At 43.5% G+C, this 66,894-nt stretch overlaps 2 long non-coding RNA genes across 2 annotated transcripts; both read right to left on the bottom strand.

Annotated features, from left to right (window-relative positions):
• Positions 1 to 11,695: 11,695 nt before the first annotated feature.
• LOC112060051 (uncharacterized) lies at positions 11,696 to 19,339 on the bottom strand. The gene is made up of 3 exons (XR_010599343.1): positions 19,239 to 19,339; positions 15,901 to 16,028; positions 11,696 to 12,062 (listed from the first exon to the last, which is right to left on the bottom strand). It is a non-coding gene; the product is annotated as an uncharacterized LOC112060051 (long non-coding RNA).
• Positions 19,340 to 37,727: 18,388 nt separating this feature from the next.
• LOC135982002 (uncharacterized) lies at positions 37,728 to 45,322 on the bottom strand. Its single transcript, XR_010599201.1, has 3 exons — positions 45,222 to 45,322; positions 41,842 to 41,972; positions 37,728 to 37,946 (listed from the first exon to the last, which is right to left on the bottom strand). It is a non-coding gene; the product is annotated as an uncharacterized LOC135982002 (long non-coding RNA).
• Between the last annotated feature and the right edge of the window lie 21,572 nt (positions 45,323 to 66,894).

A 66,894-nucleotide genomic window follows, 5' to 3' on the forward strand; every position in this document is an offset into this window, starting at 1 on the left:
GCTGACCCACAGACCCTGTATTTTTCACTTCATGCATCCGATGAAGTGGGTTCTAGCCCATGAAAGCTTATTCCCAAATAAATGTGTTAGTCTCTAAGGTGCGACAAGGACTCCTTGTTGTTTTTGCTCATAAAGACTAACACGGCTACCCCTCTGAAACCTGTCACAGAGCATGTGTGTCTCTCACATCCCTTTCCCCCTCAGGAGCCGACTTCGTACCTCAGTCTATTGAGACTCCTGTATATCACTCTGGAGGTCTCTGCTTTTATTTGGTGATCAAGACAGCTGTTTTCACACCTATTGTATGGCCCTTCAGTCCAGGAAACTCTTACAGGTGATATATGTACTCCATTGTGCTCCTTTCCAGATACAGAGCAGCAAAATTTATTGAACGTGTCTGTCCTTTCTGTATCATTATTATTATTTTACCATCTCCATGGAGTAATGGGCCCGTACCAGTGTTAGAATCTCTTTTGTTTCTGAAATACTTAAATAAAACCTCCTTGTTCTCCTTGGCCCTACCACCAGGGAGTCTTCCCTGATCTCTTGAACTTCACTTATATTTCTGCAGTCCATTACTTCTAATTTCTATGACTTGATATCTACTTCTGCTCCTCCCAATTTTTTTGTTCTAAGTTTCGCCCACACTTTCTGTGCAGACTGGTACCGGCAGGGCCGGCTCCAGACAGCAGCCTGGCAAGCAGGTGCTTGGGGCGGCCGCTCCGGAGAGTGGCGGCATGTCCGGGTATTTGGCAGCAATTCGGCGGACGGTCCCTCACTCCCACTCAGAGCGAAGGACCTCCTGCCGAATTGCCGCCGTGATCGCGGCTTTTTTTTTTTTTTTTTGGCTGCTTGGGGCAGGGTACCCTGGGTACCGGGGACACAAACACACTGCACTCTCTTCTGGGGAATCTGCTTCATCGCAAGCACAGTCTACTGCACTTTATTGGCATTAAAACAAAGAGAATCACTGAAAGACCACAGCCTCTGCCTAGTTAAGGCTGTGATAAGCTAAAAGATTGTAGGGTCCAGGCACGAGATGACCCCAATCCAAAAGGGGAATCCTGGGGTCCCATGCCTAATCCAGAAGGCTACCCCATTGTTGAACTCTTTGCACATACCCTGAACGCATAGACTCGAACGTGAGACCTGGCTGGAGGGCTGAGTCACTGAAGCGACAGATCATTGCAGGGAAAGGGGAGCACCTGGAAAGAAACCAACCTGCTGTCCCTCAGTCCCTCTCTTCCTCTTTGAGCTGTCGCCGAAGTGCCGCCGAAGAATGAAGTGGCACGATTGAGCTGCTGCCGAAGTGCTGATCGGCTTTTTGCTGTCGTTTCTTTATGCAATGACAAGATTTTATTACCCCTGTGTTACCTGTCAGTCCTGTGTTCTCGGGGAACCAGGGCACAGTACCCAGCCTGTCTGACACATGAAAGACCTTCCCCCCACAGCCTCTGCTTGAACCGAAGCCAATCAGAAGAAAGACTCACAAAAAGCATCAAAAAGGCGGTGGGAGACACACCCAAACCCCTCCAGACACCGGTGACAGGATTAAGGAAACTCCCCTAGCCTCATTTGCATCGAAGATGGGACAAGGAGGCATCTCCATTAGCATACAGAATGGAGAACAGAGATTCCAAGGCAAGAACCGCACGGAACTCTGGGACTAGAAAAGCAGGAAAGCACTGCATGATGGGGGATCTCTGCTCCAGATGTTAATGAACCCACGTCTGCACTCACCCAGCTCAGTGGGTATCAGACCAATTCTAGTAATGAATCCTTTATTGGTATCCAAAATACTGAAGCTGCCTAATTGCATTGTGAGCTCTCTGGAAGGAACACCGCCCAGAGCCAGGAATGATCAGCTACTATTGTCTAGCCTGCATTCAACCCTTAAGTGATTTTTCACCCAAACCAGCTGTAAGCCGGGTCTGAATGAACTCTCCTCTGACACCTAGTGACAGACTGGTGGAAAAAGTCCTCAGGAACAGACTGTATTTGCATGAACACAAGACTGTGCCTAGGGGCTCAGCACCCAGATCTGTATTGCAAAACTGATCAGTTTTGACTGTTTGGGGTTAAAATTAACTTTAGTGTTGAATGGAAAGTTTATGAAATGTTTTTATCCTTAGTGTTTATGTAAAGGGAAGCAGAACTGTATTTAACAAGCCCAAACTAAGGGGTTTATCCTAACTTGAACATCACTTGCTAAGTAGTGGGTAGTGATGCCAAATCAAAGTAAACGTTGGATAGCCAATGGCAATGCTGGAACCTTTTAAAATGGAGAAGGAAGCTTTCCCTTGGTGTCTGTGGCTGTTCGACACAGGGGGAGCTGAGCAAAGTTAGGGCTATGATCAGGGCCGGTTCCAGCTTTTTTGCTGCCCTAAGCGGCAAAGCGGGAAAAAAACAATAATAAAGCCACGATCGACGGCACTTCGGCGGCAGCTCTACCGCACCGCTTCACTCTTCGTCGGCAATTCTGCGGTGGGTCCTTCGCTCTGAGAGGGACTGAGAGACCCGCCGCCTTTCCATTGGCCACCCCAAGCACCTGCTACCTTCGCTGGTGCCTTGAGCCGGCCCTGGCTATGTCTATGTTTTAAGCCAGCTATGAGAAATCATCAAATTGTACCTAGAATTACTGATTTGAAATCCCCAACTATGTAATTAATTTAGGAATGTTTAGAAAGACGCGATTAGGTTTATTTCTCTTTATTTTTTAAGGCTTGTGGACTCCTCTGTACTAACCCCAGATGCTTTCGTTTGCTTGTATCCTTTAAGCTGAACCCCCAAGAATCTATTTGGGTGCTTACTTTTTGGAATTGCTCTTTTAAAGTCTCGCAATAGCCTAAGTTCCAGATGTATTTTCTTCCTATTAGTTTTTAATAAAATTTACCTTTTTAAAGAACCTTTTTTAAGAACAGGATTGGATTTTTGGTGTCCTAAGAGCTTTGTGCATGTTGTTTGATTAGCTGGTAGCAACAGCTAATTTCCTTTGTTTTCTTTCTCAGCTTTTCCCCGGAGGGCGGGAGAAAGGGCTTGAGGATACCCCACAGGGGAGGAATTCCCAAGTGTTCCTTCATTGGTCCAAGGAGGTTTTTTTTGCATTTGGGTGGTGGCAGCGTTTACCAAGCCAAGGTCAGAGGAAAGCTGCAACCTTGGGAGTTTAATACAAGTATCAACACAGGTAGCCATGCAGGCCGATAATCGAAAAAGAGCACCAGCATGGACCATACGGGAGGTACTGGATCTGATTGCTATATGGGGAGAGGATTCAGTGCTAGCAGAACTGCGTTTGAAAAGACGAAATGCCAAAACTTTTGAAAAAATCTCCAAGGGCATGACGGAGAGAGGCCACAATAGGGACTCAGATCAGTGCCGCGTGAAAGTCAAGGAGCTCAGACAAGCCTATCAAAAAACAAAGGAGGCAAATGGTCGCTCCGGGTCAGAGACGCAGACATGCCGCTTCTACGCCGAGCTGCATGCAATTCTAGGGGGGGCCGCTACCACTACCCCGCCTGTGACCGTGGATTCCGAGTCGGGGATAGTCTCATCAGCTACACCTGAGGATTCTGTGGATGGGGAAGAGGAGGAGGAGGAGGAGGAGAAGGACGAGCTTGCAGAGAGCACCCAGCACTCTGTTCTCCCCAACAGCCAGGATCTTTTTCTCAGCCTGACTGAAGTACCCTCCCAACCCTTCCAAGCCAGTATCCAAGACCATGACCCCATGGAAGGGACCTCAGGTGAGTTTACCTTTTAAAATATAAAACTTGTTTTAAAAGCAAGCATTTTTTAATGATTACTTTGCCCTGAGGACTTGGGATGCATTCGCGGCCAGTACAGCTACTGGAAAAGTCTGTTAACATGTTTGGGGATGGAGCGGAAATCCTCCAGGGACATCTCCATGAAGCTCTCCTGGAGGTACTCCAAAAGTCTTGTCACAAGGTTTCTGGGCAGTGCAGCCTTATTCCGTCCTCCATGGTAGGACACTTGACCACGCCATGCTTGCAGCAAGTAATCTGGTATCATTGCCTGACAAAGCCTGGCAGAGTATGGTCCCGGTGTTTGCTGACATTCAAGCAACATCCGTTCTTTATCTTGCTGTGTAATCCTCAGGAGAGTGATATCGCTCATGGTTACCTGGCTGAAATACGGGAACTTAATTAAGGGGACAGAGGTGGTCGTTCCTACTGGGCTGTTTGCCTGTGGCTGAAAATAAATCCTTCCCTGCAGTTAGCCAAGCACAGCGGGGGGAATTGGCCCTGAGCTTTTCGCGTTTGGCTAGCAGGGATCTTCCCTGTTACCAGCCACGCGGTGAGGGGAGGGGTAGAGCGGTCATCCCAGAGAATTCATGGCGGGAGGGGGAAGCGGGGGGGAGGGTTAGTTTGGTTTCTGCAGGGATCTTCCCTGATACCTGCCATGCGGTGGGGGGAGGGATAAAGCGATCATCCCAGAGAATTGGATGGGGGGGGGGTTAGTTTGTTTTCTGCTGCTGAAGGTTAACAGGAAAACCGCAGCAGTCAATGGGCTTTGCTTGGTATGTGGGAAAGGAGGGCGCAGAAGCCGAAAGACAATGGCTTACCATGGCTGCATGCAAGCTGAATTCTGTTGCCCAGACCTGCGTCTGTGATCTCTAACACCAAAGCCACAGGCACTCAATATTAAGATGGAAAATGCGACCTTGTACTGAAATCACATGTGCTATGTAATGTGAATAGTGTTTTTCACCATGAAAGAGTATAAGCATTGTTTTGTAAAATGTATCATTTTAAAAACTTCTCTCCTTTTTTTCAACCCTCCCTCCAGCAGCTGCAAATTTTTTAAGCCTCCCTCCTCCGTCCCGAAGGCTATGTCAGATAAGGCGTCGGAAAAAGAGGACGCGAGATGAGATGTTCGCGGAAATAATGGAATGCACCCGCAATGAAAGATCTCATTTGAATGAGTGAAAGGACACTGTATCTAAATTTAGGAAAGATGCCAGTGAACGTGAGGACATGAGGGACACTCGAGATGAGAGGTGGCAGGCTGCAACGCTGGGGCTGCTGCGTGAGCAAATGGACATGCTCTGGCATCTGGTGGAGCTTCAGGAACGGCAGCAGGATGACAGAGTGCCACTGCAGCCGCTGTATAACCTCCCTCCCCCCTCACCATGTTCCATATCCTCCTCACCCAGATGTGTAAGAACGCCGGGGGGGAGGCTCTGTGCACCCTCCCACTCCACCGCAGTGGACAGCCCAACCAAAAGGCTGTCATTATATTGAATTTGTTCAGTGGCCTTTTACTTCCCTCCTATCCTCCTCCCAAACCTCACCCAGATTATCTTGTTGGTTCTCTCCCTATGTTTATAATCAGTTAATAAAGAATACATGATTTTTAAACGATAGTGACTTTATTTCCTTTGAAAGAAAGCTGGGGGAACGGAGAGGGTGGGTTCCTTACAGAGAATGAATGAGTCAATAAAGGGGGCGGGTTTTCATGAAGGAGAAACAAACAGAAATTTCACACTGTCGCCTGGCCAGTCATGAAACTGGTTTTCAAAGCCTCTTTGATGCACAGTGCTTCCTGGTGTGCTCTTCTAATCGCCCTGGTGTCTGGCTGCACGTAATCAGCAGCCAGGCGATTTGCCTCAGCCTCCCACCCTGCCATAAAGGTCTCCCCCTTACTTTCACAGAGATTGTGGAGCACACAGCAAGCAGAAATAACAATGGGGAGATTTCTTTGGCTGAGGTCAGAGCGAGTCAGTAGCAATCGCCAGCGACCTTTTAAACGGCCAAATGCACATTCTACCACCATTCTGCACTTGCTCAGCCTGTAGTTAAACAGCTCCTGACTCCTGTCCAGGCTGCCTGTGTATGGCTTCATGAGCCATGGCATTAAGGGGTAGGCTGGGTCCCCAAGAATAACTATTGGCATTTCAACATCCCCAATGGTTATTTTCTGGTCCGGGAAGTAAGTCCCTTGCTGCAGCCCTTTAAACAGAGTAGTGTTCCTGAAGACGTGAGCATCATGAACCCTTCCTGGCCAGCCCACGTTGATGTTGGTGAAACGTCCCTTGTGATCCACAAGTGCTTGCAGCACCATTGAAAAGTACCCCTTGTGGTTTATGTACTGGGTACCCTGGTGCTCCAGTGCCAAGATAGGGATGTGGGTTCCATCTATCGCCCCACCACAGTTAGGGAATCCCATTGCAGCAAAGCCATCCACTATGACCTGCATGTTTCCCAGAGTCACTACTCTTGATATCAGCAGGTCTTTGATTGCGTTGGCTACTCGGATCACAGCAGCCCCCACAGTAGATTTGCCCACTCCAAATTGATTCCTGACTGACCGGTAGCTGTCTGGCGTTGCAAGCTTCCACAGGGCTATCGCCACGCGCTTCTCAACTGTGAGGGCTGCTCTCATCTTGGTATTCTGGAGTTTCAGGGCAGGGGAAAGCAAGTCACAAAGTTCCAAGAAAGTGCCCTTACGCATGCGAAAGTTTCGCAGCCACTGGGAATCGTCCCACACATGCAACACTATGCGGTCCCACCAGTCTGTGCTTGTTTCCCGGGCCCAGAATCGGCATTCCACGGCTATAACCTGCCCCATTAACAGCATGATCTCCAAAGCACCATGTCCATATCCTCATCAGTCTCACCGCCGCGCTGCCGTAGCCTGCTCCTCGCTGCCTGGTTTTCCAGGTTATTGTTCAGCATAAACTGCATGATAAGGCGCGAGGTATTTACAATGTTCATGACTGCTGTCTTGAGCTGAGCGGGCTCCATGCTTGCTGTGGTATGGCGTCTGCACTGTTCACGCAGGAAAAAGGCGCGAACCGGTTGTCTGATGTTGCTTCCTGGAGAGGGGGAGGATATACCCAGAACCACCCGTGACAATGTTTTTGGCCCCATCAGGCATTGGGATCTCAACCCAGAATTCCAATGGGCGGAGGAGACTGTAGGAACTATGGGATAGCTATGGGATAGCTACCCACAGTGCAACGCTACGGAAATCGACGCTAGCCCCGGTACATGGACGCACACCGCTGAATTAATGTGCTTAGTGTGGTTGCATACATTCGAATTTATACAACCTGTTTTCCAAATTCGAATTCTATAAATTCGGATTAATCCCGTAGTGTAGACATACCCTAACTTGTGTAAGACAGACCCTTGTCAGATGTCATTATTAGTAGGAAAACATGGAATTTACTACTAATAATAATGTCATACACAACTATGAATAGGCCAGAATCCTTGGCATAATTTAGTCCTAAACCGTTAAAACACGTCAAATTAGAGAGGCTGTTTCTGATTTTCATGGAAGAGTTAAACTAAGAAGCAGGAACAGTTGCCTGCTAAGCTGACCACACACTCTTGTTAAAATGGGAAATGGCTTCCTCCTTTATCTTTTTTGCTTCCAGATTATATACTTTATGCCAAGAAATCCATAATAGAGATACAATAGATCCAGGTCTTACTTGATATGGCAATATCAGGTACAAATGTTTTAATGGGAAAAGAGAGATATAAAGGCTGTCAATAAAATGTGTAAGAAACTATACAGATATTTGAAAGCTCAAATGAGGAATCTGTAACCAGGGTGTGCAGTTTGAGGTGGTTTTATTACCAAGGAGATCTGACCTCAAAGAGGATTGCAAATACATCCAACAATGTTATCTATTTTAAATACAATTGTGATAATGTAATATATATTTATGTCCAACTGATAATCCATAAAGGGGAAAAGGCCTTTGTTTTATATTGTAGAAGGTGATACATTCAGTTCATATGTTGAGAAGTGAAAATCTCTAAAAATGAATCCAAATGAAATGTGATAAAGTCTAGACAACCAAAAGGCCTGATCAGCTGCTTGTTGACAATTCAAGAGAAATAGCTTAATTTATGAAGTGAACCTACTGTAAGGAGGGTGGGAATGAACTCTCCCCTGGCATGTAGTGATGAACTCGGGGAAAAGATCTCAGGAGAAGACTGTAAATGCATAGACACACCTATTTATGCAGACAGTCCTGATATTCGGGGCTTTTTCTTATGTAGGCACCTATTACCCCCCACACCATCCCAATTTTTCACACTTGCTATCTGGTCACCCTGTTCAGCAGTGAAGACAAGACATCGCTTACCTGATTTCCAGCTGACACACCTACAGCCTCAAAACTCACCTGACTCCTCCCTGCCCACGTGGATGAGACGAGCCCCTGACTCCCACCGCCCCAACTCTCAAGCCCTCCCTGCCTCATCAGACAGGAGTCGAGCACTTCCCACTGTCCAACCCGTCCAACCCCCAACATCCATTTCCTCCTAATGCCAATTTCCTCTGTTCAGTGTGGAGGTTGAGAAGTTCTGTACATCTGGGGAAGGGAGAGATTACTGTCTCCTCATTATGGGAAGGGTGGGGGAGGCGGAATCTATCTACATTTCTAATGTGCCTTTTTGTTACCTTCTGACTGTGAGTGCTGTGTGCTAACCATTAGACTAGGGTGGCGGAAGAGCTGTTTCTCCATATGGAATGTCAGTCTGGGAGTGGGAACCAGCACAATCATGGAACGAGGTAGCCTCTACTTAGTTAAATCTATGATTAGACATTCTGTTTACAGCCCTATTTCTGAATTTTGTCGTGTGATCCAGTGGAAGAGGTTAATTTCTGACCACCATTGGTCTGACATTATTAAGGATGCAAGAGCAAATATTGCATGCACAGAAAAGACAGAAGTGTGGTAAGAGACCACCCTGGCTTAACCAGGAGATCTCCACTTACTTGAAATTCAAAAAGACTGACACCAAAAGTAGAAACTAGATCAAATTACAAATGACGAATATATAGAATTACATCCTCTAATGTTTCTCATGAAAGGAGCTAGCTAAAATTTTGGGTTTGGTCCCCAATTGTGGTGTCAAAAAATGACCCTGTCAGCAAACATTACCGGTGTGTGGGGGAATTCAAATTCTTGTGTCTATACACAGACATTGTAGAAAAACTTTTTGTGGGGGACTTTTCCATAGCCCTGTTTATCTGCATCTCCATCTGAGGAAGTAACAATAGGTTTCTCACCATCACGTATGATAAAGCTCGTTATGTCCCTGTCAGTAAACACCACATTGACACCCACACCACTGAACTACAGTCAGACCAGCACAGACACGTCTCATTTTGTTCTGAGAAGGTGGCCATCAAGCTGCACCTGCGCTCCCGGAGACAGACGGGCTTTTAAAAAGCAAAATACGACGGTGACCCTAAACTATTAAGGAGATGACTCCCCCGCCAGCTACAGAAACTATTACAATGTGAGGTTGGATGTGTCCTTCCTGGATATCACAGAGCCCCTGTGATGTACTTTCCACATGCTAAAAGAGAGAGATTTTAATCACCATGGCTTTAGTTCATTGTGGGCTGAAGAGTGCACTAAAACCAACAACACTTGTTCCAGATAGCTCCTACAGAGACCAGCATCAAGAAAAGCATCTACAGACATTATGAATGCTGCTCTCCTTGATTTTCTTATAGCAGGGAATGGCGTAGATGATATGTATTTAAACAACATGCTACTGTACCTTTGTTGCGATATGGTTCCATCTTCTTTTAAAAATCTTAGAAGGGGGGCTGAGGGCCCACTGGTGAATTTTTCTGTGGCCTCTATCTGCAGTCAGTAGAACGTTACTTTGGGAGACCACCATGTAATCCAAAGCAATGACTGTTACCCTTACAGGGTCTTTATCGAATCAGTGCTAAATTACAGAGTCAACACACTTACTATATAGTTCTCTGCAGGCCTGTGATACAAAGAAATTCCTGGACAAGATGAAGTAATGGAGCTGGACGGTGAGAATTAAGTGTTTGCAAGACAGGTAAACCTGATGACCCAGAACAGGAAGATACAGCTGCTGGGTCATCTACATAGCAACCTATTTTTCAAGAAAAACTTCTGTTGAACAGTATTGTGAAAATGAAGGGGCGGAGGTAGCTCCCATTTATGGACATCCAGCCATCCAGTTAGCTGTAAAATCCCTCTTGGTAGCTGTTCTCTGCTTCCTTTACCTGTAAAAGGTTAAAAAAGTCCCCCAGCTAAGGAAAAGGGCACCTGACCAAAAGACACAATGGGAAGACTAGAACTTTTTAAAATTGGGAAGGAAGCTTTCCCTTGGTGTCTGCGGTTGCTCTCCGGAGCGGGGGGTGATGCAGAGCAAAGTCAGAGCTATGACTACGCTTTAAGCCAGGTCTGAGAAATCATCAGATTGTACCTAGAATTACTGATTTGAACCCCCGCAAATATGTAAGTAATTTAGGAATGTTTAGAAAGACGTGATTAGGTTTATTTCTCTTAATTTTTTAAGGCTTGTGGACTCCTCTGTGCTAACCTCAGATGCTTTCGTTTGCTTGTAACCTTTAAGATGAACCCCCAAGAAAGTTATTTTGGGTGCTTAATTTTTGGAATTGCTCTTTTAAAATCTTGCAAAAGCCTAAATTCCAAATGTATTTTCTTTCTTTTTTGTTTTTAATAAAATTTACCTTTTTTTAAGAACACGATTGGATTTTTGGTGTCTGAAGAGGTTTGTGCATGTTGTTTGATTAGCTAGTAGCAACAGCTAATTTCCTTTGTTTTCTTTCTCAGCTCTTCCCCAGAAAAGAGAGGGGGGATAAAGGGCTTGATAGTACCCTACAGGGAGGAATTCCCAAGTATTCCCACCTGGGTCCAAGGGATGGTTGCATTTGGGTGGTGGCAGCATTTACCAAGCCAAGGTGAGAGAAAAGCTGCAACCTTGTAGATAAATACAAGCCTAGAGTGGCCAGTATTAATTTTTAGAATCCTTGTAGGCCCCCACCTTCTGAACACGAAGTGCCAGAGAGGGAAACAGCCTTGATAAGTATGGATGTGAAAATAAAACTGATAAACAGTAATGACGCCCTCTGCTTAATGGGTGATGCAATCAAAGGTTCTAACCTGTGGATTATATCAGTAACCCATTTTTAAAAAAAAGTACGGGTGGCCCCGGCACTGTCTGTATCAGGTGGACAACAAAACTAACTGGGTGCACATTGACTCACCTTGTACCTAGAGAATTACCACAGAGTTATTTCTCTCATACGGACGCTGCCTGGACAGGATGTTCTTTCCCAGAAGCAGCATGACATTTTTAAATAAAAATGCTGCTGACATTATGTTCCACCCTTGACAATTACAAAAGCCCCATACTCCTACCTGTAGCTATCACTGTGTGTTTTCCTTCCATCACCGTAACAATGGTTTACCTTTTGACCAGTTTTTAAAACTGTATTCTAATGACTTTGTGTAGTGTTTCCCAAATTTGGGATGCTGCTTGTGTAGGGGAAGCCCCAGGTGGCCCGGGCCGGTTTTTTTACCAGCCGCGTCCACAGGTTCGGCAGATCACAGCTCCCACTGCCTGCGGGTTGCTGCTCCAGGCCAATGGGAGCTGCTGGAAGCGGCGCGGGCCAAGGGACGTATTCCTCTAGGAATTTCCAAGTTATTATCATGGTGCTTTTCTCTGATATACAGAGGGCTCCCCAGAATAAGTTAGTCTTTTGTTCCTTGAAAGGACATGGATACAGGCCTCCGATCACTGAATCCCACTCCTCTGACAACAACACAAACCAAACGGCTTTGTCAAAGGACCCAGGAAAAGGTCATGATTTATCGATGTGAGCTCACTGAAATGTATAAATATGTATGTTCCCTGGTCTAGGAACACCCCTGAGTGGATTTTACATGTGGCAGTGACCATTTCTTTTATTTATACGTAGTTAAGATAACAGAAGGAAGGGATTTTTATGGAAAAGAAATAGCAAAACAGCACCTGTGTGGAATCAAAATACTCACAGGCATTTTTTGCAAACCACCACAACCAGCAGCTACTTTTACTAAAAGGAGAAGAACAAGCTATTGGGGGTGTGTGGGGACACAAGGGCTCCCTTGTGGATTTTTTCCGGCTTGCGAGATTCTTTCCAGCCCAGATGAAAAGCATCCAAGGATTTTAGAAGCAAGACGTCGTCTGCCAGATTCCGAGAGATCCTGCATTGACAATCTCTGCTGCCATCACTCACTCTCTTTACTGAAAAAAAGGGAAGAAACTCTCACATTCTATGTTTATAGCCATTAAAAAAAGGACAATGTAACATTACATTTCAAATTCAAGGTAGAGCAGGAACTTCCCCATCATTTAATAGTGTGTGCAGATGTAACTCCAACAGACCTTGCTTGACATCAGTCGGGATTGAACCTGGAGCCTCGGGAGTTTAATGCATGAGCTTCTACAGTATGAGCTAAAAACCAACTTCCTCTTATTTAAGGTTGTAGAACAGATTCAGTCTATCTATTATATTTAAACATGTGTACTGGGTGACTTCTGAAGTAAATATGCTGGACTTCTGAACATGGCTCTCCCCTCCCTCTGTCCCTAACTCTCTAGTAAAGGAGTCACATTCTCATTTCCTTACAAACCTCCTTCCTATTAACATTCTACACAGTTTAAGTGACAACCAAAAAAAATAAATGAATAAAGTCGCTGGGTGATTAAAAAAAGAACCCGTTCAAAATACCGATAAGTATAAAAACGGCTAGAAATATGATGTACAATATCATAAAAATGTTCATCAAACTTTTAAAAAAAGTTGAAATTTGAAATTCCATTGAGGGAATTAATCAAAATTGTGAATTTTAAAAATATTGACTATTTCTATGATATGTAGAAAAAAAAAACCAAAAATATGTAAGATGTAGAATAATGTGACTCACGTTCATGTTTAGTTTTCCTTTCAAACACACTTTTGTTCATAGCTAAAACTAAAACAATAAATATTTACTTAGAGGATGAATAAGATATTCTTAAAGAATGCCTGGACTATTCTGTCTTCCAGCTCACATAAGCCTAATAGCTTGACCCTATTCAGATGGTACTTCCCTATCTGCTGATAATCTCTGTACATATTCAGGTTTCAGAGTAGCAGCCGTGTTAGTCTGTATCCGCAAAAAGAACAGGAGTACTTGTGGCACCTTAGAGACTAACACATTTATTTCAGCATAAGCTTTCGTGGGCTACAGCTCACTTCTTCAGATGCATAGAATGGAACACACAGACAGAAGATATTTATACATACAGAGAACATGAAAAGGTGGATTCGATTATCACTTCAAAGAGTTTTTTTCTCCCTACTGCTGATAGCTCATCTTAACTGATTGGCCTCTTACAGTTGGTATGGGTACTTCCACCTTTTCATGTTCTCTGTATGTATAAATATCTTCTGTCTCTGTGTTCCATTCTATGCATCCGAAGAAGTGAGCTGTACCCCACGTAAGCTTATGCTGAAATAAATGTGTTAGTCTCTAAGGTGCCACAAGTACTCCTGTTCTTTTTGTACATATTCAGTGAAGCAGCCATGTGTGTAGCAGTGCAGTTGTTAGCACAGAGCTCCTATCTTCACCTCTCCTGCCTCAAAACTGCCTCTATGGTAATTTACGCTTGGTCTACACTAGGAAATTTGGTTGGTGTAACTATGTAGCTCAGGAGTATGGAAAATACACACCCCTGAGTGACACAATGAAACCGACCTAACCCCTGGTGAAGACAGCGCTAGGTTGATACGTGCATTCTCCCATTGACGCACATACCACCTCTCGGGGAGCTGCAGCGCCTACACAGATGGGAGAACCCCTCCCGTCGGTGCAGGTAACGTCTTCACTGAAGCGCTTTGGCTCAACTGCAGCGGTGTTGCTGTGCCACTGTAGCCGTTTATGTGGAGAGAAGAAGCCCAAACTGTCTGGGAAAACTTCTCACCCCCCGCCAACTTCCTCTATCAGTCATGTCCCTGCTGTGACATTAATTTGAGCATGCTGGGCACCTTGTACAAGACTAAGGGGAGATCCAGCAGTTAACAATCAGAACACACATAGAATTGGCTACAGACAAGCAATGAGACCAAGTTAACTTTAGGAAACATGTTTAAACCAGTAAAAAGAAATTCTGAGCAATGCTAGCACTGAAGTCACTAAGGTTTGTAATTGCTCTGGAATTCTAAAAGGAGAAATGCAAAGGCACCGCGTATGTACTGAGCTACCATAAAGACTGAAAGTAGCATCAGTCCTTAAAGGCACTAGTGCTTCTTGAATTGTATTGCAGAGTGAGCATATCTGATAATATACATGCGTGACCCACTGGTCAGTGTGTGTTATGAATTACTCTCGGTGGATGGCTGTGAGTCGATTACGGGCTCCATCTAGAGACTGGAGCTTTTGTACAACCTGAAGGCACTTGAGCATTTAGCTCTGGAGAGTTCTGGTTCAAACCACAGAGTACTCGTCCCAGAAGGCATGACAGCCTTCACACGTGTGCTCAAAAGTGCCTCTTTCCCACGTATCCCACAGGAGCAATTTTATCCTCAACACGGCTCATCATGTTTGCAGCATCTGGACCCAGATGTTCTTTAACACAGGTCCAAGAATGCTGCAAAGCACCTGGTTGTCTGAAATCCTCAAATGTTCATCACTGTTTTCATTTCCAGTTTTTCTCACTGTGTCATTCTGGATGGACTGTGCAGTGAGGTCCAGGTCACAACTTGAGTTTAATTATTGTTCCATTTTTGAGTGGAATGATTTAAAAATACCTTTTTTTTCTATGGGAAAATCATCATTATAACCATACTGTGTGGGTGCAGCTTACCTTCTCATCCTCAGACTTGGCCAGTGTCTCCGTTTCTCCTGTTGGGTTGGTGGTTTAGGGCGCCTCCCTCCTCTTCCCCCTCCCTCACCTCCACCGCCCACACTGAACCAAAATCTCCCCGACCTGGGGCAAAATAACATTAAAAATAAAAACACAAAACCCCCTGGGCTAGAGATGCTTCCTTGGGGGCTGAGTGACCATTTCTTCCCCTCAGCTGCTTCCACGTAGCGCTCCTAAATTCTCCTTTGCTCAGCTCGTCTCTAAGCTTATCTCAGTTTTCTTTTACAGGCTTCATTTTTAAGCCATTTCTTTTTGTCAACTCAGCCTCCCTGCTCTCTTTCTTGCCAGAGAGACTTACAACAGGTCCTACCAACTTCTCTCAGTCTGAGGACAGGAGGCCTTTCAAATTCAGAAATGATATCCACAAAGGAGACCTTCCCAGAAACGGACAAGTATGTAAGAAGAAGGCATCATAATGGAATGTGATTGGCAGCTTTCATTATGCTGAATGCTACCAAGAAAATTCCATGCTTCAATGTGTCCTCGGGTAGTTATTGAAATTAGGATCCTTCTGTCAGTGACTGGAAGATTGACATAACATTTTTGAAAGGCTTAAAAGTATAAGTGTCAATCAGAAGCCGTGTTGCTAGTTATTCTAATTTTTCTGTGACAGATCGATCATTTTATACTGGGATACGACACACACACCCTTAACATAGCTCAATACTTGTACATGTTTCTTTTTGGTAAATTAAGCATTACTGTTGTAAAGAGCAGCCATTTTGATCTCATAAGTGCTGCACAATGGTACAAAGGAGACGCATCCCCCATACTCTCTCCTGGGAAATATATTTTAGTCCTTCCCCGTTGTTTTCCATATTCCTAAATGAAACAATGATGTAAACGGATGCCAGACTGGCCAGAGACATTGTCTGTATGATGCCATGTTGGCAAGCCAGAGGGGCTTCAAAATGGGTGGTGGAGAGTAACTGCAATACATGAGCAATACATGGCTCACACGTTGCACTGAGCACTGTGGAGACTCTGGGCTCCTCTGGGTTGTGGACAGACCATAGGCAGCCTGAGTAAAGCAGCTATATGATTCCTTTGTCCCATGTCAGGGTTGTGCCATGTGCTCTGAGCCTCCAAGGTCATTAAACAGCAGCTATAGAAATTAGAAACACAAATATTCTGTTTACACAGTAATGTCTCCCTTGTGGCATCCTGAACTTACCCATCTCCTACAGCAACTCTGCCCAAAATCACAACTTCCGATTCGTATGAAATGGGGGTAACATGTAAAGAGGCAGATGCCCCCAGCATGAAAACAACCAACGGAGTTATTGATGAATCGGGTGAATCCTGCACAAAGAAAAAGTGTCTTCATTTTCATTCACATATAAGTGTAAACAAAGGCTGTGATTGCAGCATGACGGGCATTTCTCATTAGCTGAATTTCCAATTCACTGAGACAAGGCCAAGTCAACCCAATTATCTTCCTGTGCCTGTGCTCAGTCAAAGGCTGCTCCTAAGAAATGAGCAGAGGGAGTTAATTCAGGAGATCTGCTGGCTTCCTGGCTGCAGGCTTCCGACCTGTAGCACTGAGCATGGGAGTCCTTCCCAGCCCCACCCCTGTACAGGACGGAAAGCAGGCAGCTGTCTGCACCACCAACTTCTAAGAATGGGGCAGAGGTTTTGCTGCCGTGGTTTTGATTCTTTCTGATTCCAAACACTGATGTACTAGGCAGTATCTAAATGCTGATTGGCTGAGCAGGGTTGAACCAGCTCAGCACTGGGTTGGGTGGCTGGTACTTGTGGAAAGCGAAGGGTTTAAACAAGTCCCTCCAGTCAGAACGCCTGATTGTCAGTGACACTCGGCACAGACATTCTTGTGAAGACTCAGCACTTCGCAATACTGACTCAATGACCAATTGCCAGTCTTAGACATACCAGACAGGCTTGTCCTTCTGATCATGTGGCCAAAATGTTCTTTAGGATATTAATATTAGACGATTTTAAACTAGATTTTAGCTGTGCTTTCCTTAAAGTATCCACTGTGACATTCCCCAGGGTAGAGTCTGGACCAGTGAACAGCCATATTCCCTCGGGTCTCCAACCTGCAGTGCCTCCTACACTGCTCCGCTTTGAAAGCAACCACTTCTGGTCCTGCTCATGCACAGCCCCTAGCATGGAAAGTCTCTCCCAGCTGAATTAGAGGAAAACTTGGAGCAAGACTCTCCTTAATTATCCTGCAGAGCAACACCAGCCAATTCCCAGTGCCAGCCTCGTCCCCCAGAAATGTGCATCTTGTACTGATCAGTTCCCTCCTGGGCAATACAAGCTCATAGAAAGTCTGTTATTTCATCAAAGGAAAAGGATATGCACAGAGCCTGTTATCTCAAGTGAAGGTTCCCAAACTCTTCAATCCAAACACTTGAATCCCCTAGAACAAAGGGTATTTTCATTGTGTTAGGCCAGAGGAAGAGGACACAAGCTAAAAATGTCCAGTCTTTTTAATCTCCCCTCATATGGAAGCTGTTCCATACCCCTAAACGTTTTAGTTGCCATTGTCTGTAACTTTTCCAATACTAATATATCTTTTTTGAGTTGGGGTAACCACATCTGCACACAACATTCAGCATCTGCACACAACATTTAATTACCATGGATTTATAAAGAGGCCTCATGATATTTTCGGTCTTATTACCTATCCCTTTCCTAATGGTTCCTAACATTCTTTTAGTATTTTGTGTTAGTGCCGCTGTGCGTTGAACAGATGTTTTCAGGGAACTCTCCACATTGATTCCAAAATCTCTTTTTTGAGTGGTAACAGCTAATTTAGACCCAATCTTTTTAGACGTATAGTTGGGATTATGTTTTCCAAAGTGCATTACTTTGCATTTATCAACATTGACTTTCGTCTGCCATTTTGTTGCCCAGTCACCCAGATTTATGAGATTCCTTTGTAACTCTACACACTCTGCTTTGGACTTCACTATCTTTGAGTAATTTTGTATCATCTACTGTTTACCCCCTTTTCCTGATCACTTATGAATATTTTGAACAGTACTGGTCCCAGTACTGACAGATGGGGGACACCACTATTTACCTCTCTCCATTCTGAAAACTGACCATTTATTCCTACCCTTTGTTTCCTATCTTTTAGCCAGTTTCCAATCCATGAGAGCACAATCCCTCTTATCCCAGGAATGCTTATTTTGCTTCAGAGCTTTTGGTGAGGGACTTGTCAAAGGCTTTCTGAAAGTCTAATTACACTATATCCACTGGATCACCCTTGTCCACGTTTGTTTACCCCCTCAAAGAATTCTAGTAGATTGGTGAGTCATGATTTCCCTTTCCAAAAACCATGTTGGCTCTTCCCCAGCTCATTGTATTCATCTGTGTGCCTGATAATTCTGTTTTTTACTATCATTTCAACCAGTTTGCCTGGTACTGAAGGACCTTTGTGATCATATATTCTGAAGGGACTACCCCAAAATATTTCTTAGAGGCTATCTTCTAGGAAAACCCTCCCCCAATATTTCTTGATTTAAAAACTTTCCAGGATGGAGAATACATTGGTAAATTGTTGCAATTGTTAATTACTTTCACTGTTAACAATTTACATCTCGTTTCCGGACTGAATTTGTTTAGCTTCAACTTCCAAGCACTAGATCACAAAATACCTTTATTTTCTTGATTGAAGAGCCCATTATTAAATAGTTTTCATCATACATGTACTTAGAAATTGTGATCAAGTCACCCCTTAACATTCTCTTTGTTAAGATAAAGGGATTGAATTTTCTGAGTCTATCGCTATAAGGCATGTTTTCTAATCCTTTCATCATTCCTGTGGCTTTTCCCTGAACCCTCTGCAACTGATCAACATTCTTCCTGAAGTGTGGACACCAGAACTGGAAACAGTACCCAAGATGTGGTCACATCTGGAGGTGCCAAAAATGATCTCTCTAATCCTACTCAAGATTTCCCTCTTTCTGCACCCAAGTTATGTATTAACCCTTTTAGAAACTTTCAGCTGATTACCAATCCACAACCCCCAAATCTTTTTTCAGTGTCACTGCTTCCCAGGATGGAATCCCTCATCCTATAACTGTGTCCAACCTTCTCTGTTCCTAGATCCATACATTTAGATTTAGCTGTATGATTGTTAACTTGTTCCCAGTTTACCAAGTGATCCAAATCCCTCTCTATGAGTGCCCTGTCCCTTAATTTTTGTCACCAGCTAACTTTATAGGTGATGATTGTATGTTTTTTTTTTTCAGGTCTTTTATAAAAAGTTTAACTAGTGTCGTAGGACTCCACTAGGTAGAACGTTGGTGATAGTATTATAGGTCATAGTTCAGCCATTCTGACTGGATCTTAATAGGAATATTAAAGACACCTTTCTTACCGCAGGACTATTCTCCAGGGAAATGTGAAGTATCTGCTGAAAACCATACAACTTTTTTGAAAAAAAAAGCTGAAAAAATTATGATACACAATTTTTAGAAATCTTAATACAGACTCACCATTGTCCTTCTATATTCTCCCTTCATTTCATTAAGGTCTTACCTGGAGAGCTTTGCAGCACCAGGAAAAAGACAGCAAAGAGCAGGTAGAGAATCTTCATGGCTGAAGTTTGACCGGGAGCTCAGTGTTGCTGGAGAGAAGACACTGCAAGATAGAGAGGAGATGGAGAGTCTCTATTTATGGGCTACCAGTGATTGTGAAATACTGATCTGTTGAAATCTTTTTTGAAGCATGTGACATTTACTAAATTTGTGCTGCAATCTGTTTATAATTATCATCATAATTATAATTTATACAAGTATCAGAGGGGAGCCGTGTTAGTCTGGATCTGTAAAAAGCAACAGAGAGTCCTGTGGCACCTTTAAGACTAACAGATATATTGGAGCATCCGACGAAGTGGGCATTCACCCACGAAAGCTTATGATCCAATACATCTGTTAATCTTAAAGGTGCCACAGGACTCTCTGTTATAATTTATACAGCGTCATAAACATTCTGGAGAATTTCAGGGAAACACAGTAATCAACTTCCTGCCTTGTGGAAGTTACAATATGAGTATTTACAACTAGCAAATATCTACTGCCTGATCGAAAGCTCTCTGAAAAAATGGAAAGCCTCCTATTAAATTGAAATGAAGGTCCTTTCGCAGAGAAGAGTTTCAGAACACGACTATACCTTGGAAGCATTTATAGTAGGGCATGTGCATATTGTTTTGTACAATATTTAATCAATATATTACTTGTATTTAAGGAAATTTACTAATTTCATGCTTTAAAACCTATTCCAAAGAGGTTAAAATCCTTTTTAAGAGAGATTTATGATAAATAAAGTGAATAAAATTATAAATACTGTGTGCCAGGAATCCATGGATTTTTATTGTGTATCTAAATTGAGGAATTTTACATTTAGTGATGGGAGAAAACCATGAGGTTTCCCTTTCTTTTTTCTCTCATAACAAGCATCAGACTTAATGATAATTATCTAAAGTAGAGACATAAAATGTTGATGCATCAAACATGGGGAAGCCAGTGGCATTTGCAGGTGCCAAGCACCTCTCAGGATTTGTCTCATTCTTTCAGGACAGAGAGAACAAGAAGTGATTGGGCTTAAACTGCAGCCAGGGAAATGGAAGAACATTTCTAAGGGTTCTATAGAGCTGTATGACACCTCCAAGTTCCCTGGGGGATTCATTCTAACCAGGGTTCAGAGCCTACAAAATACAACCCCCCGCACAAAGCTTCACAGATCCCTTCGCAGACCCCCTCCTATTCACCTTCTTCCTCTTCCCCCCCATTTCCTCCCAATTGGAAGCACCAAATAGAAAAGTTGAGGGGAGTGAATGAAGAATAGAATCCATGGGGAGGAGGACATCCATAGGGCAACAGGGAGCTGTGACAGGGCAGTGAGCTGTCCCTCCCATCTCCCAGTCAGTGCCCTCTATTTCAACTGTCTCTCTGTTGTTGGAAGGTGCTGGTCTTCTCACCTGCTACGTTCTCCACAGAGAAAGGTCAAGGGGCACTGGATGTTTCTCTGCCGAGGGGGGACACAAGGAGCGGGCACGTCAACCTGACTGCCACCTCACACCTATTATTTCCCTGCTATGTTCTTTCCATTCACACAAAGAAGTTAGATAAAAACAGATAGAGCCACTATTGATAATTGCTTTAATTTTTCCTCTATGATTTATAAATATACTTTGGTTAAGGGTAGGAACTGTATGCTACTATTCGAGTTTTGAAGATGGTATTTGATTCTATTGATCCCAGTGGCTTGGGAAGAACACCAGGGATGCCTTCTAGCACCTCTTGTTATTTATTTATATATTAATGATACAGTGGATGTTATATAGGAAAATTAATTTTCTCCACCACACATTAAAGGTAGACTTATCTCACTGTTACTATATGCTGTTGACATGGTTGTTTTATCGCAAACTCCATGAGGCATCTTCTGGCTGTTATCTCAATTTTCCTCTTATTTTAAATTCCAAGACCTGGTTCTTATTTATAATGAGACCAAGTCACGATTTCTGGGAAGAAGCATCCGCACATTGAGCGGAAGATCGGAGGCCACCCTGTAGATATGCTCTAATAAATTTGTTAGTCTCTAAGGTGCCACAAGTCCTCCTGTTCTTCTTCCTGTAGAACAAGTCTCTGCTTTGACTTATGTGGGGTTAAAGTTTCATGATTCAGGCAGCTGGTCCCCTTATCATAAAGACTTAAAACAAAAGGCCCTTAGCTCTGTTCAAGGGGTGCTGTGTTTTACCTGATCATATGGTGGGAGCAGAGTTGCCCCAGTGCTAAGAATTTTTAATAATAAAATAATATTGCAGATGCTCTATGAGCATGTCTACATCGTAAAAAAGGAAAAACTGGGGCTGTCCCAAGACAGCTGACTCAGGCTCGTGGGGTTCGGGCTGTGGTGGTTTCATTGCTGTGTAGACTTCTGGGTCCGGCTGCAGCCCAAGCTTTGGGACCGTCCCACCTCACAGAGTCCTAGATCCCAGGCTGTAGCCCCAGTATCAGACATCTACGCAGCAGTGAAACAGCCCCACAGCCTGAGGCCAGCCACCGGTGTCTAGTTGCTGTGTAGACATTCCCTCTGAGGTCACATTTGGATTAGGGGATCAAATTTCAGCCTTAGAGGTCAGCTATGCTGCTGTAGCTCTTGTAGTGTAGACATACCCTAAGTGTCTAGCCCTTAATACTCACAGCTCTGCTTCACTTGGTGAAAAACTAACCGTTATCAGGGGTACAGTTGTTCTACCTCATTGATCCTACTTGGCCTCCAAGTGAGCACTGACTCCATTACAGAAGTTTGGAAATTTCCTTCAGTTTCTCTGGCTGCAGCTGTAGCCCAGTCACTTCTCATTCTCTTTATCAGTGATTATTGATATAGTATACCACATGATTTGTTTGTAATTAGAAAGCTGATAAGCTCTATTGATATGTTGTGAAAACAATGGACATTGAAAACCTGTAAAGTGAAGCCCATTGAAATCTCTTAAGTGCTATTTGGCCATTTCGCCTGATGAACCCTTCGACTGGCATTTCTGAAGAGATCTCATGACATAGGTAGCCATGCTTCTTAGTAGCAGATGAAGTGTAGAGAATAACCAGTAAAGGGTACAGAGAGGAGAGCTGTTTTCTTTTTCTGTGCCATTAATGTTACCAGTATTATTAGTGAGTGAAATGACTTTATGTTGCAGTATAATGAGCTATTATCTATATCTAAATCTATATCGATATATCTATTTATATATCTATAGATATAAATATAGATATATATATATAGATAAATTTCTCTTTAAAATTCACCAGTCCCTACCAGACCCCACGAGACATATACCCCATCAATGATGATTCCTTGTTTACAATTACACTTTGAGACCTATCAATTAGCCAGCGTTTAATCCATTTAATGTATGCCATGTTCGTTTTATATATATATTTTTAATCCAAATGTCATGTGGTACCAAGTTAAATGTCTTACAGAACACTAATTCTATTGTATCAACAATATTATCTTCATGACCCTTACTGGTAGTCTCATAAAAAATATATTAAGTTAGTTCGACAGGATTCTTTTCCATAAACCCATGTTGGTTGGCATTAATTCTGTTACCTGCCTTCAATTCTGTATTAATCCTGTCTATATCAACTATTCCATTATCTTTCTTGCGATTGTTGTCAGACTGATAAGCCTATAATAACCCAGGGCTTCCTGTTCACCCGTTTTAAGTACTGGCACAACAATAGCTGTCTACCAGTCTTCTGCAACTTCCCCAGTGTTCAAGACTTATTGAAAATCAACATTAATGGTCCAGCCAGCTTCTCTGCCAACTGCTTTAAAATACACAACTTTCTCCAAAATGCTCTACGTACTGAGTACTCTCAGATTACCTGGGTAATGAAACTTCCTCAAACTGCAGACACCTGCAGACACCTCTAGATAGATTTTAATTTTCTATATAGTTTCTAAAATGTACATTATGCTGCCACATCAAGTCCTAGCTTGATCTTGTCTATCTGCTATGAACTTCTAGGTATAAAGCAAATAATACAGAAGAAACTAATAAAAGGTGAAGTTACTTCACAAGTGAGTGAGATTTTTTGGTTAGCTCAGCTAGCAACTGTTGCTGTTACTCAATCTAACTCCTCTGTGAGCCACAGATGCAGCAACCGCTATTAGACATTTTTAATGACTTAGCCCTAAGTTCTGCAAAGGATTCTTGATCATCCCTGGACATAGATGACACTATTAAAAATACTAATAACTTGGGACCAAACTCTATGTGTGTGTGTGTGTGTGTGTGTGTGTGTGTGTATTACGTGCGCACCTTGTTCATACAGTATTGATTAATATTCTTAGTTTATTTTTTTTAATTTTCCTATTTTTATGCATCCATCCCATTAAAGAGATGTCTCCAATCCTTGAAAAATCACAGAATAACCTTCATAATATTGAGGATTGCATGAGTCATGAATATATGTATGTGGGTGGGGGCATCATGTGGTGTATAAGAATTGAATATTATCCTTTTAACCGATTGGGATCCCTCCAGTCGGCTTCCGTGTTTCCTACTCATGTAGCCATCAAAATTGTTGGAGCAGAAGTCTCCATGGGAAGTCAGGCCTAGTATTTTTGAACCCAGTAATAAACACAGTTCTGTGGAATGCAGCGGGGCCTGTGTGGTTTTTCTGTAGCCTTTGTGTGTCATAGAGAGCAAGAGCACAGGAGGTCCATTTAAAATGACTTGACAGTCTTTGCCATGACAAAGCCGGGATCTGAACATGACCATAGTTGATGGAGATCCCAGCTAGTCAGTAGAGCTGGCTCCAGCAGAACTCAGTCTTCATAAAGGCTCCTGTCTCTCCTCTTGAAAATCCATCAGTCTCTCTGAAGATTAGGAGGGCAGCGCAACCACTTGGGAGCCGCTGAAGAGAGGAGATGGGGGCAACCAAGTAGCCTGCAGAGAGAAGGGAGGGAGAGGCCATTGGGGCCCCTTGAAAACACCCTTGAGGTGTGAGGCAGGGGAGATGTGGGGTTTGGGGATTGGGAGTTAGAGGAACATGAGGTGGGTTGAAGGAGAAGAAGGAGGGGGTGTGATGAAGAGGAAAGGGATATGTGGTGGGATCAGGGGAATGAGAGGCACATGGTGTGGAAATTAGAGGGGCTAGAGTTACATGGGGGGATCCTGGGTAACTGGGACATGTAGGGTAGGACTGGGGTGACTCAGAGGCAGACAAGGGATATGGGGGCACCAAACTGACCTGAGCCCTTGTTTGGGGAATATATTGGAGAGCCGGGGCTTTGAAGTGTGTGGGTGTGTGTGGGTGTGTGGGGGGATCTTTCTGAAGAGGGAAATAGGAGCCAGGCATTAGAATTGGGAGATCAGACAGTGATGGGAGCAGTTTGCATAAGGACTAGGTCTGTGCCATTTCCTGCCCAGACATAGAAGAGAGAGGGGGGATAGGAGGTGCTGAAGGGGATGGGCTTGGTGGGTTTACTGGGAGGGAGGGGACGTCCTCTGAAAACATGGAAACCCCCTTATTTCCCCTGGGCTTGGGAATAGGAGAACCTGTCGTAGAGTGTCTGGCATTGGAAAGGAGATCTGGGTGCTGTAGTGTTCCCAGGTGGGGTTACATAAAGGCTTTTTTTGGAGGGAATAAGTCCCAGGTGTTGAGGGTGTGGAAAAGGGCAGAGCTAGGATGTAGCCACTCTATGGAGAGTGGTGCCCTCAGAGCTGAATAGATACCAGTGTGGAAGAGAAGGGGAAGGGCTGTGTAGGTGAGGTGCTGACAGCGAAGCAATGAGCAGTATAGAGGGGGCATACAGTGCAGGGGGCCCAGCGCAGACACCCCTTGGTGTTTTCCTTTAGTTCTGCATTATAATAAGAAGACTGGAAATCTGGCTGCCATGTGTGGTACATGGAAAACTGTGTTAAAATACAAACTAACACTTCAAGTCTGGAAGGGATATCCTGATCCCTCTTGCAGGCTATGAGGCTCTGAGGGAACTGTGCAAGCTGTGTTGTTGGCAGTCAGTCTTCAGAGAAGAAGCCTAAAGTAAGGTGGAGTGAGTTGAGCCTCTTTGTTTTAGGGAGCAGCCTGCTTTGTCTCTATCTGTTTTGGAGTTCTTTTGTGTTATTGTTCTGAATTCTAAGAAGTAGCGTTACATCACAACCTTCCAGCAAGATAATTTTGTTTTATCTCTTTTCCATTTGTATGCCATGAAAATAGTACCATGGAGCAATGAGATAGGGGTTATAAATAAAGCTGTGAGAGAACCCGCTTATCTTAAAAAGAACAAACGAAATGGATTAGTAACCGTGGTAGAAAATAAATACTGATCTGTCCATGTGAGCATGTAGAAACACAAACAGTTGCTTTGACCACTGTGGCCCAATCACTCATGTGTGGACTTAACATTCAATAGGGATTATTGTTTTTATTTTTTAATATCCTTTCATTTAAAAAATGGATTTCCAAACAGAAGGACAACAGCAGGTTCCCACCTCTTCCACCATGACAAATGTGCACTTGTTAGTGTTGTGTTTTCACAACAATTAGATTTTATTACACGTGGGGGAATCAATCTGTTTCTAGGTGATCAAAGTCTCCTGTTTTGATTTCTCCAGATCACAAGGTACTTTGCGTCCCCAGTAATGGTGTTTCTAAACCAGTTTCATCAGAAAATTTCTGACCATCTCTAATAAGCACGTTTTCCCCAATAGAACTGTAGCCCCACTATAGGGCTACACTGCTTTACTTTATGGTAATTAGAGCAACTTAGTTCTAGAAGTAAAATGTCTCTGTGCTTCTATAATTTGCACATGACACCAAGCTGAGAGGGGTTGCAAGCACTTTGGAGGATGGAATTAGAATATAAAGGGACCTTGCTAAAATGAAGAATTGCTCTTAAAAATATAATCGAATTCAATAAAGTACTTCACTTAGGAAGGCAAAATTAAATGCACAACTGTAAAATGGCAAATAACTGGCTAGGTGGTTGAACTGCTGAAAAGGATCTAGAGGATATAGTGGATTACAAATTAAATATGAGTCAACAATGTGATGCAGTTGTAAAAAAGTTTAATATACCTCTGCGGTGTATTAACACAAGTATCGTATGTAAGACATGGGAGGTAACTGTCCTGCTCTGCCCAGCACTAGTGAGGCCACATCTTGAATGCTGTGTCCAATTCTGGGTGCCACACTTAAAGAAGGATGTGGCCAAATTGGAGAGAGTCCACAGGAGAGCATCAAAAAGGATCAAACGTTTAGAAAACCTGATCTGGAAGGAGAGGTGAAGATACCTGGGCATGTTTAGTCTTTTGGAAAGAAGATTGAGGGGGAGGATAACAGTCTTCAAATATATAAAGGGCTGTTATAAGGAGGATGGTGATCAACTGTTTTCTAGGTCCACTGAAAGTAGTACAAGAAGTAATGGACTTAATTTTCAGCAAGGGGGAGTTAGGTTAGATATTAGGAAAACTCTCTACTTAAATTACACTCTGGAATAGGCTTCCAAGGGAGTTTGTGGAATCCCCGTCATTAGAGATTTTTAAGAACAGGTGAGGCGAACACAGAGTCATATTGTTTGACCAAAGAACACAAGACGGGGAGGCGATCAAGAAGTGTCCTCCAGAAGTAAGTTGCTGACCAGAGCTAAACTAATAAATGTTCGTTATGTGTCCCAAGATGTTTTGCACAAACCACTCTGGCCTAATGTGTCCTATGCAAACTGGGATGGCTCAAGATGTTTTGCCCAAAGATGATGGAATTTCCCAGAGACGAAATTGCAACAATTCCAACGTTCAAATTGAGGTTGGACATTTCAAATCTTCACTAGAATAATGGCTAATTTTCTGATTGAGGGCCCTTTCAGCCCTACATTTCCATGATTCTAAAAGACTTTAAATAAAGGATCTCTCCTGACTTCAAAATTGACCTCTGTGTGCCAGAAACTGAAACATGGGGAAGGACACAGAGTCATATGAAGTTGGCCAAGGAACACAACACAGGGAGAGCAATGGGAAGTCGCCTGCAGAAGTAAGTTGGTGACCGGAGCTAAACCAATAAATGTTGTTATATGTCCCAAGACATTTTACACAAACCACTGTGGCCTAATGTGTGCTATGCAAACTGGGATGGCTCAAGATGTTTTGCACAAAGATGTTGGAATTGTCCAGAGACAAAGTTGCAACAATTCCAACGTTCAAAGGGAAGTTGGACATTTCAAATCTTCACTAGAATCATGGGCCACTTTCTGATCAGCGCCCCTGCAGTTTTACCAAGTAGAAACCAAGCCTTCAGAGTCTGTATAAAACAGGCTGTTTTCATCAAACTGTCAGTCACTGAAGCAAAAATATCTGGCTGAGAGAGACAGCAAGTTGGGCTGTTATCATCTGGCTACTGAGAGCCCCCTCCAAGTCTGTCAACTGCTAAAGTCACATCATGAAGTCAGATAATCCCCCTAATAACTTTTCCTTTGAAGTACTATCTAGGGAGATGCCTGTGAGATCCAGAAAGAGAAAAACACAGCTGTCATAACCCCTTGAGTCAATGAACTACCTGAATGATCTTTCTAACTATCTTCAGAAACCACTCAGGACTCCAGTGAAGCAATGCTGGTGAACGCTCCTTCCTGCCAGTTTTAATGAAGAAGTAGTACTAATACATGTGATTTATTTATCCAAATGAAAACGTGCTAATTTTAAAAGTATCTGAGTTAAAATCAATTTACAGGATAATTCCAGTTATCCAAATTCCTTTATCCAGACATACTAGTTATCCAAATGAACAGTGTGTGTCCCCTGTAGGGCTGTGTTAGTGAATCACCTGCTGACTAACTCACATTATGGCTGTGGGAATTTCGATTTGTGAGGATTTCTGGAATTAGGGATGTGCAGAGCAATAAAAGGGGGCGGAACTGAGGGAGAAGTTAGGGTTGGAGAGAAAAGATGGGACAAGTAAGACAGCGAATAGGTAAGGAAAAAATAATGGGTTAAGATGAAGACTGAAAGAAGAAGTGTTCAGTGAGAAAGGGGAGAGGGAAGACAGGAGAGCAGGGCAGGGAGTTCGGGAAGGAAGGGAGGCAGAGAGGAGGGTAAAGGAGAGTAAAGGAAAGAAGGAGGGAAGAGCACAGGGAATTTGGCCAGCTCTTTTATTAACATCCTCTCGTGCTGACCCACAGAGCATGTGTGTCTCTCACATCCATCTCCCCCAGGAGCCGACTTCATACCGCAGTCTATGGAGACTCCCGCATGTTACTCTGGAGGTCTTTGCTTCTATTTGGTGATCAAGACAGCTGTTGTCACACCTGTTCCATGGGGCTTCAGTCCAGGACACTCTTACAGGTGATATATGTACAACATTGTGCTTCTTTCCAGATATAGAGCAGCAATATTTATTGAACACGTCTGTCCTTTCTGTATCATTATTATAATTTTACCATCTCCATGGAATAATGGGCCTGTACCAGTGTTAGAATATTTTTTATTCCTGAAATACTTGTATAAAACCTCATTGTTCTCCTTGACCCTGCCACCATGGGGAGTCTTCCCTGAACTCTTGAGCTTCACTTACATTTCTGCATTTCACTACTTCTAAATTCGATGCATTGCTATCTACTTCTGATCTTCCCCATTTTTTATTTTTTTTTTCTATTTTTTCCCTACACTTTCTGTGCAGACTGATACTTGGAGACAAACACACTGCACTCTCTTCTGGGGAATCTGCTCCATCAGAAGAACAGTTAGCTGTACTTTATTGGCAATAAAACAAAGAAAATCAAAGCAAGACTACAGCTTCTGCCTAGTTAAGGTTGTGATAAGCTTAAAGATTGTAGGGTCCAGACACGAGAGGACCCCAATCCAAAAGGGGAAGCCTGGGTCCCATGCTTATTCCAGAAGGCAACCCCACTGTTGAACTCTTTCCACATACCCTGAAAGCATGGACATGAATGTGAGACCTGGCTGGAGGGCTGAGTCACTGAAGGGACAGATCATTGCAGGGAAAGGGGAGCACCTGGAAAGAAAACAGCCTGCTGTGCCCCCTGACCATGAGCTGGTGGTGGGGTGAGTGTTTCCCTTTACAATCCTCCACATCTAAAGGGTAGATTTGAATTATGACCCCCCAATCTGAATGACATTTCTGAGGCATGGTCCAATGGCAGAGGTTAATTTCAGGGAGTCTTTCGGGTGGCGTTGGATAAGGCTTTTGGTAGATCACTCAGGGTTCAATCTTCAACTTAGTTCTTCAGATCATCACATCCCTCCTGTCTTTCCCTGCTCTCCTTTCCAGAGAGATTCCCAGCAGGTCCTACAAACTCTTCTTACCCAGCAAGCTTTCTTAGCAGCCTACACTTCCCATGACTGTTGGACTACAAGTCCCAGAATTCAAAGGGTTCATTCATCTGGGTTCACCCTAAAAGGGGGGTTAAGTCATGTCTTTGTTGCTGCCTCTGTCTCTGCCGCCGCTTGCTGCTCTCTGCGACTGTTATCTGAGGAAAGGTTTGCTGCTGCATTCTAAGATTCCACCGCATACCCCAGCTCTTAGCGATTTCACTGGGTAGCCTGGAACCTTCCAACTACTGCAGCCTCTACCTTGTCTCCCAGCACCACACTGTCCCAGGGCTATAGCTAAGGCTCCATCTCTAGATCCGCTTATAAATGATTTCATCTCTAGTGATCACTGAGAAGAAATAATTCAATTGAATCTTTTCAACTCTGTCTTTAAACACTTGGGAGAAAAGGATCCATTAGTATATAACACACTTTATACACAGTCCATACTATTCAACAGAAACAACTGTCCCAGGGGCTCCTGACTTTTTCATAGATTTGGCATCACTCCCCGCTCCTTAGTGAGTAACATTACTGTTACCCATTGAACTAGGGCATGCTAAGAACAGTTCTACTGCCGTTTCTTTATGGAATGAGGATAACAAGATTTCATTACCCCTTTGTTACCTGTCAGTCCTGTGTTCTTGGGGAATCAGGGCACAGTACCCAGCCTGTCTGACACATGAAAGACCTTTCCCCGACAGCCTCTGCTTGAACCGAAGCCAATCAGAAGAAAGACTCACAAAAAGCAATGAAAAGGTGGTGGGAGACACACCTAAATGCCTCCGGACACCAGTGACAGGATTAAGGAAACTCCCCTAGCCTCATTTGCATCGAAGATGGGACAAGGAGGCATCTAAATTAGCATACAGAATGGAGAACAGAGATTCCAAGGCAAGAACCGCATGGAACTCTGGGACCAGAAAAGCAGGAAAGCACTGCATGATGGGGGATCTCTTCTCCAGATGTTAATGAACCCACGCCTGCACTCACCCAGCTCAGTGGTTGTCAGACAAAATCTAGAAATAAATCCTTTACTGTGATCAAAAATACTGAAGCTGCCTAATTGCATTGTGATCTCCCTGGAAGGAACACCGCCCATAGCCAGGAATGATCGGCTCTTATTGTCTAGCCGGAAGAAAACAACTTTGGTATACTCCCTTCAGCCATCAGTTTACCCATAAGCAAATCTAGCATTTTCCCTTGAACCATTGCTCTTTCCCTACAAAAATCCCTACCCATGCATCAGTTCCATTGGGACTTCATCTTCTCCTGACTGATCATTCTGAGGGTTCTGCCTGTCTCCAGTACTCCGGACTCTCTGTTACCACCACTACCTGGGACCCCCGATTGATTCAAGTTTCAAGATGTGGTGAGAACCCACCTCTCTTTATCTCTCTCTCTCGGTATAGCCTTCTGACCCTGATTTGTGTGATCAGTTATAGTTTTCTAAACCTGACTTTTCTAAGGAAATTTAAGTTAGATTTAATATTATAGCTGTTTTGTTTGTTTGGCTCCCCTTGTATGGTTATTAACTGGCAATAAATACCTTTCGTGGTTAAGCTGGTTGCTTTTCTCTCTCTCGCTCCCCTCCTCCCCCAGCCCCAACTGGGTGTTTTTAGGCTTCCCCATTCATTTTCCAGCAATGATCCTCATACTTAAGCTAAATATCCTTGCAGCACCCCAAAATCTGGTGGGGTTTGCTCATCAAGTGGGTTGTTATCAGAACAATTGTAACGTGAAAGTTGGGATAGGGACGTGGTGAACCTGAGACATATGAGGGTGGCAGTTTGGAAGTGCTACTTGACCAAGTCTTCTTAGTCCAGGGGTCTATGAGGGTGACAGCTTGGAAATGCAGCTCGACCCAGCCTTTTTAGTCCAGGGACATATAGGAGGTCAGCTTGGGAGTGCTGATTAACTCAGTCCTCTCAGACGCGCTCTGTTAATATGTGTGTTTGTCTGATTCTGGGCCTGGAAGATCCCAGCCCTGGGGAACCTAGGTCCTGCAGGATATCTCCATTGAGAGGGAACTTGCAGCAGGGAGAAGGAGAGCGCCGTAGGAGAACACACATGACACAAGCAGTACATTGATAGAAGTACAGGCACCCCCCACCCCAAAAGAGTAACCCTAATAAATGAGCATACCCCCAAAGTAATGGGCAAAGCTGGTAACAGCTGCATTCAACACTAAAGTGATTTTTCACCCAAACCAGCTGTAAGCTGGATCTGAATGAACTCTCTCTGACACCTAGTGACAGACTGGTGGAAAAAGACCTCAGGAACAGACTGTATTTGTATAAACACATGACTCCGTCTAGGGGCTCAGCACACAGATCTGTATTGCCAAACTGATCGGTTTTGACTGGGGTTAAAATTAACTTTAGGGTGTTGAATGGAAAGTTTATGAAATGTTTTTATCCCTACTGTTTATGTAAAGGGAAGCAGAACTGTACTTAAGAAGCCCAAACTAAGGGGTTTACCCTAACTTGAACATCACTTGCTAAGTAGTGGGTAGTGATGCCAACTCCAAGTAAGTGGTGGGGACAGATGTTTCTTTCTAGGGAATGTGGGCTAGTTTAAAGAGTCTTAGAAGTGATTTGACTTTCTCTTCTGTGTTTAAAGACACAGCTGAATAGCCTTTTTTTTGAGTGTCATGGTTCTTCTTGGGTAATCACTAGATCTGAATTTACTGAGAAGCTCATTTAAGGGGACTGGATGTTAGAAGTGATAAGGAGATAGCATTTTGTTTAAAAGCAGCGCAGAAAAGAGCTGCAGAGAGGTTCTCTTCTAGCTAGTGAAAACACAGAGACTTGAGCTAAGTGGTGACACCTCAGAATATAATGCCGTGGAGAGAAGTGGCAGTAATGGAGACTGCAGAGACACTGATGAGCAGAGGTGGAGGCATCACTCAACCACCATTTCTCTTCAGGGGCGTCAGGGAAACCCACCCAAACACACAGCTGGATTCTGGGGACATTGCTGATCTCAGACAACAAATTAATGAGTAGGAGGCAGTGGAAGGAAAAAGGGATTGGCAGGTTAAAGAGACTTTTGTTCCTTGGCGTTTCACATCACAAAATGGGAAACTGAGAAAAGGGACACTGCTAAGGATACTGTAGGGTGAGTGTTTTACTTATTAGTTGTGTACTTTCAAATCCTTGTTGCAGTGTGTTTCAAAATTAATGTGGTGTTTTCTTCATTAGGAAAAGTTGTCTTTTGTTCTAAACACTCAGTTCTTGCGAGAGGGGAAGTATTGCCTCTTAGTGGCACCCAGGGCTAGTGCTTATTTTTCTTAGATTGGTGGGTGTGGTCTGAAGCTGATTCTCTTTTGTATTGTAAAGAAGAAGCCCTTGGTATTGAACCTGGAATTTGTTGCTGCCTAAATTACCCGGAAGAAGGGTTACATGGCCAAAATTGATCACTTTTGACAAAGCAGGGCTGTCTGCTGATTACCTAGGCAGAAGAGATGTGTCTATTGGAATAAAGTCTTCTCCCGAGATCTTTTCTCCTATTGGTTTGGAGAGAACTAGCCTTGCCAGGCACGCCTGTCTTTCTTTATTTTTTTGATCGAATGATATACTTATTTGTTGAGCCATACGTGATAAATATAACGTGCTTGAATTTCTCTAGAGAATTTAATCCAGTCAAATGGACATTGTCCAGTGACTTCAATGGGCTTTGAACCAGTCTCTAGGTATTTTCAGAGTGTAACTTGTGTAAGACAGACCCTTGTCAGATGTCATTATTAGTAGGAAAACATAGAATTTACTACTAATAATAATGTCATGCACAACTATGAACAGGCCAGAATCCTTGGCATAATTTAGACCTAAACCGTTAAAACACGTCAAATTAGAGAGGCTGCTTCTGATTTTCATGGAAGAGTTAAACTAAGAAGCAGGAACAGTTGCCTGCTAAGCTGACCACACACTCTTGTTGAAATGGGAAATGGCTTCCTCCTTTATCTTTTTTTCTTCCAGATTATATACTTTATGCCAAGAAATCCATAAGAGAGATACAATAGATCCAGGTCTTACTTGATATGGCAATATCAGGTACAAATGTTTTAATGGGAAAAGAGCGATATAAAGGCTGTCAATAAAATGTGTAAGAAACTATACAGATATTTGAAAGCTCTAATGAGGAATCTGTAACCAGGGTGTGCAGTTTGAGGAAGTTTTATTACCAAGGAGATCTGACCTCAAAGAGGATTGCAAATACGTCCAAAAATGTTATCTATTTTAAATACAATTGTGATAATGCAATATATATTTATGTCCAACTGATAATCCATAAAGGGGAAAAGGCCTTTGTTTTATATTGTAGAAGGTGATATATTCAGCTGATATGTTGAGAAGTGAAAATCTCTAAAAATGAATCCAAATGAAATGTTATAAAGTCTAAACAACCAAAAGGCCCGATCAGCTGCTTGTTGACAATTCAAGAGAAATAGCTTAATTTATGAAGTGAACCTACTGTAAGGAGGGTGGGAATGAACTCTCCCCTGGCATGTAGTGATGAACTCGGGGAAAAGATCTCAGGAGAAGACTGTAAATGCATAGACACACCTATTTTATGCAGAGAGTCCTGATATTCGGGGCTTTTCCTTATATAGGCACCTATTACCCCCCCCACACACACACACCATCCCAATTTTTCACACTTGCTATCTGGTCACCCTGTTCAGCAGTGAAGACAAGACATCAGTTACCTGATTTCCAGCTGACACACCTACAGCCTCAAAACCCAACTGACTCCTCCCTGCCCACATAGATGAGACGAGCCCCTGACTCCCACTGCCCCAACTATCAAGGCCTCCCTGCCTCATCAGACAGGAGTTGAGCACTTCCCACTGTCCAACCTGTCCAACCCCCAACCTCCATTTCCTCCTAATGCCAATTTACTCTGTTCAGTGTGGGGGTTGACAACTTCTGTACATGTGGGGAAGGGAGAGATTACCGTCTCCTCATTAAGGGAAGGGTGGGGGAGGCGGAATCTATCTAGAATTCTAATGTGCCTTTTAGTTACCTTCTGACTGTGAATGCTGTGTGATAACCATTAGACTAGGGTGGCGGAAGAATTGTTTCTCCATATGGAATGTCAGCCTGGGAGTGGGAACCAGCACAACCATGGAACGAGGTAGCCTCTACTTAGTTAAATCTATGATTAGACATTGTGTTTACAGCCCCCATTTCTGAATTTTGTCGTGTGATCCAGTGGAAGAGGTTAATTTCTGACCACCATTGATCTGACATTATCAAGAATACAAGAGCAAATATTGCAATGCACAGGAAAGACAGAAGTGTGGTAAGAGACCATCCTGGCTTAACCAGGTGATCTCCAATTACCTGAAATTCAAAAAAGACTCACACCAAAGTAGAAACTAGATCAAATTACAAATGAAGAACATATAGAATTACAGCCTCTAACGTTGCTCATAAAAGGAGCTAGCTAATATTTTGGGTTTGATCCCCAATTGTGGTGTCAAAAAATGACCCTGTCAGCAAACATTACCAGTGTGTGGAGGAATTCAAATTCTTGTGTCTATACACAGACATTGTAGAACAACTGTTTGTGGGGGACTTCTGTTTATCTGCATCCCCATCCGAGGAACTAAGAACAGGTTTCTCACCATCACGTATGATAGAGCTCGTTATGTCATTGTCAGTAAACAAGTTTTTAGAATCCTTGACGTCCCCCACCTTCTGCACTCGAAGTGCCAGAGCGGGGAATCAGCCTTGACAAGTATGGATGTGAAAATAAAACTGATAAACAGTAATGATGCCCTCTGCTTAATGGGTGATGCAATCAAAGGTTCTAACCTGCGGATTATATCAGTAACCCATTTTTAAAAAAAAGTACGGTTGGCCCCGGCACTGTCTGTATCAGGTGGACAACACAACCAACTGGGTGAACATTGGCTCACCTTGTACCTGGAGAATTACCACAGAGAGTTATTTGTCTCATACAGACACAGCCTGAACAGCATGTTCTTTCCTAGAAGCAGCATGACATTTTTAATTAAAAATGCTGCTGACATTATGTTCCACGCTTGAGAATTACAAAAGCCCCATATTCTTACCTGTAGCTATCACTGTGTGTTTTCCTTCCATCACCGTAACAATGGTTTACCTTTTGACCAGTTTTTAAAACTGTATTCTAATGACTTAGTGCAGTGTTTCCCAAACTTGGGATGCTGCTTGTGTAGGGAATGCCCCAGGTGGGCGGGCCGGTTTGTTTACTTGCCGCGTCCAGAGGTTCAGCAGATCACGGCTCCCACTGGCCGCGGTTTGCTGCTCCAGGCCAATGGGAGCTGCTGGAAGCTGCGCGGGCCGAGGGACGTATTCCTCTAGGAATTTCCAAGTTATTATCATGGTGCTTGTCTCTGATATACAGAGGGCTCCCCAGAACAAGTTAGCCTTTTGTTCCTTGAAAGGACATGGATACAGGCCTCCGATCAATAATAGGCCCACAAGCAGTACTGCTTCAAAAACAGAAATAATATTTATTTAGAAATGAGTGGGAGGAGTTTTTAGAGGGGGTCACATGCCACCTCTTGCTCCAGGTTACATGTCAATCTCTGCCCCAGGACTTGCCCTAATTGGTCAAACTCCTCTTGGGGCAGGACTATGGGTCACCCAACAGGCTAGAGATAGGCACAGAATCCAGGTTTCCTATGTCCTAGTCCTGTGCTCTTCCCTGGTCATACATTAACCCCTTTTCTCAGACAATGCCTTTTCCCAATAAAGACAAGTCCCTCTAGGTCTGGTCCCTGAAACGTTCACCATAAGGGCTGTGAGGAAGACGTGGGCTCAGGGCAGGAGGAAAGGGCACTGAGAGAAGGAGCTGGTTTGTGGAAAAAAGATTGAAGTAACTTCAGGGGCACCATTTCAGACTGTGGTGTGCGGAATATTAATCGTGATTCCTGGGGCTACTTAGGCACCTGAAAACTCTAGATTTTGTATATAAGGCGGTGGGCCCAAAACCAAAAAATATAGCTGGGGGGAGGTCAGCTCTAAAAGTTTGAAAACTGCTGAGGATGTAGGCAGGGGGTAACTAGCGGCTGTGTGCAGGCATGGAAGTAGCTCGGGTTCCAGGTGGGGGTGTACTTCAGGGGCCAGGTAGGAGGTTGCTAGGGGCTGTGTTCCTGGATGGGTGTAGCTCAGAGTGCAGGCAGGAGGTATATAGGGGTCGAAGGGTGTAACTCAGGATGCAGGGAGGGGCTGTGTCCAAGGAGGTGCTGCTGCTGAGGGCTCAGCCATACCCTCAGTCCCTAGTTGGCACAGTGGGGGCAGCTCTGCGGATCAGTGGCCGGGGTGAGGTGCGTGCGCTGCCCACCCACTTCCACAATGGGCAGGCGGAAGGGATCACCCCGATACCAGCCCCCACCCCATTCTATGCAGCATATCAGCAGGTGAGGAGCAACGCCAGCGGTGGCCCCATAGTGGGGGTCAGAGCAGCATAGCTGCAAACAACAGCGGAGAAGGGCAGAGAGGGTGAGGAGAGGAAGGGCAGCATCTTCCCTTCTGCTGCACACTTCACACAAATCTGGTACAAAACTAGGCGGGGTTGGGGAAATGGTGCCCCTGTGGTAACAATATTTTGCTGCTGCAAAGATATGCAAAGCAGCTGTGAGCTCGATTGTTTCTCCCTCTCCCTGGGAGGACCCCATGTGGCTGCCTCAGTTACACCCTCACTTGCAAATTTGCTCAGGTTTCTATAAGCCTGGGTCTTTGGGATTTGCAATGCCCTTCGGGCTCTTGCATGGGAGCCTGCTGCACAGGGCAAGGTCTGGACACTCAGGCACAAGAGAAGGGACCTCATGATGGGGAGGTTTGGGAGGCGAGGGGAGCAGAGAGGGAGTTGACAGGCCATGGAGCAGTGATGTGGTCATTACACACCGTGCAGCCAAACTGGGACTGAACCCCACTCCTCTGACAACAACACAAACCAAACGGCTTTGTCAAAGGACCAAGGAAAAGGTCACGACTTATCCATGTGAGCTCACTGAAATGTATAAATATGTATGTCCGCTGGTCTAGGAACACCCCTGGGTGGATTTTATATATGGCAGTGACAGTTTCTTTTATTTATATGTAGTTAAGATAACAGAAGGAAGGGATTTTTATGGAAAAGAAATAGCAAAACAGCCCCTGTGTGGAATCAAAATACTCACTGGCATGTTTGCAATACACCACAACCAGCAGCTACTTTTATTAAAAGGAGAAGAACAAGCTATTGTGCGGGGGGGGACACAAGGGCTCCCTTGTGGATTTTTTCCAGCTTGCGAGATTCTTTGCAGCCCAGATGAAAAGCATCCAAGGATTTTAGAAGCAAGACATCATCTGCCAGATTCCGAGAGATCCTGCATTGACAATCTCTGCTGCCATCACTCAGTCACTCTATTGCAAAAAGGGAAGAAACTCTCACATTCTATGTTTATAGCCATTAAAACAAGGACAATGTAACGTTACATTTCAAATTCAAGGTAGAGCAGGAACTTCCCCATCATTTAATAGGGTGTGCAGATGTAACTCCAACAGACCTTGCTTGACATCGGTTGGGAGTGAAGCTGGAGCCTCGGGAGTTTAATGCACGAGCTTCTACAGTATGAGCTAAAAGCCAACTTCCTCTTATTTAAGGTTGTAGAACAGATTCTGTCTATCTATTATATTTAAACATGTGTACTGGCTGGCTTCTGAAGTAAATATGCTGGACTTCTGAACATGGCTCTCCCCTCCCTCTGCCCCTAACTCTCTAGTAAAGGAGTCACATTCTCATTTCCTTACAAAACTCCTTCCTATTAACATTCTACACAGTTTAAGTGACAACCAAAAAAAATACATGAATAAAGTCGCTGGGTGTTTAAAAAAAGAACCCGTTCAAAATACCGATAAGTATAAAAACAGCTAGAAATATGATGTACAATATCATAGAAATGTTCATCAAACTTTTAAAAAAAGTTGAAATTTGAAATTCCATTGAGGGAATTAATCAAAATTGTGAATTTTAAAAATATTGACTATCTCTATGGTATATAGAAAAATAAAACCAAAAATATGTAAGATGTAGAATAATGTGACTCACGTCCATGTACGGTTTTCCTTTCAAACACACTTTTGTTCATAGCTAAAACTAAAACAATAAATATTTAATTAGAGGATAAATAAGTTATTCTTAAAGAATGCCTGGACTATTCTGTCTTCCAGCTCACGTAAGCCTAATAGCTTGACCCTATTCAGATGGTACTTCCCTATCTGATGATAATCTCTGTACATATTCAGGTTTCAGAGTAGCAGCCGTGTTAGTCTGTATCCGCAAAAAGAACAGGAGTACTTGTGGCACCTTAGAGACGAACAAATTTATTTCAGCATAAGCTTTCGTGGGCTACAGCTCACTTCTTCGGATGCATAGAATGGAACACACAGACAGAAGATATTTATACATACAGAGAACATGAAAAGGTGGATTCGATTATCACTTCAAAGGGTTTTTTTCTCCCTACTGCTGATAGCTCATCTTAACTGATTGGCCTCTTACAGTTGGTACGGGTACTTCCACCTTTTCATGTTCTCTGTGTGTATAAATATCTTCTGTCTGTGTGTTCCATTCTATGCATCCGAAGAAGTGGGCTGTACCCCACGAAAGCTTATGCTGAAATAAATGTGTTAGTCTCTAAGGTGCCACAAATACTCCTGTTCTTTTTGTACATATTCAGTGAAGCAGCCATGTGTGTAGCAGTGCAGTTGTTAGCACAGAGCTCCTATCTTCACTTCTACTGCCTCAAAACTGCCTCTATGGTAATTTAGGCTTTGTCTACACCAGGAAATTTAGTTGGTGTAACTATGTAGCTCAGGAGTATGGAAAATACACACCCCTGAGTGACACAATGAAACCGACCTAACCCCTGGTGAAGACAGCGCTAGGTTGATAGGTGCATTCTCCCATTGACGCACATACCACCTCTCGGGGAGCTGCAGCGCCTACACAGATGGGAGAACCCCTCCCGTCAGTGCAGGTAACGTCTTCACTGAAGCGCTTTGGCTCAGCTGCAGCGGTGTTGCTGTGCCGCTGTAGCCATTTGGGTGTAGAGAAGAAGCCCAAACTGTCTGGGAAAACCTCTCACCCCTCCCAACTTCCTCTCTCAGTCCTGTCCCTGCTGTGACATTAATTTGAGCATGCTGGGCACCTTGTACAAGACTAAGGGGAGATCCAGAAGTTAACAATAAGAACACACGTAGAATTGGTTACAGACAAGCAATGAGACCAAGTTAACGTAACTATAGGAAACATGTTTAAAGCAGTAAAAAGAAATTCTGAGCAATGCTAGCACTGAAGTCACAAAGGTTTGTAATTGCTCTGGAATTCTAAAAGGAGAAATGCAAAGGCACCGAGTATGTACTGAGCTACCATAAAGACTGAAAGTAGCATCAATCCTTAAAGGCACTAGTGCTTCTTGAATTGTATTGCAGAGTGAGCATATCTGATAATATACATGCGTGACCCACTGGTCCGTGTGTTATGAATTACCCTCGGTGGAGTTTGTGAGTCGTTTACAGGCTCCATCTAGAGACTTGAGCTTTTGTTCAACCTGAAGGCACTTGAGCATTTAGCTCTGGAGGGTTCTGGTTCAAACCACAGAGTACCGGTCCCAGAAAGCATGGCAGCCTTCACATGTGTGCTCAAAAGTGCCTCTTTCCCACAAAAACCCACAGGAGCAATTTTATGCTCAACACGGCTCCTCATGTTTGCAGCATCTGGACCCAGATGTTATTTAACACAGGTCCAAGAATGCTGCAAAGCACCTGGTTGTCTGAAATCCTCATATGTTCATCACTGTTTTCATTTCCAGTTTTTCACACTGTGTCATTCTGGATGGACTGTGCAGTGAGGTCCAGGTCACAACTTGAGTTTAATTGTTCTTCCATTTTTTAGTGGAATGATTTAAAAATACCTTTTTTTCTATGGGAAAATCATGATTATATCCATACTGTGTGGGTGCAGCTTACCTTCTCATTATCAGACTTGGCCAGTGTTTCCGTTTCTCCAGTTGGGTTGGTGGTTTAGCGCCCCTCCCTCCCCCTCCCCTCCCTCACCTCCACCGCCCACACTGAACCAAAATCTCCCTGACCTGGGGCAAAATAACATTAAAAATAAAAACACAAAACCCTCTGGGCTAGAGATGCTTCCTTGGGGCTGAGTGACCATTTCTTCCCTCAGCTGATTCCACGTAGGGCTCCCAATTCTCCTCTGCTCAGCTCGTCTTTAAGCTTATCTCAGTTTGCTTTTACAGGCTTCATTTTTAAGCCATTTCTTTTTGTCAACTCAGCCTCCCTGCTCCCTTTCTTGCCAGAGAGACTCACAGCAGGTCCTACCAACTCCCTTCAGTCCGAGGACAGGAGGCCTTTCAAATTGAGAAATGATATCCACAAAAGAGACTTTACCAAAAAAGGACAAGTATGTAAGAAGAAGGCATTATAATGGAATGAGACTGGCAGGTTTCATTATGGTGAATGCTACCAAGAAAATTCCATGCTTCAATGTCTCCTCAGGTAGTTATTGAAATTAGGATCCTTCTGTCAATCACTGAAAAGGTGACATATCATTTTTGAAAGGCTTAAAAGTATAAGTGTCAATCAGAAGCCGTGTTGCTGGTTATTCTAAATTTTCTATGACAGATTTGATCATTTTATACTGTGATACGACACACACACCCTTAAACATAGCTCAATACTTGTACATGTTTCTTTTTGGTAAATTAAGCATTAATGTTGTAAAGAGCAGCCATTTTGATCTCATAAGTGCTGCACAATGATACAAAGGAGACGCATCCCCCATACTCTCTCCTGGGAAATATACTTTAGTCCTTCCCCGTTGTTTTCCATATTCCTAAATGAAAAAATGATGTAAACAGACCCCAGACTGGCCACAGACATTGTCTGTATGATGCCATGTTGGCAAGCCAGAGGGCTTCAAAATGGGTGGTGGAGAGTAACTGCAATACATGAGCAATACATGGCTCACATGGAGCACTGAGCACTGTGGAGACTCTGGGCTGCTCTGGGCTCTGGACAGACCATAGGCAGCTTGAGTAAAGCAGCTATACGATTACTCTCACTCTAACATGTAAACCCCAGATAGTCCAGAATCAGGCAGCAAAGAATTTTCCTTTGTCCCATGTCAGGGTTGGGCCATGTGCTCTGAGCCTCCAAGGTCATTAAACAGCAACTATAGAAATTAGAGACACAAATATACTGTTTACACTGTAATGTCTCCCTTGTATCATCCTGAACTTACCCTTATCTTTTTACAGCAACCCTGCCCAAAACCACAACTTGCGACTGGTCTGAAATCGGGGTAACATGTACGGCGGCAGAAGCCCCCAAGACGATGACAAGCAATGGATTCATTGATGAACTGGGTGAATCCTGCACAAAGAAAAAGTGTCTTCATTTTCATTCACATATAAGTGTAAACAAGGGCTGTGATTGCAGCATGACGGGCATTTCCCATTAGGTGAATTTCCAATTCACTGAGACAAGGCCAAGTCAACCCAATTATCTTCCTGTGCCTGTGCCCAGTCAAAGGCTGCTCCTAAGAAATGAGCAGAGTGAGTTAATTCAGCAGATCTGCCGGCTTCCTGGCTGCAGGCTTCCGAACTGTAGCCCTGAGCATGGGAGTCCTTCCCAGCCCCACCCCTGTACAGGATGGAAAGCAGCAGCTGTCTGCACCACCAACTTCTAAGAGTGGGGCAGTGGTTTTGCTGCCGTAGTTTTGACTCTTTCTGATTCCAAACACTGATGTACTAGGCAGTATCTAAATGCTGATTGGCTGAGCAGGGTTAAACCAGCTCAGCACTGGGTTGGGTGGCTGGTACTTTTGGAAAGAGAAGGGTTTAAACAAGTCCCTCCAGTCAGAACGCCTGATTGTCAGTGAGACTCGGCACAGACATTCTTGTGAAGACTCAGCACTTGGCAATACTGACTCAATGACCAATTGCCAGTCTTAGACATTCCAGACAGGTTGGTCCCTATGAGAATGTGTCCCAAATGTCCTTTAGGATATTAATATTAGACAATTTTAAATTAGATTTTAGCTCTGCTTTTCTTAAAGTATCCACTGTGACATTCCCCAGGGTAGAATCTGGACCACTGAACAGCCGTATTCCCTCAGGTCTCCAATCTGCAGTGCCTCCTACACTGCTCCGCTGTGAAAGCAACCACTTCCGGTCCTGCTCATGCACAGCCCCTAGCATGGAAAGTCACTCCCAGCTGAATTAGAGGAAAACTTCCAGCAAGACACTCCTGAATTATCCTGCAGAGCAACACCAGCCAATTCCCAGTGCCAGCCTCGTCCCCCAGAAATGTGCATCTTGTATTGTTCAGTACCCTCCTGGGCAATACAAGCTCATAGAAAGTCTGTCATTTCATCTGAGGAAAGGATATGCACAGACCCTGTTATCTCAAGTGAAGGTTCCCAAACTCTTCAATCCAAACACTTGAATCCCCTAGAACAAAGGGTATTTTCATTGGGTTAGGCCAGAAGAAGAGGACACAAGCTAAAAATGTCCAGTCTTTTTAATCTCTCCTCATACGGAAGCTGTTCCATACCCCTAATCATTTTAGTTGCCATTGTCTGTAACTTTTCCAATACTAATATATCTTTTTTGAGATGGGGCAACCACATCTGCACACCACATTCAGCATCTGCACACAACATTTAATCACCATGGATTTATAAAGAGGCATCATGATATTTTCGGTCTTATTACCTATCCCTTTCCTAATGGTTCCTAACATTCTTTTAGTAGTTTCTGTTAGTGCCGCTGTGCGTTGAACAGATGTTTTCAGGGAACTCTCCACAATGATTCCAAGATCTCTTTTGTGAGTGGTAACAGCTAATTTAGACCCAATCTTTTTAGACGTATAATTGGGATTATGTTTTCAAAAGTGCATTAGTTTGCATTTATCAACATTGAATTTCGTTTCCCATTTTGTTGCCCAGTCACCCAGATTTATGATATTCCTTTGTACCTCTTCACACTCTGCTTTGGACTTCACTATCATTGAGTAATTTTGTATCATCTACTGTTTACCCCCTTTTCCTGATCACTTATGAATATTTTGAACAATACTGGTCCCAGTACTGACCCATGGGGACACCACTATTTACCTCTCTCCATTCTGAAAACTGACCATTTATTCCTACCCTTTGTTTCCTATCTTTTAGCCAGTTACCAGCCCATGAGAGCACAATCCCTCTTATCCCAGGAATGCTTATTTGGCTTCAGAGCCTTTGGTGAGGGACATTGTCAAAGGCTTTCTGAAAGTCTAATTACACTGTATCCACTGAATCACCCTTATCCACGTTTGTTTACCCCCTCAAAGAATTCTAGTAGATTGGTGAGTCATGATTTCCCTTTGCAAAAACCATGTTGGCTCTTCCCCAGCTCATTGTATTCATCTATGTGTCGGATAAATCTGTTTTTTACTATCTTTTCAACCAGTTTGCCTGGTACTGAAGTACCTTTGTGATCATCTAGTCTGAAGGGACCATTGTGATCATCTAGTCTGAAGGGACTACCCCAAAATATTTCTTAGAGGCTATCTTCTAGGAAACCCCGGCCCCCAATATTTCTTTATTTTAAAACTGTCCAGGATGGAGAATACATTGGTAAATTGTTCCAATTGTTAATTACTTTCACTGTTAACAATTTACATCTTGTTTCCAGACTGAATTTGTTTAGCTTCAACTTCCAAGCACTAGATCACAAAATACCTTTATTTTCTTGTTTGAAGAGCCCATTATTAAATATTTTTCATCATACATGTACTTAGAAATTGTGATCAAGTCACCCCTTAACATTCTCTTTGTTAAGATAAAGAGATAGACTCAGAAAATTCAATCACTATAAGGCATGTTTTCTAATCCTTTCATCATTCCTGTGGCTTTTCCCTGACCCCTATGCAACTGATCAACATTCTTCCTGAAGTGTGGACACCAGAACTGGAAACAGTACTCAAGATGTGGTCACATCTGGAGGTGCGAAATAGAGAGGTAAAATAATCTCTCTAATCCTACTCAAGATTTCCCTATTTCTGCATCCAAGCTATGTATTAACCCCTTTAGAGACTTTCAGCTGATTACCAATCCACAACCCCCAAATCTTTTTTCAGTGTCACTGCTTCCCAGGATGGAGTCCCTCATCCTATAACTGTGGCCAACCTTCTATGTTCCTAGATCCATAGATTTAGATTTAGCTGTATGATTGTTAACTTGCTCCCAGTTTACCAAGTGATCCAAATCCCTCTCTATGAGTGCCCTGTCCCTTAATCTTTGTCACCTGCTAACTTTATAGGTGATGATTGTATGGGCTTTTTTTTTTCCAGGTCCTTTATAAAAAGTTTAACTAGTGTCGTAGGACTCCACTAGGTAGAACGTTGGTGACAGTATTATAGGTCATACTTCAGCCAATCTGACTGGATCTTAATAGGAACGTTAAAGAAACCTTTCTCACCGCAGGACTATTCTCCAGTGAAATGTGAAGTATCTGCTGAAAACCATACAACTCTTTTGAAAAAAAAGCTGAAAAAATTATGATCCACAATTTTTAGAAATCTTAATACAGACTTACAATTAACCTTCTATATTCTCCCTTCATTTCATTAAGATCTTACCTGGAGAGCTTTGCAGCACCAGGAAAACGACAGCAAAGAGGAGGTACAGAATCTTCATGGCTGAAGTTTGGCTGGGAGCCTAGTGTTGCTGGAGAGAAGACACTTCAAGATAGAGAGGAGATGGAGATTCTCTATTTATGGGCTACCAGGGATTGTGAAATGCTGATCTGTTGAAATCTTTTTTGAAGCATGTGACATTTACTAAATTTGTGCTGCAATCTGTTTATAATTATCATCATAATTATAATTTATACAAGTATCAGAGGGGTAGCCGTGTTAGTCTGGATCTGTAAAAAGCAACAGAGAGTCCTGTGGCACCTTTAAGACTAACAGATGTATTGGAGCATAAGCTTTCGTGGGTGAATGCCCACTTCATCAGATGCATGCACGGATGAAGTGGGCATTCACCCACAAAAGCTTATGCTCCAATACATCTGTTTGTCTTAAAGGTGCCACAGGACTCTCTGTTATAATTTATACCGCGTCATAAACATTCCTGGAGAATTTCAGGGAAACACAGTAGTCAAGTTTCTGCCTTGTGGAAGTTACCATATGAATATTTACAACTAGCATATATGTACTGCCTGATCTAAAGCTCTCTGAAAAAATGGGAAGCCTCCTATTAAATTGAAATGAGGGTCCTTTCACAGAGAAGAATTTCAGAACACAATTATACCTTGGAAGGGTTTATAGTAGGGCATGTGCATATTGTTTTGTACAATATTTAATCAATATTTTACTTGTATTTAAGGAAATTTACTAATTTCATGCATTAAAACTCATTCCAAAGAGGTTAAAAATCCTTTTTAAGAGAGATTTATGAAAAATAAAGTGTGTAACATTATAAATACTGTATGCCAGGAATCCATGGATTTTTTGCTGTGTATCTAAATTGAGGAATTTTACATTTAGTGATGGTAGAAAACCATGAGATGTCCCTTTCTTTTTTCTCTCATAAAAAGCATCAGCCTTAACGAGAACTATCTAAAGTAGAGACATAAAATGTTGATTCATCAAACATGGGGAAGCCAGTGGCATTTGCAGGTGCCAAGCACCTCTCAGGATTTTTCTCATTCTTTCAGGACAGAGAGAACAAGAAGTGATTGGGCTGAAACTGCAGCCAGGGAAATGTAAGAACATTTCTAAGGGTTCTATAGAGCTGTATGACACCTCCAAGTTCCCTGGGGGATTCATTCTAACCAGGGTTCAGAGCCTGCAAAATACAACCCCCCGCACAAAGCTTTACAGACCCCTTCATAGACCCCCTCCTATTCACCTTCTTCCTCTTTCCCCCCATTTTCTCCCGTTTGGAAGCACCAAATAGAAAAGTTGAGGGAAGTGAATGAAGAATGAGAATCCATGGGGAGAAGGACATCCATAGGGCAACAGGGAGCTGTGACAGGGCAGTGAGCTGTCCCTCTCTTCTCCCAGTCAGTGCCTCTATTTCAACTGTCGTTCTGTTGTTGGAAGGTGCTGGTCTTCTCACCTGCTACGTTCTCCACAGAGAAAGGTCAAGGGGCACTGGATGTTTCTCTGCCGAGGTGGGACACAAGGAGCGGGCACGTCACCCTGACTGCCTCCTTCACACCTGTTATTTCCCTGCTATGTTCTTGCCATACGCACAGAGAAGTTAGATAAAAACAGTTAGGCTTGGTCTACACTAACCCCCCAAATCGAACTAAGGTACACAACTTCAGCTACGTGAATAACGTAGCTGAAGTTCGAAGTACCTTAGTTCGATCTTACCTCGGTCCACACGCGGCAGGCAGGCTCCCCCGTCGACTCCGCGGTACTCCTCTCGCCGAGCTGGAGTACCGCAGTCGACGGCGAGCACTTCCTGGTTCGACTTATCGCGTCCAGACAAGACGCGATAAGTCGAACCCAGAAGTTCGATTGCCAGCCGCCGAACTAGCGGCTGGGTATAGACGTATCCTGAGAGACACTATTGATAATTTTCTCCTATATGATTTATAAATATACTGTGGTTAAGGGTACGAACTGTATGCTACTATTTGAGTTTAAAGATGGTATTTGATTCTATTGATCTAGACAATCTTTGGAAAAAATTAAGAATTATTGATATCGATCTAAGACATTTTGGAAGCTCTCCAGAGTGATGTTTGTCGGGTAAAGGCAATGGAGAATGTTTTCTCAGTTGCTTGGGGAGAACACCAGGGATGCCTTCTAGCACCTCTTGTTATTAATTTATATATTAATGATACAGTGGATGTTATAAAGGAAAATTAATTTTCTCCACCACACATTAAAGATAGACTTATCTTGGTGTTACTATATGCTGCTGACATGGTTGTTTTCTCAAACTCCATGAGGCATCTTCTGGCTGTTATCTCAATTTTCCTCTTATTTTAACTTCCAAGACCTGGTTCTCATTTATAATGAGACCAAGTCACGATTTCTGGGAAGAAGCATCCGCACATTGAGCGGAAGATCGGAGGCCACCCCGTAGAACAAGTCCCTGCTTTGACTTATTTAGGGATAAAGTTTCATGATTCAGGCAGCTGGTCCCCTTATCATAAAGACTTAAAACAAAAGGCTCTTAGCTCTGTTCAAGGGGTGCTGTGTTTTACATGATCATATGGTGGGAGCAGAGTTGCCCCAGTGCTAAGAATTTTTAATAATAAAATAATATTGCAGATGCTCTATGAGCATGTCTACATCGTAATAAAGGAAAAACTGGGGCTGTCCCATGGCAGCTGACTCAGGCTCGTGGGGCTGTGGTGGTTTCATTGCTGTGTAGACTTCTGAGTCCGGCTGCAGCCCAAGCTTTGGGACCGTCCCACCTCACAGAGTCCTAGAGCCCAGGCTGTAGCCCCAGTCCAGATATCTACGCAGCAGTGAAACAGCCCCACAGCCTGAGGCCAGCCACGGGTGTCTAGTTGCTGTGTAGACATTCCCTCTGAGGTCACATTTGGATTAGGGGATCAAATTTCAGCCTTAGAAATCAGCTATGTTGCTGTAGCTCTCGTAGTGTAGACATACCCTAAGCGTCTAGCCCTTAATACTCACACCTCTGATTCACTTGGTGAAAAACTAACCGTTATCAGGGGTACAGTTGTTCTACCTCATTGATCCTACTTGGCCTCCCAGTGAGCACTGACTCCATTACAGAAGTTTGGAAATTTCCTTCAGTTTCCCTGTCTGCAGCTGTAGCCCAATCACTTCTCATTCTCTTTATCAGTGATTATTCATATAGTATACCACATGATTTGTTTGTAATTAGAAAGCTGATACACTCTGTTGGTATGTTGTGAAACCAATGGAAAGTGAAAACCTGTAAAGTGAAGCCCATTGAAATCTCATAAGTGCTATTTGGCCATTTCGCCTGATGAACCCTTCGACTGGCATTTCTGAAGAGATCTCATAACATACAGAGCCATCCTTCTTAGTAGTAGATGAAGTGTAGAGAATAACCAGTAAAGGGTACAGAGAGGAGAGCTGTTTTCTTTTTCTGTGCCATTAATGTTACCAGTATTATTAGTGAGTGAAATGACTTTATGTTGCAGTATGATGAGCTATTATCTATATCTATATATCTATCTATATATCTATCTATATAAATATAGATATATATATAGATATATTTCTCTTTAAAATTCACCAGTCCCTACCAGACCCCACAAGACATATACCCCATCAATGATGATTCTTTGTTTACAATTACACTTTGAGACCTATCAGTTAGCCAGCTTTTAATCCATTTAATGTATGCCATGTTAGTTTTATATATATATTTTAATCCAAATGTCATGTGGTACCAAGTTAAATGTCTTACAGAACACTAAGTCTATTGTATCAACAATATTATCTTCATGACCCATACTGGTAGTCTCATAAAAATATATATTAAGTTAGTTTGACAGGATTCTTTTCCATAAACCTATGCTGATTGGCATTAATTCTGTTACCTGCCTTCAATTCTGTATTAATCCTGTCTATATCAACTATTCCATTATCCTTCTTGAGATTGATGTCAGACTGATAAGGCTATAATAACCCAGTGCTTCCTGTTCACCCGTTTTAAGTACTGGCACAACAATAGCTGTCTACCAGTCTTCTGCAACTTCCCCAGTGTTCAAGACTTATTGAAAACCAACATTAATGGTCCAGCCAGCTTCTCAGCCAACTCCTTTAAAATACACAACTTTATTCAAAATGCTCTCAGTACTCAGTACTCTCAGAATACCTGGGTAATGAAACTTCCCCAAATTGCAGGGATCTATTGTAAACACCTCTAAATAGATTTTATTTTTCTATATAGTTTCTAAAATGTACATTATGCTGCCACATCAAGTCCTAGCTTGATCTTGTCTATCTGCTATGGACTTCTAGGTATAAAGCAAACAGTATAGAAGAAACTGATAAAAGGTGAAATTACTTCACAAGTGAGTGAGAATTTGTGGTTAGCTCTGCTAGCAACTGTTGATGTTACTCAATCTAACTCCTCTGTGAGCCACAGATGCAGCATCTGCAATTAGACATGTTTTAACGACTTAGCCCTAAGTTCTGCAAAGGATTCTTGATCATCCCTGGACATAGATGACACTATGAAAAATACTAATAACTTGGAACCAAACTCTATGTGTGTGTGTGTGTGTATTACTTGTGCACCTTGTTCATACAGTATTGATTAATATTGTTAGTGGGTTTTTTTTTAATTTTTCCTGTTTTTATGCATCCATCCTATTAAAGAGATGTCTCCAGTCATTGAAAAATCACAGAATAACCTTCATAATATTGAGGATACCGTGAGTCATGAATATATGTATGTGGGTGGGGGCATCATGTGGTGTATAAGAATTGAATATTATCCTTTTAACATATTCGGATCCCTCCAGTCGGCTTCCGTGTTTCCTACTCATGGCCATCAAAATTTTTGGACCAGAAGTCTCCATGGGAAGTCAGGCCTAGTATTTTTGTACCTAGTAATAAACAGAGTTCTGTGGAATGCAGCGGGGCCTGTGTGGTTTTCCTGTAGCCTTTGTGTGTCATAGAGAGCAAGGGCACAAGAGGTCCATTTAAAATGACTTTGACAGTCTTTGCCATGACAAAGCCGGGATCTGAACATGACCATAGTTGATGGAGATCCCAGCTAGTCAGTAGAGCTGGCTCCAGCAGAGCTCAGTCTTCATGAAGGCTCCTGTTTCTCCCCCTGAAGATCCATCAGTCCTATGTGGATTGGGAGGGCAGCGCCCCCACTTGGGAGCCACTGAAGAGAGGAGATGGGGGCAGCCAAGTAGCCTGCAGAGAGAAGGGAGGGAGAGGCCATTGGGGCCCCTTGAAAACACCCTTGAGGTGTGAGGCAGGGGAGATTTGGGGTTTGGGGATTGGGAGTTAGAGGAACATGAGGTGGGTTGAAGAAGAAGAAGGGGGTGTGATGAAGAGGAAACGGATATGTGGTGGGATCAGGGGAATCAGAGGCACATGGTGTGGAAGTTAGAGGGGCTAGAGTTACATAGGGGGGGTTCTGGGTAACTGGGACATGTGAGATGGGACTGGGGCGACTCAGAGGCACACAGAAGGGATTTGGAGGGCACCAAACTGACCTGAGCCCTTGTTTGGGGAATATATTGGAGAGCCGGGGCTTTGAAGTGTGTGGGTGTGTGAGGGGATCTTTCTGAAGAGAGAAATAGGAGCCAGGAATTAGAATTGAGAGATCAGACAGTAATGGGAGCTGTTTGCATAAGGACTAGGTCTGTGCCATTTCCTGCACAGGCATAGAAGAGAGAGGGGGGATAGGAGGTTCTGAAGGGGATGGGCTCGGTGGGTTTACTAGGAGGGAGGGGACGTCCTCTGAAAACATGGAAACCCCCTTATTTCCCCTGGGCTTGGGAATAGGAGAACCTGTTGTAGAGTGGCATTGGAACAGAGATCTGGGTGCTGTAGTGTTCCCAGGTGGGGTTACATAAAGGCTTTTTTTGGAGGGAATAAGTCCCAGGTGTTGAGGGGATGGAAAAGGGCAGAGCTGGGAAGTAGCCACTCTAGGGAGAGTGGTGCCCTCAGAGCTGTATAGATACCAGTGTGGAAGAGAAGCGGGAGGGCAGTGTAGTGGAGGTGCTGACAGCGAAGCAATGAGCAGTATAGAGGGGGCATACAGTGCAGGGGGCCCAGCGCAGACACCCCTTGGTGTTTTCCTTTAGTTCTGCATTATAGTAAGAAGACTGGAAATCTGGCTGCCATGTGTGGTACATGTAAAACTGTGTTAAAATACAAACTAACACTTCAAGTCTGAAAGGGGTATCCTGATCCCTCTTGCAGGTTATGGGGCTCTTAGGGAACTGTGCAAGCTGTGTTGTTGGCACTCAGTCTTCAGAGAAAAAGCCTAAAGTAAGGTGGAGTGAGTTGAGCTTCTTTGTTTTAGGGAGCAGCCTGCTTTGTCTCTATCTGTTTTGGAGTTCATTTGTGTTATTGTTCTGAATTCTAAGAAGTAGCGTTACATTGCAACCTTCCAGCAAGATAATTTTGTTTTATCTCTTTTCCATTTGTATGCCATGAAAATAGTACCATGGAGCAATGAGATAGGGGTTATAAATCAATCTGTGAGAGAACCCGCTTCTCTTAAAAACAAGAAATGGAATGGATTAGTAACAGTGGTAGAAAATAAATATTGATCTGTCCATGTGAGCGTGTAGAAACACAAACAGTTGCTCTGACCACTGTGTCCCAATCACTCATGTGTGGATTTAACATTCAATAGGGATTAATGTTTTTATTTTTTAATCTCCTTTCATTAAAAAAAAATGGATTTCCAATCAGAAGGACAATAGCAGGTTCCCACCCCTTCCACCACGACAAATGTGCACTTGTTAGTTTTGTGTTTTCACCACAATTTGATTCCCCCAGTTATAATAAAATCTATCTGTTTCTGGGTGATCAAAGTCTCCTGTTTGGATTTCCCCAGATCACAAGGTACTTTGCATCCCCAGTAATGCTGTTTCCAAACATGTTTCATCAGAAAATGTTTCACCATCTCTAATATGCACCTTTTCCGCAGTAGAACTGTAGCCCCACTATAGGGCTACATTGCTTTACTTTATGGTAACTAGAGCAACTTTGTTCTAGCAGTAAAATGTCTCTGTGCTTATATAATTTGACACCAAGCTGAGAGGGGCTGCAAGCACTTTGGAGGATGGGATTAGAATATAAAAGGACCTTGCTAAAATGAAGAATTGCTCTTAAAAAATATAATGGAATTCAATAAAGTACTTCACTTAGGAAGGCAAAATTAAATGCCCAACTGTAAAATGGAGAATAACTGGCTAGGTGGTTGTACTGCTGAAAAGGATCTAAGGGCTATAGTGGATTACAAATTGAATATGAGTCAACAATGTGATGCAGTTGTAAGAAAAGGTTAATATAACTCTGCAGTGTATTAACACAAGGATCGTATGTAAGACATGGGAGGTAATTGTCCTGCTCTGCCCAGCACTAGCGAGGCCACATCTGGAGTGCTGTGTCCAATTCTGGGTGCCACACTGAAAGAAGGATGTGGCCAAATTGGAGAGAGTCCAGAGGAGAGCATCAAAAAAGAATCAAACGTTTAGAAAACCTGACCTGGGAGGAAAGGTGAAGATACCTGGGCATGTTTAGTCTTTTGGAAAGAAGACTGAGGGGGAGGGGGGGACCTAATAACAGTCTTCAAATATGTAAAGGGCTGTGATAAAGAGCATGGTGATCAACTGTTTTATAGGTCTACTGAAGGTAGAACAAGAAATAATGAGCTTAATTTTCAGCTTAGATATTAGGAAAACTCTCTAACTAAATTAAACTCTGGAATAGGCTTCCAAGGGAGGTTGTGGAATCCCCATCATTAGAGATATCACTGGCCTACAATTTTTGAGAATTCATCTGCTTCAGAGATAAAATGTGCTATTTATTATGTATTTTGATGTGCTGAATTCAAATATGACAATTAAAACAACTGATTGGCTACTTGTAATGAGGCGTGGACTCACCCTTGCGGCGCCTCCTGCTGGTCATACCGGGAATTAGCTCACCAGTCTCTGGAGCACCCTCTGCAAGCCAGTGATCTGCCTGTCATTGGCTCCCGTATCCCTCCCAGACCCCAGTGCCCTTGGCTTAGGTACTGCCCCCCTGGCAGTACCCCACTCTTTCTCTGGGTCTCCCCTCCCAGGGGAACCCCCACCCCCATCCCAATGTCACCTCAGTTGTGGCTACTGCCAGTCACCATCTAGCCCCCGGTGCCCTGGGGCATACTGCAGTCTATCAGCCAATCATCACCGGCAACAAGGGGTTTGGACTGGCTGCCTTTACCCACCTTCAGGTTGCCCCTCTGCAACCCCAATACCTATGCAGACCTGGGACCAGGCCCTGCAGCCTGGGCTTCCCAGCCCTCCAAGGCCTTTCCCCAGCCCTGCCTTACTCTAGGTCCCCACTGAGCTTCCTGCAGCTAGGCCTGTCTCTCTCTCCTGTCAGAGGGAGACTGCCTGCTCTGGCTACCCTGGCCTTCTTATAAGGCTGAGTGGCTCAATTTGGGGCGTGGCCCCAGCTGCAGCCACTTCCCCAATCAGCCGGGGTTTTGCCCCTTTACACAGCCCCTGCCCTCTGCAGGGCTTTTCCAACCCCTTCAGGGCTGGAGCAGGCATTCACCCCGCTACACTACTGTTTCTAAGATATTTAAGGGTTTACATTTTATGTCTATGTATATTGTGTAGATAGTAGAGTTTTAATCATAAATTGTAAACCTAGGTCTTTTCATGTGTTTATAGTTGCTTTACATGATAATATTTCACCTGTCCTGTTTATGTAACACTTTAAAAATCAGCAAAAGGGTTATATCAATAAAATGTATTATGAAACAAAAGGCAAAAAACTATTATGTACATAGTTTAGTCCTATTCAGTGTCTACTCGGTGCTTCTTGGCTTGTCTCTTGTATTCATTAAATGGAGCATCTCTTGTCACTGTCCAGCAATAGTCTGCAGGCATTGATGGGCTCCATTTGCCCTGATAGCGTTTCTCCATTGTTGCAATGTCCTGGTGAAATCGCTCGCCGTGCTCGTCGCTCACTGCTCCGCAGTTCGGTGGAAAAAAATCTAGATGAGAGTGCAAAAAATGTATCTTTAGTGACATGTTGCAACCAAGGCTTTTGTATGCCTTGAGGAGGTTTTCCACCAACAACCTGTAGTTGTCTGCCTTGTTGTTTCCGAGAAAATTTATTGCCACTAACTGGAAGGCTTTCCATGCCGTCTTTTCCTTGCCACGCAGTGCATGGTCAAATGCATCATCTCAAAGAAGTTCACGAATCTGAGGACCAACAAAGACACCTTCCTTTATCTTAGCTTCACTTAACCTTGGAAATTTTCCATGGAGGTACTTGAAAGCTGCTTGTGTTTTGTCAATGGCCTTGACAAAGTTCTTCGTCAGACCCAGCTTGATGTGTAAGGGTGGTAACAAAATCTTCCTTGATTCAACAAGTGGTGGATGCTGAACACTTTTCCTCCCAGGCTCCAATGACTGTCGGAGTGGCCAATCTTTCTTGATGTAGTGGGAATCTCTTGCACAACTATCCCATTCGCAGAGAAAACAGCAGTACTTTGTGTATCCAGTTTGCAGACCAAGCAAGAGAGCAACAACCTTCAAATTGCCACAAAGCTGCCACTGATGTTGGTCATAGCTTATGCACCTCAAAAGTTGTTTCATGTTGTCATAGGTTTCCTTCATATGGACTGCATGACCAACTGGAATTGATGGCAAAACATTGCCATTATGCAGTAAAACAGCTTTAAGACTCATCTTTGATGAATCAATGAACAGTCTCCACCTATCTGGATCGTGAACGATGTTGAGGGCTGCCATCACACCATCGATGTTGTTGTAGGCTACAAGATCACCTTACATGAAGAAGAATGGGACAAGAGCCTTTTGACGGTCATGGAACATGGAAACCCTAACATCACCTGCCAGGAGATTCCACTGCTGTAGTCTGGAGCCCAACAGCTCTGCCTTACTCTTGGGTAGTTCCAAATCCCTGACAAGGTCATTCAGTTCACCTTGTGTTATGAGGTGTGGTTCAGAGGAGGAGGATGGGAGAAAATGTGGGTCCTGTGACAGTGATGGTTCAGAACCAGAAGTTTCATCCTCTTCCTCTTCCTCGTCTGACTCAAGTGAGAATGATTCTGGTGCATCAGGAACCGGCAGTCCTTCTCCGTGGGTTACTGGGCATATAGCTGATGGAATGTTTGGATAATGCACAGTCCACTTTTTCTTCTTTGACACACCTTTCCCAACTGGAGGCACCATGCAGAAGTAACAATTGCTGGAATGATCTGTTGGCTCTCTCCAAATCATTGGCACTGCAAAAGACATAGATTTCCTTTTCCTGTTCAACCACTGGCGAAGATTTGTTGCACAAGTGTTGCAGCATATGTGTGGGGCCCACCTCTTGTCCTGATCTCCAATTTTGCAGCCAAAATAAAGGTGATAGGCTTTCTTAACCATAGTGGTTATACTGCACTCATGTGATGCAAAAGTCACTTCACCACAAACATAGCAGAAGTTATCTGCACTATTCACACAAGTACGAGGCATCTCTGCTCACTTTGGCTAAACAGAAATGTGTCCCTTTGCAAAATCAAACACTGACAAATAAGAGAGCACGACACTGTATGATTTCTAGAGCTGATATAGGGTAATTTGTTCAGCAGAGTGATGTAAGCTTCGTTATGATTGCATCATCCATGACTTCTAGGAATAACATGATGCAATTCATATCATGTATGACGCAATACCAGCTTCAGATTGCATCATTCGTTGTTTTGCCTAAAAAGCAAGTACTGTCCAAACCCAGTCATAGATGTATTCATAGATCCAGTCAAAGATGTATTTTAGTCATTTCTGGTTTAAATTGAGATCCCTTCCCTTTATAACTCACTTATCCTCCGCCATTCCCAAGTCAAGGGTCGTATATACTAACCCAATAGCATATCTTGAAAACTAGAGCCAATCAACAATTTTAAGCATCATTTTCGTTCTCAGTGACCCAGAATTAGTAAAGTTTGACTACATTTATTTCAGAAGCATTTTGGCTGTAGAGTAGTGTATTTAAGAACAGGTGGGGCGAACACAGAGTCATATCGTCTGACTAAAGAACAGAAGACGTTGAGGCGATCAAGAAGTGTCCTGCAGAAGTATGTTGCTGGCCAGAGCTAAAACACTAAATGTTTGTTATATGTCCCAAGATGTTTTGCACAAACCCCTGTGGCCTAACATGTCCTATGCAAACTGGGATGGCGCAAGATGTTTTGCACAAAGATAATGGAATTTTCCAGAGACAAAGTTGCAACTATTCCAACGTTCAAATTGCAGTTGGAATTTCAAATCTTCACTAGAACCATGGGTCACTTTCTGATCAGCGCCCCTCCAGTTTTACCTAGTAGAAACCAAGCTTTCAGAGTCTGTATAAAACAGGCTGGTTTGGTCAAACTGTCAGTCACTGAAGCAAAACTATCTGGCTGAGAGAGACAGCAAGTTGGGCTCTTATCATCTGGCTACTGAGAGCCCCCCTCCAAGTCTGGCAACTGCTAAAGTCACATCATGAAGTCAGATAATCCCCCTAATAACTCTTCCTTTAAAGTCCTATCTAGGGAGATGCCTGTGAGGTCCAGAAAGAGAAGAACACAGCTGTCATAACCCCTTGAGTCAATGAACTACCTGAATGATCTTCCTAACTATCTTTAGAAACCACTCAGGGCTCCAGTGAAGCAATGCTGGAGAACACGCCTTCCTGCCAATTTTAATGGAGAAGTAGCACTAATACATGTGATTTATTTATCCAAATGAAAACGTGGTAATTTAAAAAATATCTGAGTTAAAATCAATTTACAAGATAATTCCAGTTATCCAAATTCCTTTATCCAGACATACTAATTATCCAAATGAACAGTGTGTGTCCCCTGTAGGGCTGTGTTAGTGAATCACCTGCTGACTAACTCACATTATGGCTGTGGAACTTCGATTTGGGAGGATATCTGGAATTAGGGATATGCATAGTAAGAAAAGGGGGCGGAACTGAGGGAGAAGTTAGGGGAGGAGAGAAAAGATGGGACAAGTAAGACAGCGAATAGGTAAGGAAAAAATAATGGGTTAAGATGAAGACTGAAAGAAGAAGTGTTCAGGGAGACAAAGGAGAGGAGGAGACAGGCAAGCAGGGCAGGAGGGTGGGGAAGGAAGGGAGGCAGAGAGGAGGGTAAAGGAGAGAAAAGGAAAGAAGGAGGGAAGAGCACAGGGAATTTGGCCAGCTCTTTTATTAACATCCCCCTCGTGCTGACCCACAGAGCATGTGTGTCTCTCACATCCCTCTCCCTCCCCCCGCTCCCGGAGCTGACTTCATACCGCAGTCTATGGAGACTCCCGCATGTCACTCTGGAGGTCTCTGCTTCTATTTGGTGATTAAGACAGTTTTGTCATACCTGTTCTATAGGGCTTCAGTCCAGGACACTCTTACAGGTGATATATATACAACATTGTGCTTCTTTCCAGATACAGAGCAGCAATATTTATTGAACACATCTGTCCTTTCTGTATCATTAATCTTATTTTACCATCTCCATGGAGTAATGGGCCTGTATCAGTGTTGGAATCTCTTTTGGTCCTGAAATACTTGTATAAAACCTCCTTGTTCTTCTTGGCCCTGCCACCATAGAGTCTTCCCTGATCTCTTGAGGTTCACTTACATTTCTGCAGTTCATTACTTCTAAATCCGATGCATTGCTATCTACTTCCTCTCTTCCCCAATTTTCTTTTATTTTTTCTAAGTGTTGCCTGCACTTTCTGTGCAGACTGATACCGGGGAGACAAACACACTGCACTCTCTTCTGGAGAATCTGCTGCATCACAAGCACAGTCTGCTGCGCTTTATTGGCAATAAAAGAAAGAGAATCACTGAAAGACCACAGCCTCTGCCTAGTTAAGGCTGTGATAAGCTAAAAGATTGTAGGGTCCAGGCACGAGATGACCCCAATCCAAAAGGGGAAGCCTGGGTCCCATGCTTATTCCAGAAGGCTACCCCACTGTTGAACTCTTTGCACATACCCCGAAAGCGTGGACTTGAATGTGAGACCTGGCTGGAGGGCTGAGTCACTGAAGGGACAGATCATTGCATGGAAAGAAAACAGGGGAGCACCTGGAAAGAAAACAGCCTGCTGTGCCCCCTGACCATGAGGTGGTGGTGGGGTGAGTGTTCCCCTTTACAATCCTCCACATCTAAAGGGTAGATTTGAATTATAACCCCCCAATCTGTGTGAAATTTCTGAGGCGTGGTCCAATGGCAGAGGTTAATTTCAGGGAGTCTTTCGGGTGGCGTTGGATAAGGCTTTTGGTAGATCACTCAGGGTTCAGTCTTCATCTTAGTTCTTAAGATCATCACATCCATCCTGTCTTTCCCTGCTCTCCTTTCCAGAGAGATTCCCAGGAGGTCCTACCAACTCCGCTCGGACAGAGGAGAGCAGCCCTTAATACCCAGAAGGCTTTCTTAGCAGCCTACTCTTCCCATGACTGTTGGACTACAAGTCCCAGAATTCAAAGGGTTCATTCATCTGGGTTCACCCTAAAAGGGGGGTTAAGTCATGTCTTTGTTGCTGCCTCTGTCTCTGCTGCCGCTTGCTGCTCTCTGCGACTCTTATCTGAGGAAACGTTTGCTGCTGCATTCTAAGATTCCACCGCATACCCCAGCTCTTAGCGATTTCACTGGGTAGCCTGGACCTTCCTACTACTGCAGCCTCTGCCTTGTCTCCCAGCACAACACTTTCCCAGGGCTATAGCTAAGGCTCCATCTCTAGATCCGCTTATAAATGATTTCATCTCTAGTGATCACGGAGAAGAAATAATTGAATTGAATCTTTTCAACTCTGTCTTTAAACACTGGTGAGAAAAGGATCCATTAGCATCTAACACTCTTGATACACAGTCCATACTACCCAACAGAAACAACTGTCCCAGGGGCTCCTGACTTTTTGATAGATTTGGCATCACTCCTCCCTCCTTAGTGAGTGACGTTACTGTTACCCATTCAACTAGGGCATGCTAAGAACAGTTCTCCTGCCGTTTCTTTATGCAATGAGGATAACAAGATTTCATTACCCCTTTGTTACCTGTCAGTCCTGTGTTCTTGGGGAACCAGGGCACAGTACCCAGCCTGTCTGACACATGAAAGACCTTCCCCCCACAGCCTCTGCTTGAACCAAAACCAATCAGAAGAAAGACTCACAAAAAGCAATGAAAAAGCGGTGGGAGACACACCTAAACCCCTCAAGACACCAGTGACAGGATTAAGGAAACTCCCCTAGCCTCATTTGCATCGAAGATGGGACAAGGAGGCATCTCCATTAGCATACAGAATGGAGAACAGAGATTCCAAGGCAAGAACCGCACGGAACTCTGGGACCAGAAAAGCAGGAAAGCACTGCATGATGGGGGATATCTGCTCCAGATGTTAATGAACCCACGTCTGCACTCACCCAGCTCAGTGCTTATCAGACCAAATCTAGAAATAAATCCTTTACTGGGATCCAAAATACTGAAGCTGCCTAATTGCATTGTGATCTCCCTGGAAGGAACATCGCCCATGGCCAGGAATGATCAGCTCTTATTGTCTAGCCGGAAGAAAACAACTTTGGTATACTCCCTTCAGCCATCAGTTTACCCATAAACAAATCTAGCATTCTCCCTTGAACCATTGCTCTTTCCCTACAAAAACCCCTACCCATGCATCAGTTCCATTGGGACGTCATCTTCTCCTGACTGATCATTCTGAGGGTTCTGCCTGTCTCCAGCACTCCGGACTCTCGGTTACCACCACCACCTGGGACCCCTGATTGATTCAAGTTTCAAGGAGTGGTGAGAACCCACCTCTCTTTATCTCTCTCTCTCGGTATAGCCTTCTGACCCTGATTTGTGTGATCAGTTATAGTTTTCTAAACCTGACTTTTATAAGGAAATTTAAGTTAGTTTTAATATTATAGCTGCTTTGTTTGTTTGGCTCCCCTTGTATGGTTATTAACTGGCAATAAATACCTTTCGTGGTTAAGCTGGTTGCTTTTCTCTCTCTCTCTCCCCTCCTCCCCCGGCCCCGATTGGGTGGTTTTAGGCTTCCCTATTCATTCTCCAGCAATGATCCTCATACCTAAGCTAAATAACCTTGCAGCACCCCAAAATCCAGTGAGGTTTGCTCATCAAGTGGGTTGCTATCAGAACAATTGTAACGTGAAAGTTGAGATAGGGACGTGGTGAACCTGAGACCTATGAGGGTGGCAGCTTGGAAGTGCTGCTTGACCAAGTCTGCTTAGTCGAGGGACATATAGGAGGTCAGCTAGGGAGTGCTGATTAACTCGGTCCTCTCAGACGCGCTCTGTTAATGTGTGTGTTTGTCTGATTCTGGGGCTGGAAGATCCCAGCCCTGGGGAACCTAGGTCCTGCAGGATAGCTCCATTGGGAGGGAACTTGCAGCAGGGAGAAGTAGAGCGAAGTAGGAGAACACACATGACACAAGCAGTACATTGATAGAAGTACAGACACCCCCCACCCCAAAAGAGTAACCCTAATAAATGAGCATACCCCCAAAGTAACGGGCAAAGCTGGTAACACCTGCATTCAACACTAAAGTGATTTTTCACCCAAACCACCTGTAAGCTGGATCTGAATGAACTCTCCTCTGACACCTAGTGACAGACTGGTGGAAAAAGTCCTCAGGAGGAGACTGTATTTGCATAAACACATGACTCTGTCTAGGGGCTCAGCACACAGATCTGTATTGCCAAACTGATTGGTTTTGACTGTTTGGGGTTAAAATTAACTTTAGTGTTGAATGGAGAGTTTATGAAATGTTTTTATCCTTAGTGTTTATGTAAAGGAAAGCAGAACTGTACTTAAGAAGTCCAAACTAAAGGGTTTACCCTAACTTGAACATCACTTGCTAAGTAGTGGGTAGTGATGCCAAATCCAAGTAAGTGTTGGGGACAGATGTTTCTTTCTAGGGAATGTGGGCTAGTTTAAAGAGTCTTAGCTATGATTTGACTTTCTCTTCTGTGTTTAAAGACAGAGGTGAATAGCTTTTTTTTTGGTGTCATGGTTCTTCTTGAGTAATCACTAGATCTGAATTTACTGAGAAGCTCATTTAAGGGGACTGGATGTTTGAAGTGATAAGGAGATAGCATTTTGTTTAAAAGCAGTGCAGAAAAGAGCTGCAGAGAGGTTCTCTGCTAGTTAGTGAAAACACAGAGACTTGAGCTAAGTGGTGAAACTTCAGAATATAATGCTGTGGAGAGAAGTGGCAGTAATGGAGACTGCAGAGACACTGATGAGCAGAGGTGGAGGCATCACTCAACCACCATTTCTCTTCAGGGGCGGAAGGGAAACCCACCCAAACAAACAGCTGGATTCTGGGGACATTGCTGATCTCAGACAACAAACTATGAGTAGGAGGCAGTGGAAGGAAAAAGGGATTGGCATGTTAAAGAGACATTTGTTCCTTGGGGTTTCACATCACAAGATGGGAAACTGAGAAAAGGGACACTGCTAAAGATACTGTAGGGTGAGTGTTTTACTTATTAGTTGTGTACTTTCAAATCCTTGTTGCAGTGTGTTTCAAAATTAATGTGGTGTTTTCTTCATTAGGAAAAGTTGTCTTTTGTTCTAGACACTCAGTTCTTGCGAGAGGGGAAGTATTGCCTCTTAGTGGCACCCAGGGCTAGTGCTTATTTTTCTTAGATTGGTGGGCATGGTCTGAAGCTGATTCTCTTTTGTATTGTTAAGAAGAAGCCCTTGGTATTGAACCTGGAATTTGTTGCTGCCTAAATTACCCGGAAGAAGGATTACATGGCCAAAATTGACCACTTTTGACAAAGCAGGGCTGTCTGCTGATTACCTAGGCAGAAGAGATGTGTCTATTGGAATACAGTCTTCTCCTGAGATCTTTTCCCCTATTGGTTTGGAGAGAACTAGCCTTGCCAGGCATGCCTGACTTTCTTTATTTTTTTGATCGAATGATATACTTATTTGCTGAGCCATCCGTGAGAAATATAATGTGCTTGAATTTCTCTAGAGATTTTAATCCAGTCAAAGGGACACTGTCCAGTGACTTCAATGGGCTTTGAACCAGTCTCTAGGTATTTACCGTGCAATTTATGTGAAACAGACACTTGTCAGATGTCATGATTAGTATGAAAACATGGAATTTACTTCTAATAATAATGTCATACGCATCAATGAATAGGCCAGAATCCTTGGCATCATTTAGACCTAAACCTTTAAAACACATGAAGTTAGAGAGGCTGCTTCTGATTTACACAGAAGAGTTAGACTAAGAGGAACAGTTGCTAGCTAAGCTGACCACACACTCTTGTTAAAATGGGAAATGGCTTCCTCCTTTATCTTTTTTTCTTCCAGATTATATACTTTATGCCAAGAAATCCATAATAGAGATACAATAGATCCAGGTCTTACTTGATATGGCAATATCAGGTAAAAATGTTTTAATGGGAAAAGAGAGATATAAAGGCTGTCAATAAAATATGTAAGAAACTATACAGATATTTGAAAGCTCTAATGAGGAATCTGTAACCAGGGTGTGCAGTTTGAGGAAGTTTTATTACCAAGGAGATCTGACCTCAAAGAGGATTGCAAATACTTCCAACAATGTTATCTATTTTAAATACAATTGTGATAATGTAATATATAGTTATGTCCAACTGATAATCCATAAAGGGGAAAAGGCCTTTGTTTTATATTGTAGAAGGTGATATATTCAGCTGATATGTTGAGAAATGAAAATCTCTAAAAATGAATCCAAATGAAATGTGATAAAGTCCAGACAACCAAAAGGCCTGATCAGCTGCTTGTTGACAATTCAAGAGAAATAGCTGAATTTATGAAGTGAACCTACTTTAAGGAGGGTGGGAATGAACTCTCTCCTGGCATGTAGTGATGAACTCGGGGAAAAGATCTCAGGAGAAGACTGTAAATGCATAGACACACCTATTTTATGCAGACAGTCCTGATATTCGATGCTTTTTCTTATATAGGCACCCCACACCATCCCAATTTTTCACACTTGTTATCTGGTCACCCTGTTCAGCAGTGAAGACAAGACATCAGTTACCTGATTTCCAGCTGACACACCTACAGCCTCAAAACTCACCTGACTCCTCCCTCCCCACATGGATGAGACAAGCCCCTGACTCCCATTGCCCCAACTATCAAGCCCTCCCTGCCTCATCAGACAGGAGTCGAGCACTTCCCACTGTCCAACCTGTCCTACCCCCAACCTCCATTTCCTCCTAATGCCAATTTGCTCTGTTCAGTGTGGGGGTTGAGAAGTTCTGTACATCTGGGGGAGGGAGAGATTACCGTCTCCTCATTAAGGGAAGGGTGGGGGAGGCGGAATCTATCTACATTTCTAATGTGCCTTTTAGTTACCTTCTGACTGTGAGTGCTGTGTGCTAACCATTAGACTAGGGTGGCGGAAGAGCTGTTTCTCCATATGGAATGTCAGCCTGGGAGTGGGAACCAGCACAATCATGGAACGAGGTAGCCTCTACTTAGTTAAATCTATGATTAGACATTCTGTTTACAGCCCCCATTTCTGAATTTTGTTGTGTGACCGAGTGGAAGAAGTTAATTTCTGACCACCATTGGCCTGACATTATTAAGGATGCAAGAGGAAATATTGCAATGTACAGGAAAGACAGAAGTGTGGTCAGAGACCACCTGGCTTAACCACGAAATCTCCAAAAAAGACTCACACCAAACTAGATCAAATTACAAATGAAGAATATATAGAATTACATCCTCTAATGTTGCTCATGAAAGGAGCTAGCTAATATTTTGGGTTTGGTCCCCAACTGTGGTGTCAAAAAGTGACCTTGTCAGCAAACATAACCGGTGTGTGGGGGAATTCAAATTCTTGTGTTTATACACAGACATTGTAGAACAACTGTTTGTGAGGGACTTTTCCATACCCTGTTTATCTGCATCCCCATATGAGGAAGTAACAACAGGTTTCTCACCATCACATATGATAAAGAACGTTATGTCCCTGTCAGTAAACATCATATTGACACCCTCACCACTGAACTACAGACAGACCAGCACAGACACGTCTCACTTTGCTTTGAGAAGGTGGCCATCAAGCTGCACTTGCGCTCCCGGAGACATCAGGGATTTTAAAAAGCAAAATACTATGGTGACCCTAAACTATTAAGGAGATGACCCCCACCCCCAGCTACAGAAACTATTACAATGTGAGGTTGGATGTGCCCTTCCTGGATATCACAGAGCCCCTGTGATGTACTTTCCACATGCTAAAAGAGAGAGATTTTAATCACCATGGCTTTAGTTCACTGTGGGCTCAAAAGTGCAGTAAAACCAACTACACATGTTTCAGATAGCTCCTACAGAGACCAGTGTAGTAAGTGAAGGCAACATGGTAAAGGCCTAATGAAGGCCCAGTATGAAGCCTGAACCAAACTAAAGTAATGGTCAAGGCTTTGCTAGCATAGAAAGCAAAGGTAAGCTGTGAGCAAAAGGCAGGCCCTGCTCACAGAAGTTGGCAAGGAAAGGGCTGATGTTGCAGAAATACATATTTATTTAGCATACTTACAGTATAAACATGGTACCAAGACATACCATACCGGAACATTCCACAGATAACAGGGAACAGACCGACCCATCCCAATGACAGGGGCAAAAGGGTAAAATGATGGATAGAAATGTTTTGATCGAACCAACAGGTACAAGGTGCGAGGCGGCCCCTTACTGCATAGAGGGGTTGTACCTTGTTACGTAGAGGGGTTGCACCTCAATACGTCAGGAGTGATGTGTAACTTGTTTGTACTGGTGTATAAGAATGTGTCCCTGGGGTGGTGTCTTTGTCCGGCTGAGGGGGCAGTGGAAAGTCCCGCCACTGAGCTGAGTCCATTGCCGAGCGGCACTTTCTAGCAGTATGCCCGGTAGACTAAGTAATCTACGGGGAACTGAAATTGTGTCAGGGTCGCAATAAACTTGGCCGAGGAGCCTTTGTATCTTAGTAGACTCTGTGGTTATTGGGGATTTTCGTCGGGTCTGCTGTGTCAGCTATCTGCGCAGAGCTGGGGCAGCACACAGAGGAAACACACGCACGCAGCCGAGTGATATCAACAGGAGAAAGCAGAAGCACCACACCGGTAGCCTCTCACAACAACCAGCATCAAGAAAAGCATCTACAGCCATTATGAATGCTGCTCCCCTTGATTTTCTTATAGCAGGGAATGGCGTAGATGATATGTATTTAAACAACATGCTACTGTACCTTTGTTGCGACATGGGTCCATCTTCTTTTAAAAATCTCAGCAGGGGGGCTGAGGGCCTCCTGGTGAATTTTTCTGTGTCCTCTATCTGCAGTCAGTAGAATGTTACGTTGGGAGACCACCATGTAATCCAAAGCAATGACTGTTACCCTTACAGGGTCTTTATCGAATCAGTGCTAAATTACAGAGTCAACACACTTACTACATTGTTTTCTGCAGGCCTGTGATACAAAGACATTCCTGGACAAGATGAAGCAATCGAGCTGGACGGTGAGAATTAAGTGTTTGCAAGACAGGCAAACCTGATGACCCAGAACAGGAAGACACAGCTGCTGGGTCATCTACATAGCAACCTATTTTTCAAGAAAAACTTCTGTTGAACAGTATTGTGAAAATGAAGGGGTGGGGATAGCTCCCATTTATGGACATCCAGCCAGCCAGTTAGCTGTAAAATCCCTCTTGGTAGCTGTTCTCTGCTTGCTTTACCTTAAAAGGTTAAAAAAGTCCCCCAGGTAAAGAAAAGGGCACCTGACCAAAAGAGACAATGGGAAGACTAGAACTGTTTACAATTGGGAAGGAAGCTTTCCCTTGGTGTTTGTGGTTGTCCTCCGGAGCGGGGGGTGATGCAGAGCAAAGTCAGGGCTATGACTACGCTTTAAGCCAGGTCTGAGATATCATCAGATTGTACCTAGAATTACTGAATTGAAACTCCGCAAATATGTAAGTAATTTAGAAATGTTTAGAAAGAGGCGATTAGGTTTATTTCTCTTTATTTTTTAAGGCTTGTGGACTCCTCTGTGCTAACCTCAGACGCTTTTGTTTGCTTGTAATCTTTAAGATGAACCCCCAAGAAAGTTATTTTGGGTGCTTAATTTTTGGAATTGCTCTTTTAAAATCTTGCAAAAGCCTAAATTCCAAATGTATTTTCTTCCTTTTTTGTTTTTAAACTTGGGATGCGGCTTGTGTAGGGAAAGCCCCAGGTGGGCCAGGCTGGTTTGTTTACCTGCCACATCCACAGGTTCAGCTAATCACGGCTCCCAGTGGCTGCGGTTCGCTGCTCCAGGCCAATGGGAGCTGCTGTAAGCGGCACGGGCGAGGAACGTATTCCTCTAGGAATTTCCAAGATATTATCATGGTGCTTGTCTCTAATATACAGAGTGCTCCCCAGAACAAGTTAGCCTTGCTGTTCCTTGAAAGGACATGGTACAGGCCTCTGATCAATAATAGGCCCACAAGCAGTAATGCTTCAAAAACAGAAATAATATTTCTTTAGAAATGAGTGGGAGGAGCTTTTAGAGGGGGTCACATGCCACCTCTTGCTCCAGGTTACATGTCAATCTCTGCCCCAGGACTTGC

Source organism: Chrysemys picta, chromosome 3, assembly GCF_011386835.1.
Source record: "Chrysemys picta bellii isolate R12L10 chromosome 3, ASM1138683v2, whole genome shotgun sequence".
NCBI classification, from domain to species: Eukaryota; Metazoa; Chordata; order Testudines; family Emydidae; genus Chrysemys; species Chrysemys picta.